Raw genomic sequence first — 72,089 nt, 5'->3', positions numbered from 1 at the left:
AGCTGTAAACTGACAATCTTGATCATTGAAGTCCTAACATAAGTTTTTGTGCCTATAACTTCTAACACATTAAAAACTGTCTTACAGCATTGCAGAAAACATTGTATTTCATATGGCATAAGCATCTATCATTTTGGCAAGATTTGCACTGAATACTGAATGAAACAGCTTTCTCTATTAGAGAGACAAGCTTTTGAGCAGATTTGGGCTAGATTTCACTTCATTTGAACAGAAGTACTATTTCAGCATTACTGGACTCAGAAAGCTGTAAACTGACAATCTTGATCATTGAAGTCCTAACATTAGTTTTTGTGCATATAACTTCTAACACATTAAAAACTGTTTTACAGCATTGCAGAAAACATTGTACTTCATAAGGCATAAGCATCTATCAGTTTGGCAAGATTTGCACTGAATACTGAATGAAACAGCTTTCTCTAATAGAGAGACAAGCTTTTGAGCAGATTTGGGCTTGATTTCACTTCATTTGAACAGAAACACTATTTCAACATTTCTGGACTCAGAAAGCTGTAAACTGACAATCTTGATCATAGAAGTCCTAACATTAGTTTTTGTGTATATAACTTCTAACACATTAAAAACTGTTTTACAGCATTGCAGAAAACATTGTACTTCATAAGGCATAAGCATCTATCAGTTTGGCAAGATTTGCACTGAATACTGAATGAAACAGCTTTCTCTAATAGATAGACAAGCTTTTGAGCAGATTTGGGCTAGATTTCACTTCATTTGAACAGAAGTACTATTTCAGCATTACTGGACTCAGAAAGCTGTAAACTGACAATCTTGATCATTGAAGTCCTAACATTAGTTTTTGTGCATATAACTTCTAACACATTAAAATCTGTCTTACAGCATTGCAGAAAACATTGTATTTCATATGGCATAAGCATCTATCAGTTTGGCAAGATTTGCACTGAATACTGAATGAAACAGCTTTCTCTATTAGAGAGACAAGCTTTTGAGCAGATTTGGGCTTGATTTCACTTCATTTGAACAGAAACACTATTTCAACATTTCTGGACTCAGAAAGCTGTAAACTGACAATCTTGATCATAGAAGTCCTAACATTAGTTTTTGTGTATATAACTTCTAACACATTAAAAACTGTTTTACAGCATTGCAGAAAACATTGTACTTCATAAGGCATAAGCATCTATCAGTTTGGCAAGATTTGCACTGAATACTGAATGAAACAGCTTTCTCTAATAGAGAGACAAGCTTTTGAGCAGATTTGGGCTTGATTTCACTTCATTTGAACAGAAACACTATTTCAACATTTCTGGACTCAGAAAGCTGTAAACTGACAATCTTGATCATAGAAGTCCTAACATTAGTTTTTGTGTATATAACTTCTAACACATTAAAAACTGTTTTACAGCATTGCAGAAAACATTGTACTTCATAAGGCATAAGCATCTATCAGTTTGGCAAGATTTGCACTGAATACTGAATGAAACAGCTTTCTCTACTAGATAGACAAGCTTTTGAGCAGATTTGGGCTAGATTTCACTTCATTTGAACAGAAGTACTATTTCAGCATTACTGGACTCAGAAAGCTGTAAACTGACAATCTTGATCATTGAAGTCCTAACATAAGTTTTTGTGCATATAACTTCTAACACATTAAAAACTGTCTTACAGCATTGCAGAAAACATTGTATTTCATATGGCATAAGCATCTATCAGTTTGGCAAGATTTGCACTGAATACTGAATGAAACAGCTTTCTCTATTAGAGAGACAAGCTTTTGAGCAGATTTGGGCTAGATTTCACTTCATTTGAACAGAAGTACTATTTCAGCATTACTGGACTCAGAAAGCTGTAAACTGACAATCTTGATCATTGAAGTCCTAACATTAGTTTTTGTGCATATAACTTCTAACACATTAAAATCTGTCTTACAGCATTGCAGAAAACATTGTATTTCATATGGCATAAGCATCTATCAGTTTGGCAAGATTTGCACTGAATACTGAATGAAACAGCTTTCTCTATTAGAGAGACAAGCTTTTGAGCAGATTTGGGCTTGATTTCACTTCATTTGAACAGAAACACTATTTTAACATTTCTGGACTCAGAAAGCTGTAAACTGACAATCTTGATCATTGAAGTCCTAACATTAGTTTTTGTGTATATAACTTCTAACACATTAAAAACTGTTTTACAGCATTGCAGAAAACATTGTACTTCATAAGGCATAAGCATCTATCAGTTTGGCAAGATTTGCACTGAATACTGAATGAAACAGCTTTCTCTATTAGAGAGACAAGCTTTTGAGCAGATTTGGGCTTGATTTCACTTCATTTGAACAGAAACACTATTTCAACATTTCTGGACTCAGAAAGCTGTAAACTGACAATCTTGATCATAGAAGTCCTAACATTAGTTTTTGTGTATATAACTTCTAACACATTAAAAACTGTTTTACAGCATTGCAGAAAACATTGTACTTCATAAGGCATAAGCATCTATCAGTTTGGCAAGATTTGCACTGAATACTGAATGAAACAGCTTTCTCTAATAGATAGACAAGCTTTTGAGCAGATTTGGGCTAGATTTCACTTCATTTGAACAGAAGTACTATTTCAGCATTACTGGACTCAGAAAGCTGTAAACTGACAATCTTGATCATTGAAGTCCTAACATAAGTTTTTGTGCATATAACTTCTAACACATTAAAAACTGTCTTACAGCATTGCAGAAAACATTGTATTTCATATGGCATAAGCATCTATCAGTTTGGCAAGATTTGCACTGAATACTGAATGAAACAGCTTTCTCTATTAGAGAGACAAGCTTTTGAGCAGATTTGGGCTTGATTTCACTTCATTTGAACAGAAACACTATTTCAACATTTCTGGACTCAGAAAGCTGTAAACTGACAATCTTGATCATTGAAGTCCTAACATTAGTTTTTGTGTATATAACTTCTAACACATTAAAAACTGTTTTACAGCATTGCAGAAAACATTGTACTTCATAAGGCATAAGCATCTATCAGTTTGGCAAGACTTGCACTGAATACTGAATGAAACAGCTTTCTCTAATAGAGAGACAAGCTTTTGAGCAGATTTGGGCTAGATTTCACTTCATTTGAACAGAAACACTATTTCAGCATTACTGGACTCAGAAAGCTGTAAACTGACAATCTTGATCATTGAAGTCCTAACATAAGTTTTTGTGCATATAACTTCTAACACATTAAAAACTGTCTTACAGCATTGCAGAAACCATTGTACTTCATAAGGCATAAGCATCTATCAGTTTGGCAAGATTTACACTGAATACTGAATGAAACAGCTTTCTCTATTGGAGAGACAAGCTTTTGAGCAGATTTGGGCTTGATTTCACTTCATTTGAACAGAAACAATATTTCAACATTACTGGACTCAGAAAGCTGCAAACTGACAATCTTGATCATTGAAGTCCTAACATTAGTTTTTGTGTATATAACTTCTAACACATTAAAAACTGTTTTACAGCATTGCAGAAAACATTGTACTTCATAAGGCATAAGCATCTATCAGTTTGGCAAGATTTGCACTGAATACTGAATGAAACAGCTTTCTCTATTAGAGAGACAAGCTTTTGAGCAGATTTGGGCTTGATTTCACTTCATTTGAACAGAAACACTATTTTAACATTTCTGGACTCAGAAAGCTGTAAACTGACAATCTTGATCATTGAAGTCCTAACATTAGTTTTTGTGTATATAACTTCTAACACATTAAAAACTGTTTTACAGCATTGCAGAAAACATTGTACTTCATAAGGCATAAGCATCTATCAGTTTGGCAAGATTTGCACTGAATACTGAATGAAACAGCTTTCTCTAATAGAGAGACAAGCTTTTGAGCAGATTTGGGCTTGATTTCACTTCATTTGAACAGAAACACTATTTCAACATTTCTGGACTCAGAAAGCTGTAAACTGACAATCTTGATCATAGAAGTCCTAACATTAGTTTTTGTGTATATAACTTCTAACACATTAAAAACTGTTTTACAGCATTGCAGAAAACATTGTACTTCATAAGGCATAAGCATCTATCAGTTTGGCAAGATTTGCACTGAATACTGAATGAAACAGCTTCCTCTAATAGAGAGACAAGCTTTTGAGCAGATTTGGGCTAGATTTCACTTCATTTGAACAGAAGTACTGTTTCAGCATTACTGGACTCAGAAAGCTGTAAACTGACAATCTTGATCATTGAAGTCCTAACATTAGTTTTTGTGTATATAACTTCTAACACATTAAAAACTGTCTTACAGCATTGCAGAAAACATTGTACTTCATAAGGCATAAGCATCTATCAGTTTGGCAAGATTTGCACTGAATACTGAATGAAACAGCTTTCTCTAATAGATAGACAAGCTTTTGAGCAGATTTGGGCTAGATTTCACTTCATTTGAACAGAAGTACTATTTCAGCATTACTGGACTCAGAAAGCTGTAAACTGACAATCTTGATCATTGAAGTCCTAACATAAGTTTTTGTGCATATAACTTCTAACACATTAAAAACTGTCTTACAGCATTGCAGAAAACATTGTATTTCATATGGCATAAGCATCTATCAGTTTGGCAAGATTTGCACTGAATACTGAATGAAACAGCTTTCTCTATTAGAGAGACAAGCTTTTGAGCAGATTTAGGCTAGATTTCACTTCATTTGAACAGAAGTACTATTTCAGCATTACTGGACTCAGAAAGCTGTAAACTGACAATCTTGATCATTGAAGTCCTAACATAAGTTTTTGTGCATATAACTTCTAACACATTAAAAACTGTCTTACAGCATTGCAGAAAACATTGTATTTCATATGGCATAAGCATCTATCAGTTTGGCAAGATTTGCACTGAATACTGAATGAAACAGCTTTCTCTATTAGAGAGACAAGCTTTTGAGCAGATTTGGGCTTGATTTCACTTCATTTGAACAGAAACACTATTTCAACATTTCTGGACTCAGAAAGCTGTAAACTGACAATCTTGATCATTGAAGTCCTAACATTAGTTTTTGTGTATATAACTTCTAACACATTAAAAACTGTTTTACAGCATTGCAGAAAACATTGTACTTCATAAGGCATAAGCATCTATCAGTTTGGCAAGATTTGCACTGAATACTGAATGAAACAGCTTTCTCTAATAGAGAGACAAGCTTTTGAGCAGATTTGGGCTAGATTTCACTTCATTTGAACAGAAGTACTGTTTCAGCATTACTGGACTCAGAAAGCTGTAAACTGACAATCTTGATCATTGAAGTCCTAACATAAGTTTTTGTGCATATAACTTCTAACACATTAAAAACTGTCTTACAGCATTGCAGAAACCATTGTACTTCATAAGGCATAAGCATCTATCAGTTTGGCAAGATTTGCACTGAATACTGAATGAAACAGCTTTCTCTATTGGAGAGACAAGCTTTTGAGCAGATTTGGGCTTGATTTCACTTCATTTGAACAGAAACAATATTTCAACATTACTGGACTCAGAAAGCTGCAAACTGACAATCTTGATCATTGAAGTCCTAACATTAGTTTTTGTGTATATAACTTCTAACACATTAAAAACTGTTTTACAGCATTGCAGAAAACATTGTACTTCATAAGGCATAAGCATCTATCAGTTTGGCAAGATTTGCACTGAATACTGAATGAAACAGCTTTCTCTATTAGAGAGACAAGCTTTTGAGCAGATTTGGGCTTGATTTCACTTCATTTGAACAGAAACACTATTTTAACATTTCTGGACTCAGAAAGCTGTAAACTGACAATCTTGATCATTGAAGTCCTAACATTAGTTTTTGTGTATATAACTTCTAACACATTAAAAACTGTTTTACAGCATTGCAGAAAACATTGTACTTCATAAGGCATAAGCATCTATCAGTTTGGCAAGATTTGCACTGAATACTGAATGAAACAGCTTTCTCTAATAGAGAGACAAGCTTTTGAGCAGATTTGGGCTTGATTTCACTTCATTTGAACAGAAACACTATTTCAACATTTCTGGACTCAGAAAGCTGTAAACTGACAATCTTGATCATAGAAGTCCTAACATTAGTTTTTGTGTATATAACTTCTAACACATTAAAAACTGTTTTACAGCATTGCAGAAAACATTGTACTTCATAAGGCATAAGCATCTATCAGTTTGGCAAGATTTGCACTGAATACTGAATGAAACAGCTTCCTCTAATAGAGAGACAAGCTTTTGAGCAGATTTGGGCTAGATTTCACTTCATTTGAACAGAAGTACTGTTTCAGCATTACTGGACTCAGAAAGCTGTAAACTGACAATCTTGATCATTGAAGTCCTAACATTAGTTTTTGTGTATATAACTTCTAACACATTAAAAACTGTCTTACAGCATTGCAGAAAACATTGTACTTCATAAGGCATAAGCATCTATCAGTTTGGCAAGATTTGCACTGAATACTGAATGAAACAGCTTTCTCTAATAGATAGACAAGCTTTTGAGCAGATTTGGGCTTGATTTCACTTCATTTGAACAGAAGTACTATTTCAGCATTACTGGACTCAGAAAGCTGTAAACTGACAATCTTGATCATTGAAGTCCTAACATAAGTTTTTGTGCATATAACTTCTAACACATTATAAACTGTCTTACAGCATTGCAGAAAACATTGTATTTCATATGGCATAAGCATCTATCAGTTTGGCAAGATTTGCACTGAATACTGAATGAAACAGCTTTCTCTATTAGAGAGACAAGCTTTTGAGCAGATTTAGGCTAGATTTCACTTCATTTGAACAGAAGTACTATTTCAGCATTACTGGACTCAGAAAGCTGTAAACTGACAATCTTGATCATTGAAGTCCTAACATAAGTTTTTGTGCATATAACTTCTAACACATTAAAAACTGTCTTACAGCATTGCAGAAACCATTGTACTTCATAAGGCATAAGCATCTATCAGTTTGGCAAGATTTGCACTGAATACTGAATGAAACAGCTTTCTCTATTGGAGAGACAAGCTTTTGAGCAGATTTGGGCTTGATTTCACTTCATTTGAACAGAAACAATATTTCAACATTACTGGACTCAGAAAGCTGCAAACTGACAATCTTGATCATTGAAGTCCTAACATTAGTTTTTGTGTATATAACTTCTAACACATTAAAAACTGTTTTACAGCATTGCAGAAAACATTGTACTTCATAAGGCATAAGCATCTATCAGTTTGGCAAGATTTGCACTGAATACTGAATGAAACAGCTTTCTCTAATAGAGAGACAAGCTTTTGAGCAGATTTGGGCTAGATTTCACTTCATTTGAACAGAAGTACTATTTCAGCATTACTGGACTCAGAAAGCTGTAAACTGACAATCTTGATCATTGAAGTCCTAACATTAGTTTTTGTGTATATAACTTCTAACACATTAAAAACTGTTTTACAGCATTGCAGAAAACATTGTACTTCATAAGGCATAAGCATCTATCAGTTTGGCAAGATTTGCACTGAATACTGAATGAAACAGCTTTCTCTAATAGAGAGACAAGCTTTTGAGCAGATTTGGGCTAGATTTCACTTCATTTGAACAGAAGTACTATTTCAGCATTACTGGACTCAGAAAGCTGTAAACTGACAATCTTGATCATTGAAGTCCTAACATAAGTTTTTGTGCATATAACTTCTAACACATTAAAAACTGTCTTACAGCATTGCAGAAAACATTGTATTTCATATGGCATAAGCATCTATCAGTTTGGCAAGTTTTGCACTGAATCCTGAATGAAACAGCTTTCTCTATTAGAGAGACAAGCTTTTGAGCAGATTTGGGCTAGATTTCACTTCATTTGAACAGAAGTACTGTTTCAGCATTACTGGACTCAGAAAGCTGTAAACTGACAATCTTGATCATTGAAGTCCTAACATTAGTTTTTGTGTATATAACTTCTAACACATTAAAAACTGTTTTACAGCATTGCAGAAAACATTGTACTTCATAAGGCATAAGCATCTATCAGTTTGGCAAGATTTGCACTGAATACTGAATGAAACAGCTTTCTCTAATAGAGAGACAAGCTTTTGAGCAGATTTGGGCTAGATTTCACTTCATTTGAACAGAAGTACTATTTCAGCATTACTGGACTCAGAAAGCTGTAAACTGACAATCTTGATCATTGAAGTCCTAACATTAGTTTTTGTGTATATAACTTCTAACACATTAAAAACTGTCTTACAGCATTGCAGAAAACATTGTACTTCATAAGGCATAAGCATCTATCAGTTTGGCAAGATTTGCACTGAATACTGAATGAAACAGCTTTCTCTAATAGATAGACAAGCTTTTGAGCAGATTTGGGCTAGATTTCACTTCATTTGAACAGAAGTACTATTTCAGCATTACTGGACTCAGAAAGCTGTAAACTGACAATCTTGATCATTGAAGTCCTAACATAAGTTTTTGTGCATATAACTTCTAACACATTAAAAACTCTCTTACAGCATTGCAGAAAACATTGTATTTCATATGGCATAAGCATCTATCAGTTTGGCAAGATTTGCACTGAATACTGAATGAAACAGCTTTCTCTATTAGAGAGACAAGCTTTTGAGCAGATTTGGGCTTGATTTCACTTCATTTGAACAGAAACACTATTTCAACATTTCTGGACTCAGAAAGCTGTAAACTGACAATCTTGATCATTGAAGTCCTAACATTAGTTTTTGTGTATATAACTTCTAACACATTAAAAACTGTTTTACAGCATTGCAGAAAACATTGTACTTCATAAGGCATAAGCATCTATCAGTTTGGCAAGATTTGCACTGAATACTGAATGAAACAGCTTTCTCTAATAGAGAGACAAGCTTTTGAGCAGATTTGGGCTAGATTTCACTTCATTTGAACAGAAGTACTGTTTCAGCATTACTGGACTCAGAAAGCTGTAAACTGACAATCTTGATCATTGAAGTCCTAACATAAGTTTTTGTGCATATAACTTCTAACACATTAAAAACTGTCTTACAGCATTGCAGAAAACATTGTATTTCATATGGCATAAGCATCTATCAGTTTGGCAAGATTTGCACTGAATACTGAATGAAACAGCTTTCTCTATTAGAGAGACAAGCTTTTGAGCAGATTTGGGCTTGATTTCACTTCATTTGAACAGAAACACTATTTTAACATTTCTGGACTCAGAAAGCTGTAAACTGACAATCTTGATCATTGAAGTCCTAACATTAGTTTTTGTGTATATAACTTCTAACACATTAAAAACTGTTTTACAGCATTGCAGAAAACATTGTACTTCATAAGGCATAAAGCATCTATCAGTTTGGCAAGATTTGCACTGAATACTGAATGAAACAGCTTTCTCTATTAGAGAGACAAGCTTTTGAGCAGATTTGGGCTTGATTTCACTTCATTTGAACAGAGGCACTATTTCAACATTTCTGGACTCAGAAAGCTGTAAACTGACAATCTTGATCATTGAAGTCCTAACATTAGTTTTTGTGTATATAACTTCTAACACATTAAAAACTGTCTTACAGCATTGCAGAAACCATTGTACTTCATAAGGCATAAGCATCTATCAGTTTGGCAAGATTTGCACTGAATACTGAATGAAACAGCTTTCTCTATTGGAGAGACAAGCTTTTGAGCAGATTTGGGCTTGATTTCACTTCATTTGAACAGAAACACTATTTCAACATTACTGGACTCAGAAAGCTGCAAACTGACAATCTTGATCATTGAAGTCCTAACATTAGTTTTTGTGTATATAACTTCTAACACATTAAAAACTGTTTTACAGCATTGCAGAAAACATTGTACTTCATAAGGCATAAGCATCTATCAGTTTGGCAAGATTTGCACTGAATACTGAATGAAACAGCTTTCTCTAATAGAGAGACAAGCTTTTGAGCAGATTTGGGCTAGATTTCACTTCATTTGAACAGAAGTACTATTTCAGCATTACTGGACTCAGAAAGCTGTAAACTGACAATCTTGATCATTGAAGTCCTAACATAAGTTTTTGTGCATATAACTTCTAACACATTAAAAACTGTCTTACAGCATTGCAGAAAACATTTTATTTCATATGGCATAAGCATCTATCAGTTTGGCAAGATTTGCACTGAATACTGAATGAAACAGCTTTCTCTATTAGAGAGACAAGCTTTTGAGCAGATTTGGGCTTGATTTCACTTCATTTGAACAGAAACACTATTTCAACATTTCTGGACTCAGAAAGCTGTAAACTGACAATCTTGATCATTGAAGTCCTAACATTAGTTTTTGTGTATATAACTTCTAACACATTAAAAACTGTTTTACAGCATTGCAGAAAACATTGTACTTCATAAGGCATAAGTATCTATCAGTTTGGCAAGATTTGCACTGAATACTGAATGAAACAGCTTTCTCTAATAGAGAGACAAGCTTTTGAGCAGATTTGGGCTAGATTTCACTTCATTTGAACAGAAGTACTATTTCAGCATTACTGGACTCAGAAAGCTGTAAACTGACAATCTTGATCATTGAAGTCCTAACATAAGTTTTTGTGCATATAACTTCTAACACATTAAAAACTGTCTTACAGCATTGCAGAAAACATTTTATTTCATATGGCATAAGCATCTATCAGTTTGGCAAGATTTGCACTGAATACTGAATGAAACAGCTTTCTCTATTAGAGAGACAAGCTTTTGAGCAGATTTGGGCTTGATTTCACTTCATTTGAACAGAAACACTATTTCAACATTTCTGGACTCAGAAAGCTGTAAACTGACAATCTTGATCATTGAAGTCCTAACATTAGTTTTTGTGTATATAACTTCTAACACATTAAAAACTGTTTTACAGCATTGCAGAAAACATTGTACTTCATAAGGCATAAGCATCTATCAGTTTGGCAAGATTTGCACTGAATACTGAATGAAACAGCTTCCTCTAATAGAGAGACAAGCTTTTGAGCAGATTTGGGCTAGATTTCACTTCATTTGAACAGAAGTACTGTTTCAGCATTACTGGACTCAGAAAGCTGTAAACTGACAATCTTGATCATTGAAGTCCTAACATTAGTTTTTGTGTATATAACTTCTAACACATTAAAAACTGTCTTACAGCATTGCAGAAACCATTGTACTTCATAAGGCATAAGCATCTATCAGTTTGGCAAGATTTGCACTGAATACTGAATGAAACAGCTTTCTCTAATAGAGAGACAAGCTTTTGAGCAGATTTGGGCTAGATTTCACTTCATTTGAACAGAAGTACTATTTCAGCATTACTGGACTCAGAAAGCTGCAAACTGACAATCTTGATCATTGAAGTCCTAACATTAGTTTTTGTGTATATAACTTCTAACACATTAAAAACTGTTTTACAGCATTGCAGAAAACATTGTACTTCATAAGGCATAAGCATCTATCAGTTTGGCAAGATTTGCACTGAATACTGAATGAAACAGCTTTCTCTAATAGAGAGACAAGCTTTTGAGCAGATTTGGGCTAGATTTCACTTCATTTGAACAGAAGTACTATTTCAGCATTACTGGACTCAGAAAGCTGTAAACTGACAATCTTGATCATTGAAGTCCTAACATTAGTTTTTGTGCATATAACTTCTAACACATTAAAAACTGTCTTACAGCATTGCAGAAAACATTGTATTTCATATGGCATAAGCATCTATCAGTTTGGCAAGATTTGCACTGAATACTGAATGAAACAGCTTTCTCTATTAGAGAGACAAGCTTTTGAGCAGATTTGGGCTTGATTTCACTTCATTTGAACAGAAACACTATTTCAACATTTCTGGACTCAGAAAGCTGTAAACTGACAATCTTGATCATAGAAGTCCTAACATTAGTTTTTGTGTATATAACTTCTAACACATTAAAAACTGTTTTACAGGATTGCAGAAAACATTGTACTTCATAAGGCATAAGCATCTATCAGTTTGGCAAGATTTGCACTGAATACTGAATGAAACAGCTTTCTCTAATAGAGAGACAAGCTTTTGAGCAGATTTGGGCTTGATTTCACTTCATTTGAACAGAAACACTATTTCAACATTTCTGGACTCAGAAAGCTGTAAACTGACAATCTTGATCATTGAAGTCCTAACATAAGTTTTTGTGCATATAACTTCTAACACATTAAAAACTGTCTTACAGCATTGTAGAAAACATTGTATTTCATAAGGCACAAGCATCTTTCAGTTTGGCAAGATTTGCACTGAATATTGAATGAAACAGCTTTCTCTATTAGAGAGACAAGCTTTTGAGCAGATTTGGGCTAGATTTCACTTCATTTGAACAGAGGCACTATTTCAACATTACTGGACTCAGAAAGCTGTAAACTGACAATCTTGATCATTGAAGTCCTAACATAAGTTTTTGTGCATATAACTTCTAACACATTAAAAACTGTCTTACAGCATTGCAGAAAACATTGTATTTCATAAGGCATAAGCATGTTTCAGTTTGGCAAGATTTGCACTGAATATTGAATGAAACAGCTTTCTCTATTAGAGAGACAAGCTTTTGAGCAGATTTGGGCTAGATTTCACTTCATTTGAACAGAGGCACTATTTCAACTTTACTGGACTCAGAAAGCTGTAAACTGACAATCTTGATCATTGAAGTCCTAACATAAGTTTTTGTGCATATAACTTCTAACACATTAAAAACTGTCTTACAGCATTGCAGAAAACATTGTTGTTCATAAGGCATAAGCATCTTTCAGTTTGGCAAGATTTGCACTGAATATTGAATGAAACAGCTTTCTCTACTAGGGAGAAAAGCTTTTGAGCAGATTTGGGCTTGATTTCACTTCATTTGAACAGAGGCACTATTTCAACATTACTGGACTCAGAAAGCTGTAAACTGACAATCTTGATCATTGAAGTCCTAACATAAGTTTTGTGCATATAACTTCTAACACATTAAAAACTGTCTTACAGCATTGCAGAAAACATTGTATTTCATAAGGCACAAGCATCTTTCAGTTTGGCAAGATTTGCACTGAATATTGAATGAAACAGCTTTCTCTATTAGAGAGACAAGCTTTTGAGCAGATTTGGGCTTGATTTCACTTCATTTGAACAGAGGCACTATTTCAACATTACTGGACTCAGAAAGCTGTAAACTGACAATCTTGATCATTGAAGTCCTAACATAAGTTTTTATGCATATAACTTCTAACACATTAAAAACTGTCTTACAGCATTGCAGAAAACATTGTTGTTCATAAGGCATAAGCATCTTTCAGTTTGGCAAGATTTGCACTGAATATTGAATGAAACAGCTTTCTCTAATAGAGAGAAAAGCTTTTGAGCAGATTTGGGCTTGATTTCACTTCATTTGAACAGAGGCACTATTTCAACATTTCTGGACTCAGAAAGCTGTAAACTGACAATCTTGATCATTGAAGTCCTAACATTAGTTTTTGTGTATATAACTTCTAACACATTAAAAACTGTTTTACAGCATTGCAGAAAACATTGTACTTCATAAGGCATAAGCATCTATCAGTTTGGCAAGATTTGCACTGAATACTGAATGAAACAGCTTCCTCTAATAGAGAGACAAGCTTTTGAGCAGATTTGGGCTAGATTTCACTTCATTTGAACAGAAGTACTGTTTCAGCATTACTGGACTCAGAAAGCTGTAAACTGACAATCTTGATCATTGAAGTCCTAACATTAGTTTTTGTGTATATAACTTCTAACACATTAAAAACTGTCTTACAGCATTGCAGAAACCATTGTACTTCATAAGGCATAAGCATCTATCAGTTTGGCAAGATTTGCACTGAATACTGAATGAAACAGCTTTCTCTAATAGAGAGACAAGCTTTTGAGCAGATTTGGGCTAGATTTCACTTCATTTGAACAGAAGTACTATTTCAGCATTACTGGACTCAGAAAGCTGCAAACTGACAATCTTGATCATTGAAGTCCTAACATTAGTTTTTGTGTATATAACTTCTAACACATTAAAAACTGTTTTACAGCATTGCAGAAAACATTGTACTTCATAAGGCATAAGCATCTATCAGTTTGGCAAGATTTGCACTGAATACTGAATGAAACAGCTTTCTCTAATAGAGAGACAAGCTTTTGAGCAGATTTGGGCTAGATTTCACTTCATTTGAACAGAAGTACTATTTCAGCATTACTGGACTCAGAAAGCTGTAAACTGACAATCTTGATCATTGAAGTCCTAACATTAGTTTTTGTGCATATAACTTCTAACACATTAAAAACTGTCTTACAGCATTGCAGAAAACATTGTATTTCATATGGCATAAGCATCTATCAGTTTGGCAAGATTTGCACTGAATACTGAATGAAACAGCTTTCTCTATTAGAGAGACAAGCTTTTGAGCAGATTTGGGCTTGATTTCACTTCATTTGAACAGAAACACTATTTCAACATTTCTGGACTCAGAAAGCTGTAAACTGACAATCTTGATCATTGAAGTCCTAACATTAGTTTTTGTGTATATAACTTCTAACACATTAAAAACTGTCTTACAGCATTGCAGAAACCATTGTACTTCATAAGGCATAAGCATCTATCAGTTTGGCAAGATTTGCACTGAATACTGAATGAAACAGCTTTCTCTAATAGAGAGACAAGCTTTTGAGCAGATTTGGGCTAGATTTCACTTCATTTGAACAGAAACACTATTTCAACATTTCTGGACTCAGAAAGCTGTAAACTGACAATCTTGATCATTGAAGTCCTAACATTAGTTTTTGTGTATATAACTTCTAACACATTAAAAACTGTTTTACAGCATTGCAGAAAACATTGTACTTCATAAGGCATAAGCATCTATCAGTTTGGCAAGATTTGCACTGAATACTGAATGAAACAGCTTCCTCTAATAGAGAGACAAGCTTTTGAGCAGATTTGGGCTAGATTTCACTTCATTTGAACAGAAGTACTGTTTCAGCATTACTGGACTCAGAAAGCTGTAAACTGACAATCTTGATCATTGAAGTCCTAACATTAGTTTTTGTGTATATAACTTCTAACACATTAAAAACTGTCTTACAGCATTGCAGAAACCATTGTACTTCATAAGGCATAAGCATCTATCAGTTTGGCAAGATTTGCACTGAATACTGAATGAAACAGCTTTCTCTAATAGAGAGACAAGCTTTTGAGCAGATTTGGGCTAGATTTCACTTCATTTGAACAGAAGTACTATTTCAGCATTACTGGACTCAGAAAGCTGCAAACTGACAATCTTGATCATTGAAGTCCTAACATTAGTTTTTGTGTATATAACTTCTAACACATTAAAAACTGTTTTACAGCATTGCAGAAAACATTGTACTTCATAAGGCATAAGCATCTATCAGTTTGGCAAGATTTGCACTGAATACTGAATGAAACAGCTTTCTCTAATAGAGAGACAAGCTTTTGAGCAGATTTGGGCTAGATTTCACTTCATTTGAACAGAAGTACTATTTCAGCATTACTGGACTCAGAAAGCTGTAAACTGACAATCTTGATCATTGAAGTCCTAACATTAGTTTTTGTGCATATAACTTCTAACACATTAAAAACTGTCTTACAGCATTGCAGAAAACATTGTATTTCATATGGCATAAGCATCTATCAGTTTGGCAAGATTTGCACTGAATACTGAATGAAACAGCTTTCTCTATTAGAGAGACAAGCTTTTGAGCAGATTTGGGCTTGATTTCACTTCATTTGAACAGAAACACTATTTCAACATTTCTGGACTCAGAAAGCTGTAAACTGACAATCTTGATCATTGAAGTCCTAACATTAGTTTTTGTGTATATAACTTCTAACACATTAAAAACTGTTTTACAGGATTGCAGAAAACATTGTACTTCATAAGGCATAAGCATCTATCAGTTTGGCAAGATTTGCACTGAATATTGAATGAAACAGCTTTCTCTATTAGAGAGACAAGCTTTTGAGCAGATTTGGGCTAGATTTCACTTCATTTGAACAGAGGCACTATTTCAACTTTACTGGACTCAGAAAGCTGTAAACTGACAATCTTGATCATTGAAGTCCTAACATAAGTTTTTGTGCATATAACTTCTAACACATTAAAAACTGTCTTACAGCATTGCAGAAAACATTGTATTTCATAAGGCATAAGCATCTTTCAGTTTGGCAAGATTTGCACTGAATACTGAATGAAACAGCTTTCTCTATTAGAGAGAAAAGCTTTTGAGCAGATTTGGGCTTGATTTCACTTCATTTGAACAGAGGCACTATTTCAACATTACTGGACTCAGAAAGCTGTAAACTGACAATATTGATCATTGAAGTCCTAACATAAGTTTTTGTGCATATAACTTCTAACACATTAAAAACTGTCTTACAGCATTGCAGAAAACATTGTTGTTCATAAGGCATAAGCATCTTTCAGTTTGGCAAGATTTGCACTGAATACTGAATGAAACAGCTTTCTCTAATAGAGAGAAAAGCTTTTGAGCAGATTTGGGCTTGATTTCACTTCATTTGAACAGAGGCACTATTTCAACATTACTGGACTCAGAAAGCTGTAAACTGACAATCTTGATCATTGAAGTCCTAACATAAGTTTTTGTGCATATAACTTCTAACACATTAAAAACTGTCTTACAGCATTGCAGAAAACATTGTATTTCATAAGGCATAAGCATGTTTCAGTTTGGCAAGATTTGCACTGAATATTGAATGAAACAGCTTTCTCTATTAGAGAGACAAGCTTTTGAGCAGATTTGGGCTAGATTTCACTTCATTTGAACAGAGGCACTATTTCAACATTACTGGACTCAGAAAGCTGTAAACTGACAATCTTGATCATTGAAGTCCTAACATAAGTTTTGTGCATATAACTTCTAACACATTAAAAACTGTCTTACAGCATTGCAGAAAACATTGTATTTCATAAGGCACAAGCATCTTTCAGTTTGGCAAGATTTGCACTGAATATTGAATGAAACAGCTTTCTCTATTAGAGAGACAAGCTTTTGAGCAGATTTGGGCTTGATTTCACTTCATTTGAACAGAGGCACTATTTCAACATTACTGGACTCAGAAAGCTGTAAACTGACAATCTTGATCATTGAAGTCCTAACATAAGTTTTTATGCATATAACTTCTAACACATTAAAAACTGTCTTACAGCATTGCAGAAAACATTGTTGTTCATAAGGCATAAGCATCTTTCAGTTTGGCAAGATTTGCACTGAATATTGAATGAAACAGCTTTCTCTAATAGAGAGAAAAGCTTTTGAGCAGATTTGGGCTTGATTTCACTTCATTTGAACAGATGCACTATTTCAACTTTACTGGACTCAGAAAGCTGTAAACTGACAATCTTGATCATTGAAGTCCTAACATAAGTTTTTGTGCATATAACTTCTAACACATTAAAAACTGTCTTACAGCATTGCAGAAAACATTGTATTTCATAAGGCATAAGCATCTTTCAGTTTGGCAAGATTTGCACTGAATACTGAATGAAACAGCTTTCTCTACTAGAGAGAAAAGCTTTTGAGCAGATTTGGGCTTGATTTCACTTCATTTGAACAGATGCACTATTTCAACATTACTGGACTCAGAAAGCTGTAAACTGACAATCTTGATCATTGAAGCCCTAACATAAGTTTTTGTGCATATAACTTCTAACACATTAAAAACTGTCTTACAGCATTGCAGAAAACATTGTATTTCATAAGGCATAAGCATCTTTCAGTTTGGCAAGATTTGCACTGAATACTGAATGAAACAGCTTTCTCTACTAGAGAGAAAAGCTTTTGAGCAGATTTGGGCTTGATTTCACTTCATTTGAACAGAGGCACTATTTCAACATTACTGGACTCAGAAAGCTGTAAACTGACAATCTTGATCATTGAAGTCCTAACATAAGTTTTTATGCATATAACTTCTAACACATTAAAAACTGTCTTACAGCATTGCAGAAAACATTGTTGTTCATAAGGCATAAGCATCTTTCAGTGTGGCAAGATTTGCACTGAATACTGAATGAAATAGCTTTCTCTACTAGAGAGAAAAGCTTTTGAGCAGATTTGGGCTAGATTTCACTTCATTTGAACAGAGGCACTATTTCAACATTACTGGACTCAGATAGCTGTAAACTGACAATCTTGATCATTGAAGTCCTAACATAAAGTCATAAAGGGAAGTCGTGGCCTAATGGTTAGAGGGTTGGACTCCCAATCGAAGGGTTGTGGGTTCTAGTCTCGGGCCGGATGGAATTGTGGGTGGGGGGAGTGCATGTACAGCTCTCTCTCCACCTTCAATACCACGACTTAGGTACCCTTGAGCAAGGCATCGAACCCCCAACTGCTCCCCGGGCGCCGCAGCATAAATGGCTGCCCACTGCTCCGGGTGTGTGCTCACAGTGTGTGTGTATGTGTTCACTGCTCTGTGTGTGTGCATTTCGGATGGGTTAAATGCAGAGCAAAAATTCTGAGTATGGGTCACCATACTTGGCTGAATGTCACTTCACTCACACTCTCTCTAAGTTTTTGTGCATATAACTTCTAACACATTAAAAACTGTCTTACAGCATTGCAGAAAACATTGTTGTTCATAAGGCATAAGCATCTTTCAGTTTGGCAAGATTTGCACTGAATACTGAATGAAACAGCTTTCTCTAATAGAGAGAAAAGCTTTTGAGCAGATTTGGGCTTGATTTCACTTCATTTGAACAGAGGCACTATTTCAACATTACTGGACTCAGAAAGCTGTAAACTGACAATCTTGATCATTGAAGTCCTAACATAAGTTTTTGTGCATATAACTTCTAACACATTAAAAACTGTCTTACAGCATTGCAGAAAACATTGTATTTCATAAGGCATAAGCATCTTTCAGTTTGGCAAGATTTGCACTGAATACTGAATGAAACAGCTTTCTCTACTAGAGAGAAAAGCTTTTGAGCAGATTTGGGCTTGATTTCACTTCATTTGAACAGATGCACTATTTCAACATTACTGGACTCAGAAAGCTGTAAACTGACAATATTGATCATTGAAGTCCTAACATAAGTTTTTGTGCATATAACTTCTAACACATTAAAAACTGTCTTACAGCATTGCAGAAAACATTGTTGTTCATAAGGCATAAGCATCTTTCAGTTTGGCAAGATTTGCACTGAATACTGAATGAAACAGCTTTCTCTAATAGAGAGAAAAGCTTTTGAGCAGATTTGGGCTTGATTTCACTTCATTTGAACAGAGGCACTATTTCAACATTACTGGACTCAGAAAGCTGTAAACTGACAATCTTGATCATTGAAGTCCTAACATAAGTTTTTATGCATATAACTTCTAACACATTAAAAACTGTCTTACAGCATTGCAGAAAACATTGTTGTTCATAAGGCATAAGCATCTTTCAGTGTGGCAAGATTTGCACTGAATACTGAATGAAATAGCTTTCTCTACTAGAGAGAAAAGCTTTTGAGCAGATTTGGGCTTGATTTCACTTCATTTGAACAGAGGCACTATTTCAACATTACTGGACTCAGAAAACTGTAAACTGACAATCTTGATCATTTAAGTCCTAACATAAGTTTTTGTGCATATAACTTCTAACACATTAAAAACTGTCTTACAGCATTGTAGAAAACATTGTATTTCATAAGGCACAAGCATCTTTCAGTTTGGCAAGATTTGCACTGAATACTGAATGAAACAGCTTTCTCTAATAGAGAGAAAAGCTTTTGAGCAGATTTGGGCTTGATTTCACTTCATTTGAACAGAGGCACTATTTCAACATTACTGGACTCAGAAAGCTGTAAACTGACAATCTTGATCATTGAAGTCCTAACATAAGTTTTTGTGCATATAACTTCTAACACATTAAAAACTGTCTTACAGCATTGTAGAAAACATTGTATTTCATAAGGCACAAGCATCTTTCAGTTTGGCAAGATTTGCACTGAATACTGAATGAAACAGCTTTCTCTAATAGAGAGAAAAGCTTTTGAGCAGATTTGGGCTAGATTTCACTTCATTTGAACAGAAGTACTATTTCAGCATTACTGGACTCAGAAAGCTGTAAACTGACAATCTTGATCATTGAAGTCCTAACATAAGTTTTTGTGCATATAACTTCTAACACATTAAAAACTGTCTTACAGCATTGCAGAAAACATTGTTGTTCATAAGGCATAAGCATCTTTCAGTTTGGCAAGATTTGCACTGAATACTGAATGAAACAGCTTTCTCTAATAGAGAGAAAAGCTTTTGAGCAGATTTGGGCTTGATTTCACTTCATTTGAACAGAGGCACTATTTCAACATTACTGGACTCAGAAAGCTGTAAACTGACAATCTTGATCATTGAAGTCCTAACATAAGTTTTTGTGCATATAACTTCTAACACATTAAAAACTGTCTTACAGCATTGCAGAAAACATTGTATTTCATAAGGCATAAGCATGTTTCAGTTTGGCAAGATTTGCACTGAATATTGAATGAAACAGCTTTCTCTATTAGAGAGACAAGCTTTTGAGCAGATTTGGGCTAGATTTCACTTCATTTGAACAGAGGCACTATTTCAACTTTACTGGACTCAGAAAGCTGTAAACTGACAATCTTGATCATTGAAGTCCTAACATAAGTTTTTGTGCATATAACTTCTAACACATTAAAAACTGTCTTACAGCATTGCAGAAAACATTGTTGTTCATAAGGCATAAGCATCTTTCAGTTTGGCAAGATTTGCACTGAATATTGAATGAAACAGCTTTCTCTACTAGGGAGAAAAGCTTTTGAGCAGATTTGGGCTTGATTTCACTTCATTTGAACAGAGGCACTATTTCAACATTACTGGACTCAGAAAGCTGTAAACTGACAATCTTGATCATTGAAGTCCTAACATAAGTTTTGTGCATATAACTTCTAACACATTAAAAACTGTCTTACAGCATTGCAGAAAACATTGTATTTCATAAGGCACAAGCATCTTTCAGTTTGGCAAGATTTGCACTGAATATTGAATGAAACAGCTTTCTCTATTAGAGAGACAAGCTTTTGAGCAGATTTGGGCTAGATTTCACTTCATTTGAACAGAGGCACTATTTCAACATTACTGGACTCAGAAAGCTGTAAACTGACAATATTGATCATTGAAGTCCTAACATAAGTTTTTGTGCATATAACTTCTAACACATTAAAAACTGTCTTACAGCATTGCAGAAAAAATTGTATTTCATAAGGCATAAGCATCTTTCAGTTTGGCAAGATTTGCACTGAATACTGAATGAAACAGCTTTCTCTACTAGAGAGAAAAGCTTTTGAGCAGATTTGGGCTTGATTTCACTTCATTTGAACAGAGGCACTATTTCAACATTACTGGACTCAGAAAGCTGTAAACTGACAATCTTGATCATTGAAGTCCTAACATAACTTTTTATGCATATAACTTCTAACACATTAAAAACTGTCTTACAGCATTGCAGAAAACATTGTATTTCATAAGGCATAAGCATCTTTCAGTTTGGCAAGATTTGCACTGAATACTGAATGAAACAGCTTTCTCTATTAGAGAGAAAAGCTTTTGAGCAGATTTGGGCTTGATTTCACTTCATTTGAACAGATGCACTATTTCAACATTACTGGACTCAGAAAGCTGTAAACTGACAATATTGATCATTGAAGTCCTAACATAAGTTTTTGTGCATATAACTTCTAACACATTAAAAACTGTCTTACAGCATTGCAGAAAACATTGTTGTTCATAAGGCATAAGCATCTTTCAGTTTGGCAAGATTTGCACTGAATACTGAATGAAACAGCTTTCTCTAATAGAGAGAAAAGCTTTTGAGCAGATTTGGGCTTGATTTCACTTCATTTGAACAGAGGCACTATTTCAACATTACTGGACTCAGAAAGCTGTAAACTGACAATCTTGATCATTGAAGTCCTAACATAACTTTTTATGCATATAACTTCTAACACATTAAAAACTGTCTTACAGCATTGCAGAAAACATTGTATTTCATAAGGCATAAGCATCTTTCAGTTTGGCAAGATTTGCACTGAATACTGAATGAAACAGCTTTCTCTATTAGAGAGAAAAGCTTTTGAGCAGATTTGGGCTTGATTTCACTTCATTTGAACAGAGGCACTATTTCAACTTTACTGGACTCAGAAAGCTGTAAACTGACAATCTTGATCATTGAAGTCCTAACATAAGTTTTTGTGCATATAACTTCTAACACATTAAAAACTGTCTTACAGCATTGCAGAAAACATTGTATTTCATAAGGCATAAGCATCTTTCAGTTTGGCAAGATTTGCACTGAATACTGAATGAAACAGCTTTCTCTACTAGAGAGAAAAGCTTTTGAGCAGATTTGGGCTTGATTTCACTTCATTTGAACAGAGGCACTATTTCAACATTACTGGACTCAGAAAACTGTAAACTGACAATCTTGATCATTTAAGTCCTAACATAAGTTTTTGTGCATATAACTTCTAACACATTAAAAACTGTCTTACAGCATTGTAGAAAACATTGTATTTCATAAGGCACAAGCATCTTTCAGTTTGGCAAGATTTGCACTGAATATTGAATGAAACAGCTTTCTCTATTAGAGAGACAAGCTTTTGAGCAGATTTGGGCTAGATTTCACTTCATTTGAACAGAGGCACTATTTCAACTTTACTGGACTCAGAAAGCTGTAAACTGACAATCTTGATCATTGAAGTCCTAACATAAGTTTTTGTGCATATAACTTCTAACACATTAAAAACTGTCTTACAGCATTGCAGAAAACATTGTTGTTCATAAGGCATAAGCATCTTTCAGTTTGGCAAGATTTGCACTGAATATTGAATGAAACAGCTTTCTCTATTAGAGAGAAAAGCTTTTGAGCAGATTTGGGCTTGATTTCACTTCATTTGAACAGAGGCACTATTTCAACATTACTGGACTCAGAAAGCTGTAAACTGACAATCTTGATCATTGAAGTCCTAACATAAGTTTTTGTGCATATAACTTCTAACACATTAAAAACTGTCTTACAGCATTGCAGAAAACATTGTTGTTCATAAGGCATAAGCATCTTTCAGTTTGGCAAGATTTGCACTGAATACTGAATGAAACAGCTTTCTCTATTAGAGAGACAAGCTTTTGAGCAGATTTGGGCTAGATTTCACTTCATTTGAACAGAGGCACTATTTCAACATTACTGGACTCAGAAAGCTGTAAACTGACAATCTTGATCATTGAAGTCCTAACATAAGTTTTTGTGCATATAACTTCTAACACATTAAAAACTGTCTTACAGCATTGCAGAAAACATTGTATTTCATAAGGCATAAGCATCTTTCAGTTTGGCAAGATTTGCACTGAATATTGAATGAAACAGCTTTCTCTATTAGAGAGACAAGCTTTTGAGCAGATTTGGGCTAGATTTCACTTCATTTGAACAGAGGCACTATTTCAACATTACTGGACTCAGAAAGCTGTAAACTGACAATCTTGATCATTGAAGTCCTAACATAAGTTTTTGTGCATATAACTTCTAACACATTAAAAACTGTCTTACAGCATTGCAGAAAACATTGTTGTTCATAAGGCATAAGCATCTTTCAGTTTGGCAAGATTTGCACTGAATATTGAATGAAACAGCTTTCTCTAATAGAGAGAAAAGCTTTTGAGCAGATTTGGGCTTGATTTCACTTCATTTGAACAGAGGCACTATTTCAACATTACTGGACTCAGAAAGCTGTAAACTGACAATCTTGATCATTGAAGTCCTAACATAAGTTTTTGTGCATATAACTTCTAACACATTAAAAACTGTCTTACAGCATTGCAGCAAACATTGTATTTCATATGGCATAAGCATCTTTCAGTTTGGCAAGATTTGCACTGAATACTGAATGAAACAGCTTTCTCTATTAGAGAGACAAGCTTTTGAGCAGATTTGGGCTAGATTTCACTTCATTTGAACAGAGGCACTATTTCAACATTACTGGACTCAGAAAGCTGTAAACTGACAATCTTGATCATTGAAGTCCTAACATAAGTTTTTGTGCATATAACTTCTAACACATTAAAAACTGTCTTACAGCATTGCAGAAAACATTGTATTTCATAAGGCATAAGCATCTTTCAGTTTGGCAAGATTTGCACTGAATACTGAATGAAACAGCTTTCTCTAATAGAGAGAAAAGCTTTTGAGCAGATTTGGGCTTGATTTCACTTCATTTGAACAGATGCACTATTTCAACATTACTGGACTCAGAAAGCTGTAAACTGACAATCTTGATCATTGAAGTCCTAACATAAGTTTTTGTGCATATAACTTCTAACACATTAAAAACTGTCTTCAGCATTGCAGAAAACATTGTATTTCATAAGGCATAAGCATGTTTCAGTTTGGCAAGATTTGCACTGAATACTGAATGAAACAGCTTTCTCTAATAGAGAGACAAGCTTTTGAGCAGATTTGGGCTAGATTTCACTTCATTTGAACAGAGGCACTATTTCAACATTACTGGACTCAGAAAGCTGTAAACTGACAATCTTGATCATTGAAGTCCTAACATAAGTTTTTGTGCATATAACTTCTAACACATTAAAAACTGTCTTACAGCATTGCAGAAAACATTGTATTTCATAAGGCATAAGCATCTTTCAGTTTGGCAAGATTTGCACTGAATACTGAATGAAACAGCTTTCTCTACTAGAGAGAAAAGCTTTTGAGCAGATTTGGGCTTGATTTCACTTCATTTGAACAGATGCACTATTTCAACATTACTGGACTCAGAAAGCTGTAAACTGACAATATTGATCACTGAAGTCCTAACATAAGTTTTTGTGCATATAACTTCTAACACATTAAAAACTGTCTTACAGCATTGCAGAAAACATTGTATTTCATAAGGCATAAGCATCTTTCAGTTTGGCAAGATTTGCACTGAATACTGAATGAAACAGCTTTCTCTATTAGAGAGAAAAGCTTTTGAGCAGATTTGGGCTTGATTTCACTTCATTTGAACAGAGGCACTATTTCAACATTACTGGACTCAGAAAGCTGTAAACTGACAATCTTGATCATTGAAGTCCTAACATAAGTTTTTGTGCATATAACTTCTAACACATTAAAAACTGTCTTACAGCATTGCAGAAAACATTGTATTTCATAAGGCATAAGCATCTTTCAGTTTGGCAAGATTTGCACTGAATACTGAATGAAACAGCTTTCTCTAATAGAGAGAAAAGCTTTTGAGCAGATTTGGGCTTGATTTCACTTCATTTGAACAGAGGCACTATTTCAACATTACTGGACTCAGAAAGCTGTAAACTGACAATCTTGATCAATGAAGTCCTAACATAAGTTTATGTGCATAGAACATCTAAACACATTAAAAACTGTGTTTCTGTCACGCTGCCAGTCTTTGTTTTCCTGGGTGTTCCCTAGTGAGCTCACTTCCCCTTAGGCACTTCACCATAGGCACTTTAATTCCGCTAGTCTGGTTGTGTCTTCACAGTAATTGCACTCCAATTAGAATCGCACAGGTGTTGACAATACTCTGTCATTAGTTTCCCTTTATAGAGCTGTCTTTCTCTGTTGTCATCATGGAGTCCTTACCCTATGTGTCTCATGCTCTCGTTCCCCCGAGACTTCCTCTACCTTCTCATTCTTCCGAGTTCCCCGTTTCATCCGGTTCCCTCTTTTGGTTACGTTTGTCTCTCATGACTGTTTATTTTTGTAGTTACCCCTCTGTTTAAATAAAAACCCTTACCTGCATTTGGATCTACCCTCTCTTTGTGTTTTCCCAAACCCAACCGTGACAGAAGGACTCCATCATGCCTAGATCCAGCGGTGTGAGATTTCGAAACGGTTCCCCAGCCACCATGGAGGAACGGAGGGGGAGATTCCGGAACTTAACCACCCTTCATCAAGAGGGAAGGGAGGTGGGTGGCCTGGCGCAATTGTTTTGGACTTTGGCAGTCGGGTTAGGTTACAATGATGCAGCACTAAAGGATTGGTTTAATAATTGCCTGGATGATCCTTTACCTCAATGGGAGATGAAGGGGTTAGAGATCCTGGACTTTTGGGGATTTACCAATTACCTGCACCATCGTGCTCAGTGGAATGCAACAACCACACCAGAGTTTCCAGACAAGGCTGCCAGCTCAGCCCCACAACCCAAGATGGCCACCAGCCCAGCCCCACAGCCCAAGATGGCCGCCAGCCTAGCGCCACAGCTCAAGATGGCCGCCAGCCCAGCACCACAGCACAAGATGGCCGACTCAACGCCACCGACTCTCCATCGTAGAGGGCGGAGGAGGAGACAGGCAGCTACTGTTCCTCAGGACCCGGAGAACGTTCCCGAGCGGGCGGCTGCCGTCCATGAGGCCATTCCCGATGCGGTGCCCGCTGCTGTTCCGGAGGCGGTGGCCGAGGCTGTTCCCGATGCGGTGCCCGCTGCTGTTCCGGAGGCCGAGGCGGTGGCCGAGGCCGTTCCCGATGCGGTGCCCGCTAATGTTCCGGAGGCCGAGGCGGTGCCCGATGCAGTCTCCGAGGCGGTGCCCGATGCAGTTCCCGAGGCGGTGCCCGATGCAGTTCCCGAGGCGGTGCCCGATGCAGTTCCCGAGGCGGTGCCCGATGCTGTTCCCGAGGCGGTGCCCGTTGCAGTTCCCGAGGCGGTGCCCGATGCAGTTCCCGAGGCGGTGCCCGATGCAGTTCCCGAGGCGGTGCCCGATGCAGTTCCCGAGGCGGTGCCCGATGCAGTTCCCGAGGCGGTGGCCGATGCTGTTCCCGAGGCGGTGCTCGATGTTGTTCCCGAGGCGGTGGCCGATGCAGTTCCCGAGGCGGTGGCCGATGCAGTTCCCGAGGCGGTGCCCGATGCAGTTCCCGAGGCGGTGCCCGATGCAGTTCCCGAGGCGGTGCCCGATGCAGTTCCCGAGGCGGTGCCCGATGCTGTTCCCGAGGCGGTGCCCGATGCAGTCTCCGAGGCGGTGCCCGATGCAGTTCCCGAGGCGGTGCCCGATGCTGTTCCCGAGGCGGTGCTCGATGCTGTTCGAGAGGCCGAGGCAATGCCCGATGCTGTTCCCGATGTGGTGCCCGCTGCGGTTCTGGAGGCCGAGACGGTACCCGCTGCTGTTCCGGAGGCCGAGGCGGTGGCCGAGGCCGTTCCCGATGCGGTTCCCGTTGCTGTTCTGGAGGCCGAGGCGGTACCCGCTGCTGTTCCGGAGGCCGAGGCGGTGACCGAAGCCGTTCCCGATGCGGTTCCCGTTGCTGTTCCGGAGGCCGGGGCGGTGGCCGAGGTCGTTCCCGATGCGGTGCCCGCTGCTGCTCCGGAGGCCGATGTTGTTCCCGAGGCGGTGGCCGATGCAGTTCCCGAGGCGGTGCCCGATGCAGTTCCCGAGGCGGTGCCCGATGCAGTTCCCGAGGCGGTGCCCGATGCAGTTCCCGAGGCGGTGCCCGATGCAGTTCCCGAGGCGGTGCCCGATGTTGTTCCCGAGGCGGTGCCCGATGTTGTTCCCGAGGCGGTGCTCGATGCAGTTCCCGAGGCGGTGCCCGATGCAGTTTCCGAGGCGGTGCCCGATGCTGTTCCCGAGGCGGTGCCCGATGCTGTTCCCGAGGCGGTGCCCGATGCAGTTCCCGAGGCGGTGCCCGATGCAGTTCCCGAGGCGGTGCCCGATGCAGTTCCCGAGGCGGTGCCCGAGGCTGTTCCCGAGGCGGTGCCCGATGCTGTTCCCGAGGCGGTGCCCGATACAGTTCCCGAGGCGGTGCCCGAGGCTGTTACAGAGGCGGTGCCCGATACAGTTCCCGAGGCGGTGACCACAAGGCCGTGGTGGTCTTCTACTCCGCCCTGGGGGACTCTGGCGGTGACCACGAGGACGTGGTGGTCGTCCGCTCCACCCTGGGGGACTCGGGCGGTGACCACGAGGACGTGGTGGTCGCCCGCTCCGCTCTGGGGGACTCCGGCGGTGACCATGAGGACGTGGTGGTCTTCTGCTCCGCCCTGGTGGACTCCGGCCTCGACCACAAAGACGTGGTGGTCTTCCGCTCCGCCCTGGAGGGCTTTGACTTTGACCACAAGGCCGTGGTGGTCTTCCGCTCCGCCCTGGTGGACTCCGGCCTCGACCACAAAGATGTGGTGGTCATCTGCTCCGTCCTGGTGGACGCCTCAACATGCCCTTCATGGACTTATGTTTTGTGTTTTTTGAGTTCTGTTTCTGTCTGTTCCTTTTAGTTTAGTCTGGCCCTCCTTCCCTCCCCCTGAGCCTCCACCTGTCCGCCTCCCTCCTGGACTCCTTGTTTTGTGTTGCACCTTTCCATTCCTCCTGGTTGCTCCTGTCCCTGTTTTCTGTCCCTCCGTCCCTCCCCCTGGTCCGCCGCCGTTCCACCTCCCTCCTGCCTCTTTTTCTGTTGGGGTTTTCCTGGGTTTAGGTGGAGCATCTGGTAGCTGCTCCGTAGGGAGGGGGTAATGTCACGCTGCCAGTCTTTGTTTTCCTGGGTGTTCCCTAGTGAGCTCACTTCCCCTTAGGCACTTCACCATAGGCACTTTAATTCCGCTAGTCTGGTTGTGTCTTCACAGTAATTGCACTCCAATTAGAATCGCACAGGTGTTGACAATACTCTGTCATTAGTTTCCCTTTATAGAGCTGTCTTTCTCTGTTGTCATCATGGAGTCCTTACCCTATGTGTCTCATGCTCTCGTTCCCCCGAGACTTCCTCTACCTTCTCATTCTTCCGAGTTCCCCGTTTCATCCGGTTCCCTCTTTTGGTTACGTTTGTCTCTCATGACTGTTTATTTTTGTAGTTACCCCTCTGTTTAAATAAAAACCCTTACCTGCATTTGGATCTACCCTCTCTTTGTGTTTTCCCAAACCCAACCGTGACAGTTTCTCCATTGCAAAAACATATTAGTTCATTAGTCAGAGAGATCTTTCATGTTGGCAAGTTTTGCAACAAAGCAACATTCTCTCAATGTTGCAGATGTGGGCTTGTTTTAGCTTCTTTTCACCAGAAGCACTCACTAATTATTAGTGCTCTCAGAAGCTCTAAACTTACAATCCTGAGCATTGAAGCTCTAACATAAGTTTCAGTGCCTAGAACTTCTAAGACAATATAATCTTTCTGCATTGCAAGAAAACATTTTATTCATAAGACAAAAGCATCTTACATGTTGGCAAATTTTGCACTTATAATTGAATGAAGCAGCTTTCTCTCACTGTTTTCACTTCATCTCAACAGAAGCACCATTTCAGCATTAGTGTTCTTAGAAAGCTGTAAACTGACAAACCTGAGCATTTAAGGTCAGTTTCAGAAATAAGAAATAAGTTTCAGTGCCTAAGAACTTCTAAGACATTATACATTATATAAGACTTTCTTTCTTTCTGCATTGCAATAAACATTTTAATTCATAACACAGAAGCGTCTTTCATGTTGGCAAGTTTTGCACTTAACATTGAATTGTCTGCTGGTAAACAGTAATACTATGTTTGTGAAACTAACCAAATGAAGAAAATTCCACATATGCTTAAGTCATTCTCAGTTGGAGAAAGTTAATGTAATGATAAGACTAAAACTAACCCACATGAAAGAAGTTTGAAACTTGAAATTATTATTATTATTATTATTATTATTATTATTTTTTTTTTTGCATTTCAGAAAGACAGACTTTAATGAGTTTTAAGTTTTAAGTTCATGAAGTTAGGTTAGAACTTCTAAATACAAAGCCGCTTAGTTTAGTGCTTCTGGTAACAATAAAACTATGATAGAGCAACTCAGAAAATGAAGAGAATGCAAGCCTTTACATGCTGAAACCCTCATTTCTATGTTTGGGAAAGATGATTCATGAAATGTTAAGACTAAAGCTTGCCCACATGAAAGAAGTGCCCACTATGCCCACTATGAAATGTTAAGATTAAAGCTTGCCAGCCTAACATATGTTTCAAACGTGAAATGAAATGTTTTTTGCATTGTTGATGATCATGAACAATGTTAGAGCTTCTAATCCCTAAGAATCCTTCATTCTCTGTTAGAGAAAGTTGGTTTATGCAATGACTAAATCTTGTCCACATGAAGGATGTCTGTCCCATATGAAAAGAAAAGTTATTTGCAATGAAGAAAGACACATTTTAATGTGTGAGGAGTTTTATGCTCATGAGTTAGGGTTAGGGTATGGTGTTCTGTTTCTGTAAAAGTTCCTGAGTCCACTTTTATCCACTCTTATTGTCTGTACATATTCCTTCTCTGTCAATAATGTGACAGAGAAGGAACCAACCATACCAGCACAGAGTTCGGCCTGTCTGTAAATGTCTAAATTTCTGTTAAGTTGTCAATGGAGAACATTCAGTGTATGTTTAAAGGCTACATTTATTCCTTTCCAGTAAATGATTGCAGTTTGGAGCTTCTCTGTTTCTAGAATCAGAGGCTTGTTTACATCGTGGAACTCATTTGAACCAGTGTTGAGTACTCGAGACTCGGACTCGGTCTTGGACTCGGTCTCGAGACCGTATTTTAATGGTCTCGGTCTTGTCATGGACTCGTGTGCATTTTGACTCGGTATTGACTCGGACTCGAACATATTAGGAATCGGACTTATGCCCGAGTCCACTCGAGTCCCAATCAAAATATTTCATGATTATTACTGTATGTTAATGTTTATTTAAATTGATGTATGATTGATACATCCAATGACTGGTGATTTTCCTTTGACGTGAGACGTTAGGCCAGCGACACAATGGATGTGTGGCGCAAGCGTCTCAGCTGCGTGGCGTGTCTGTTTTTAATTCGGCTCCCATGTTAACAGGTTAGACTGCCTGCGTGAGACGCGCGTAAAACCCGTGCATGCTAGAAATAGAACCGACGCCTATTTTTCACGCGACACGCGTGCATGTTGGAAGCGTTTCCAGGCAAAATATACTAGGAAAATATGTTTATATGTCATTTTGTACACAAATACATATTAATTCATGATTTTTTGATATTTGAAAGTCTATAGGTTGGCATAAATTCAGATATAAATGTAATTTAAAAAATAAATTAATAATGATCGATTTTCAAACATTGCACCTGTCAAACATACTCTATTTTGCCGTCAATACTGTTGACGGTTTCCTATCAGTAGGTGTGTAAAAAAAAAATAAAATAAAAAAAATAAAAAAAAATACTTGTTATTGTTGTCATGAAGACAAGAGCCTGGTTTTTCGGCAGCATCCCTTTATGTCACCTACAGCAGCGTGCCAGCGCCGAGTCGTCAGGCACGCTTCTGGTGTGTAAAGACACAGAAAACGCGAAGCAGCCACCACGCTTCTGGCACGCAGCAGAGACGCCACGCAGCCAGTGTGTTACCGGCCTAAGTTACCCTCCTGCCATCCGCCTGTAGTGATCCCGCTTTCCAGAAAGCCACATTGCTACATTATTTCTCTCAACTGTGTTATTTTTACAAAGTAGGACAAAATGGTCACAGAAAAAAACTAATATTGTTTAATTAAATTATATAATGAATACAGACACAGACTGACTGTCTCAACACTTCTTTCCCTGGCACATACACACTTTTGGATGAAATTTTTTTTTTTTGTGTATGCCGTCCGTAACTAAAAAAAACTTTGAGTAGTGTGTATTTTAGCCTACATTAAAACGCACCATGCAGGGATATTAGCATTAGATTATCCGTTGCTGTCACAGAAAGTGTTGAAATGGTAACTTTTGTCAGTCCCCACTTCCTCTGCACCAGTAGAGTGTTTTTAGTCGGGGTGGATTGATCATGAGACCACATCGTGCTTGGTTGGGTAGCAGGATGGTCTCCTCACTTATTTTTTAAAAAAAAAGTAATTATGCCCATCTGTAATCTTCACAACATCTAAAGTGCACATAATCCAAGACATTGTAAGGATATTAGCAGTCATTAGTTAAGCTTCAAGGTTAAAAGTTATGTAAAAGCTGTTACAGTTGAACATTTACAGGTATAGTGGTACAGTAATGTTACTTGTACTAGAAGTGTTATGTAGAATTACAATATAGAGTTGTACAGTAATGTTATGTGTACTAGAAAGGTTATATGGATATGTATAGTGGTACAACGATGTTATGTGAAAATGAGCACTTAATATTGACAAGTAACACTTCATAATACTAATAAAATTACCTTTACACCACATACTATGTGGCCCTTTTAACCTTTCCACCAAACATTTGACATACTCTTGAAGATTTCTTTAGGTCTTGTCTCAGACCCAATCTCTCTGGTCTCGGTCTTGACTCGGACTCGACCCTTTCTGAACTCGGTCTTGACTCGGACTCGACCCTTTCTGAACTCGGTCTTGACTCGGACTCGACCCTTTCTGAACTCGGTCTTGACTCGGACTCGACCCTTTCTGAACTCGGTCTTGACTCGGACTCGACCCTCTCTGGACTCGATCTGGACTCGGACTCGAATGAGCTGGTCTCGACTACAACACTGATTTGAACTGTCCAAAACACATAGTTAGAACATTGTCTTTAAAACGTTACTAATGCATTATTCACTCTCCAAACAACTGCCTTACCTCTGGCAATGTTCAGAACTAGACTGAACTATCATCCATGCATTCATTTAAACAGCTGAATTTAGATTTTACTGAGAAAAAATGATTTGTCTAATAAGTACAACATGCATGTTTTTTGTTTCAGCCATTGCTGTTGCATCTGGAGACTGAGGAAATTTCATGGTGGTCCCAGGCTGAACCTTAAGACTCAGTTTTGAGAAAGATGAAGTACAGGAACCACATGTGGAAGAGGCTCTGTCCTTCCTGGACTTGTAGTGGTCTATTCAACGGTCTGTCAGTTGTCAGACATTTACTAGAATTTGTTTGTGCTAGTTAAAATAATCATTAAAGATTAAGATATTGGGACCAATGCAATCCAATGGATACTCATACCCACTTGGGCTCAGATGATGTCAACTGAATGTTAATGTATTTGTATTTCCTTGCCATCTACAATTATTTAGTTTAGATTTTATTTTTAGGTGTCCTCGTTACAGCATAATTTTTCATTCAGCCTTTATCCTAACCCTAAACATTTAGTAAATACATGTAGCTAATTAATATTACCAGAGACAATTTATAATAGACATATCACTACCTCAATCCTTAATACAACTAAATAAGGAAAACCCATAACTGCAAAGATGGCGTCTATCGTCTGGTTTCACTGACATATGCACACAGTTGAGGAACCCTTGCATATGCGTAGTAAAAGTATAACCTGTGGGGAAAAAGGCGTTTTAAACCTTATTTTTGGGCAAAGTCATCAACATTTTTCAGCGATTTTTATTATATTTTACTGCTGTTTCTATACATGTAGTTTTTATGTCCCATAAAATCGGACCGAGTGGCACGACTTGCCTAAAAGGACTTTGATTTTACTCAGTACTAAAATTTATTTTCTACATGTATTGTAGGGGTATTGAAATGGTCAGGGGTAGGATTAAGGTTTGGCTTAGGGTTACTTGCATGTAATTATGCATAATTAAATAGTTTTTATACTATTAAGTGCATGTAACATGTAAAATGGACACCTTAAAGTGTTACCAAATAATTTTATTAATTACAACTGAGAAACAATGTTAAAATGTTTTTTTATATATATATATATATATATATATATATATATATATATATATATATATATATATATATATATATATATATATATATATATATATAATGATTTTAATATAATAATAATAATAATAATAATTTATTATCAGGTATAAATGCTAAATGTGGATCAAAAGAGTTGGTATATTTGAATGGTAGGACCATATAATGTGTATATAAACATAAAAAGAATTATGTTTTCTTTATTCTTGTATTCTGCAGTGTCTTGCAAGAGTATCATCAGCACTTTTTTGCACTCCTTCCTCCCCTCCGCTGCCAAAGTGGAGGTGGACACCATTGCCTGAGGTGTTTTGAAACATTCCAATAAAATGAAAGCAAAAACAATAATTGTAAGCCAGTCTTTATTCCCCATGGACTTAAAGAACAAATGGACTGAATACCTACACAAAAGTAGCAATTGCTGATTAAGCGCTTAGACAAAAGTGATTAAAAGCTTTGTGTGAGAAACGTTTTAAAATATGCAGTATGATACCTTTTAAAAGTATATTTGTTAAACTGAGATACAAAAGGTCCAGTTTGTATGGCAATTTCCAAAATCTAATTGCTGGAAATAGGTTATCCAAATATTTCTGTTTTCCTCGCTTCCAGTTTAATCACTGACCTTCAGTCTAAATTTAATTTGTCATTAACTAAATACAAATAAACAATAGCTACCATAAAGGCACATTTTTTCATGAAAAACATATACTTTTGTCAAAAACATCAAGAATACAATTGCTTCCAGAAATCTAACTAACTGGTTAAATGCAGTTCTCAATACAGTCACAGGACACATTTTATAATGCCAATTATATTGATAAATGATAATTTGAACTCACAATTACTTTTGTTTGAAAACCTTACATTAAAATTAAACATCAAACACTCATGTACACTCACCTATGGATTCAATCATTATTGAAAGATATACTTTAAAGTAATTTAATGTTTACAAAAACATCTGCAATAAAAAGCTCTTACATTTATTTCCTCAATGCAAGGACTATTTGTAGGAACTCACTTCATGAACTCTCACCTACGTACTTAAGCTTGACAGGCTCTGGTTTTTGTATCTGGCGGCTACTGGCCATATTTTTGTATGCTACTGTATGCTAATACCCTTGAAACAAAGTGTGTGCAGAATGACAGTACAACTCCAAAACCTCTGCCTTTTAAACTTTTCAACATCTGCATCAATTAAATCAAGTGGATCTCCAGGAACTGTCCTGGAGACCCAAAGCACTGCACATTTTTGGATGTCTCTCAAGTGATCCAATTCATCAGTTTGTTAGCAGGAAGTACCATGAACTGAACCTGCTAGGTTCAAGGATGTTGATCCAGGAACAAGTTTTACTTGGCAAAATTATGGTCACCTATAAGGGAGAATAAACAAAACTTGCAGTCCTGTGAGCCCCCATTGAGATTCACTGACTAGACCAAACCCTGTTGACTGTTATATCATATTGGCTGCTTCATGTATGAAACCGTCTTAGTGCCACATTAAAATAGTAATATGTTCTATGGTTAATTTCTTTATCAGAGCCATGCCTTGTCCTTTTGATTGATTTACTGTTGCAAGACTGTTTACTTGTGTTTATTTCCTGCTGTACAAACGTCTTATAACTTTAATATGGCTATTATTGTTAAATAAATAATATAGTAGTATTGTGAAGGCTGTATGTTACTGTTGGTGATTTTGACTAACGCTTTTCTAAGTGGACATTAAAACAAACAAATTTATAAGAGACTGAGCTGAGGAACGAATGCTGTTTCAGTTCATATGCAGGTTCAAACTCACTCTCATAATACTCTACTGTACATAATTCAATTAGCTTTGAACTTTAATGAAGCAACTCAGCATTGTCATATTGTTCATATAACACTCATAGTTGTGCCATGTAATATTACCTTGGATTACCTTATACTGATAATATACTGACACTAAAGGTTTATCAAATAACCAAGTTCTTGCATAATCGGATTCTTACATAATCAGTATTGGATGCCTTAGCAATGAAAACAGAATAACATTCTCGAGCATCTGATTGGACAAACTCCTGAGTGCAGGCTTACATCATGAATATTTTTTCTGTAAACAGACTTAACTGTTTGAGGACCACTTTTTTCAAAGATAGGTTAATCGTACAAATAATTAACGACTGATAGACATACAAATATTCAAATGGTCTTTATCAAATAATTAATCTCCAGTAATCTTAAAAGGGTCATGAACTGCATTTTTTAAAATATTTTTTTAAATTATTTTGAAATAAAAGGTCATTCTGAACATCACCGAAATACATTCTAAACACTATTATTTTTTAAACTTTTTATTTAATGTTCCTGATTTTAAATATTTAGATATTAATGTAAAGGTTTATGAGATTTCAGGATTTCCCCATTCAGAGTGATTGGACTTGGTCTTGGATAACTGAAATTAGCATGTCGCTGTGTTTCTTTCCTTGAAAGGGACTTTGTTTAGGCTTCTGATTCAAACTAGAGGTTCTCACAGGTCCACTTCTTAGGTCCACCCAAACCCGAACACAAAACCTTGACAGGCGCCTCAGACACATGTTGGGACTGACATTAGTAGCCTTGATTCATAAATCATTAAATAAATGTATCGAATGGACTTAAAATTCTGGTCCCACTTCATATTAAGTACCTTAACTTTAAGTTAAGGTTTTTAACTTTAGTACACAATTATTGTGTAAAGTATGTTTTTATATTGCAATTATATATATACCTTCATGTAATTACATCTGAAATTAATTTCAGTAATTACATTTATAATTACACCTTTGACATATCCTTAACCCACTCTTAAACCTACCCAGACCACCAGACCTGTACCTAACCTTACCTGCATCCCACCTTAATAGCAGAGTTTTTTTCAATATGAACACAATATTGTATTTATTTGTTGATGTAAGTACACAGTAGTTATAAGTTTGCTTAATAATGTGGGACCCAAAATGTTTCTGTCCATCTGTTTTTCATTGTATACTCTCCTGAATACTGTATAAATGTCACTCTGCAATCCCAAAGCCATTTAAGCAATTAATTGTGGGGATTTTCTTATCAATATTAACATACATTTCCTTTTTGAGGTGCAAATTTATGCTAAGTTTATCTATTCCTTCACATTTTTAACAAAGAATAGGCTACATAATGTTGGCTTCTGGCAACATGGGTTAAAAAAAAAAAAGGATTGGAGAACATATTTTATCAACAACAAATAAAGTAAGATAAATCTACATCTGCTGTAGTGTTGTGGTTTTGGTTTGTTCCTTAGTAAAATAAGCATGCAAAAGCACACCATGCGAGGTGCCGGTCAGAAGACATCTAAGTAGCATAAAGAGGCATAAGACCGCACACTCACTTGCAGGTGATTCTTTATTTATCAAATGTTTCTGCATATCGCTTTTGTCAAGGTACAAAATGTTGGTAAATAAAGAATCACCTGCAAGTGAGTTAAATCAAAATCAGGCAGGCATTGATATGTGTCTGTGCAGGGAATCTTGTTGCTGACATATTACTCTATTAAAACTCAGAAGTGGAAAACTAGTTTTGGCAGCTTGGTTTCAAGAAAAGTTGTTTTTGAACTAACAAGGAAGTTTTGAGTTCTGCAAAGTACAGTCTGTTTTTATACACTTTAGCACTATGACATTTTATGTGTCAAAAGATCAGGGAAAATTAGATTTCTCAATTTTTGACCCCTTTAATAGGTCCTAGACTTTCAGTAAACAGTAATATTTTGTGTTTTTGAGGAGGATGCTGACATAGAATATAAAATCTAATCTGAACTGGATATCGATTGACGCTTGTCACAAGCACATTGAACTCTGAGATTCTGCCCACACAGCCAGCAGCAGAAGTGTTCCTTATGCCACACATGACCACTGGCCTCCTGCATGAACATTTCTGAGAAGATCAGCTACAAAAGAAAGTGAGAGACACACAGAGAATTAATTGGTGTATATTTCACATACACGTCTCAAGATAAATAATTTGTAACCATATGTATATTTCCTGGTTATGCCTTATCAAAGTTTTCTAAAAGTTTGGTTAATTTCTTTATACTTTTATACTTTTATACTTTATACTAATTTCTTTTAGTAAAAATGTCTTTTAAAAAGTAATTTATTTTACCTCATCACAGCCCAGGCAGCGAGGTCTGATGCTCTGGCAGTAATGGCGTCCACACAGCAGCGCTTCTTCCTTCCAAAAATAAATCAGGTCCACCAGAGGCTCGCCACACTCACAGCACACAAAGCAGTTGGGATGCCACAGTCTCGAGTACCCAGCCCTGTCGGCATACACCACAGGACTGTCCATAGCTGCCAACTGTCCACAGCCACTGCAATGCTGAGCGACAGAAGAGGCACCAAGGAGTTAGGGTAAAATAGAAAAGCTGGATCAACAATGAAAAGACCAAATGTTGAAAGCCCATTGCTATAATTAGGTAACACACAAGGAAAACTTTTAATATGTTTTTACTACTACAGCTATCAAGATTAACTTATTGTGAAAAGTGTTGATTAAAGCATTATATTTATATTTAATATTAATATATTTTATATATTTAAAGCATTATATTTATATTGAACACAGAATATTATTTTAAGGACTACACATGGTATCAAATATGGAGAATTTTTTTTACATCTAATTCAACAGAAATTAACTTTTGTTAATAAAAAATGCAATCCTCAAACTACGCTTTGACTTTACATGCATGTGTGCTACATCTGAAAGTGATGTGACATTCAGCCAAGTATTGTGACCCATACAAAGAAATGCTCTGCATTTAACCTATCCAAAAGTTAATGCATGCACGCACCCACACAGCAGTAAGACAGCCATTTATGCTGCAGCTTTGGGGGCAGTTGAGTAGTTTGCTACCAAAGTGTGTTACCAAAATACCATTAACATAACATGTCCATGCCCCCCAAAAACGACATTTTCAGTGCACCTACCATATTTGCTCTGCTTGAGAAAACATGAAAATATACAGTTACAATTTTTTTTTAAATATGTTGAGTTTGTCTTAAGGTTATGATTTATGGGGTTTAGTAATATTTTCAGATTTTAAGAGGTCTGGTTTCAAGTATCATTATTTTATTTATTTTGAAGAAATGGTGCTTCATGTAACATTATCTATTGTAAGTCATAAATCCCTTTGGACATTTGTACTGTATACAGGCCACCAGGGCACCATACACACTTTATCGAAGAACTTGCTTATTTTCTATTTGAGTTAGTGCTAGCTGCAGATAATATCTTAATTTTTGGTGATTTTAATGTCCATGTTGATAATGAAAAAGAAACATTAGGATCATCATTTATAGACGTTCTGATAGACAACACGTGTCAGGGTCTACTTGTAATCATACTCTAGATTTATACTGTCACATGGAATTGATATTGATTTTGTAGCAGAGTGATAACACCTCAGATCATTACCTCCATTTAGCTAATTATGCAAACTAAACTTCTTTATACAAATATTATAGAACCATAACTCAACTTCACTAAAGACTGATTTATAGATAATTGTACTGATTCATTTAAGTTCTTTAGCATACCAGATAGCTTAGAAAAACTCAATCTCAAAGTCAAAACCGAAACTGAAACTATTCTAACACATTCACATTGCTTGCTTTCACAAGAGTGTATGAATCAACTGGTGTTGGTGTGATAGCACGATTCAGCGGTTCGTCTGGGTTTCCTGCGTCAGCTCCCGCGTTCCCCTGAGCGCTTCAGCACCACTAAAAGAGTTTTTTCTACTGAGCTAAAAGAGTGAACGGGCTGAATTTGGATCTTTTCAAAGATTGGTTGATTTGTGAATGACTCATGTTCTCATTGAGGGGACATGACCATCTCGGTGTTAAGATTGAGACTCGATTATCTTAAGGAATAGAATCCGATCAACTACACCCTGTTCTAGCTCCTCTTCTTGTAAGAGGGCTACTTCGGTGATCTGAGGGTTACCGTGTGGGCTTCCCCGACGAGCCAGCCTCTTCAGCCCCCCCCACAGAAGCCGGTTGAGTTTCTGGATGAGTTTGCTGGAGCCTCTCAGGCTCCTGACATCTCATTTGGGGCTCAGGAGGAAGACCTTATGTCGATCGCCGCATCACAAGGTGGGCTTGAGTACCCAGGAGATGAGGACGTTGCCTCCCATGGTAGTGCCAGCATTGCCCGAGTCCGATCCCGAGCTGACAGCCATGCTTTCCTGGGCAGCGTCTCCCAGGCTGGCCTCTTTGCCAACTCAGTAGAGAATTTTGCCCAGCAGTTCTCTGCCGCCCAGAAGCAGTCTGAGGCCATCGAACACATCCTGTTCTGGCGGCCTGCTGCTGCCTCCACACTGCCTCCACCTCAACCTGCTCGTCACCAAAGGGTGCCTCCCTATGGTCTCCTCCACTCCCGCTCGGCCACAGCAGCAGCCTTCACCCCGGCCACAGCAAGCAGACAGCCACAGAAGGGTGGTGCAGCCTGTCTCTGCCTCTAAACCTGCAAAGCGTCAGGCCAAGCGGCATTCCTGAGATGGGTGACCCGGAGTTGGGGACATCAGCTCATCAGGAGATGGTAGCAGGACCAGTCCTTCCTCCAGAGGAGGGCCAGGGGAGAATCCTTTGCTACCATTTTCTTTCTGTTCCGGCATAAGGGAACCCAAACCTTCACTAAAAGAGCTGTTTCCTCTACCTCCAGGTCCCAAGAAGCTGCAAACGACAGTTGTTGATGTGCTTCCTTACTACTCTCGTTCTCCTCTTCCCTTGCCAGTTTCCATGCAGAGCCGGCTCGAGAACGCTTTGCCTTCTCATGCCCTCTTTGCCACTTGGGAGTCAGAGGGACGCTATGCCTCCCATGCTTGGGGCTGTCTGCTTCGACTCATTGCACCCCCATGGGTGCGTCTGTAGTTCTCTTTACCCCACTGGATCAGTTTCTGGGAGCCTGGCTAGAGCCTCCCAGGCCATCCCGCTTGCTCATCCGAACGATCAGGCTTGGCTTCAGTTTGCCCGGCGTCCCCTCAGGTTTCAGGGTGTTCGCACGATGATAGTGGGCAAGGATGCTCCTATCATGCATGCAGAGGTGGCGAGCCTGCTGGCAAAGGGCACGATAGAGCTGGTCCCTCCAGCCAACATGAAGTCTGGCTTTTACAGTCCCAAGAAAACAGATGGGTTTCGGCCAATCCTGGACATGCTTGCCTTGATCCAAGCTCTTCACAGACTTCCGTTCAAGATGCTAACGCCCAAATGCATTTTCGAATGCATTCGTCCGTTGGACTGGTTTGCAGCAATTGACTTGAAGGACACGTACTTTCATGTTACAATTCTTCTCGACACAGACTGTTTTTTCTGTGTGCTTTCGAGGGGAAGACATTTCAGTACAAGGTTCTCCCATTTGGGTTGGCCCTGTCTCCCCTTGTCTTTGCGAAAGTTGCAGAGGGAGCCCTGGCTCCTCTCAGGGAACGAGGTGTCCGTATCCTCAACTACCTCGACGACTGGCTGATTTCTAGGAAAAGAGCAAACTCTCCCCTGTGCAGAGGATCTCTTTTCTTGGTATGGAAATAGACTCGGTCGCCATATTCACGCAGCTTACGAACGAACGGAGGCAGTCACTGCTGAATTGCCTGAGACAATTCGAGGGCAAGAAAACTGTTTCAGAGGCTCCTGGGGCATATGGCATCTGCAGCGGCAGTCATACTGCTCGAGTTACTCCATATGAGACCGCTTCAGCACTGGCTTCATGACCGAGCCCCTAGATGGGCATGGCAACAGAGAACGCTCGGTGTCAATCCCTTTGCTGCGCCATTCCACTCCACGGACTGGGTGCGTGTGCTATACCCTCAGGGGAGTTTCTCGGTTTAGAACCCTGGGTTCCTCCAGCACTATTGATGTCCAGCACTTGCGTGCATGCCCTATCGGTCAGCCCTGTGTAGGTGCCTGGAGCAGGCAGCCTGCTAGCATACATCCAGCTGGAATATGCTACCCAGTGTATTCTGTGTCCGCTATAGGCCCTCACTCGTGCTGGCCTCATGACAGGGTGCTATCACTGGAATAAAGCCATGTGGTGTTTTGTATGGGACCCCATTTGTCAGTCTCTTTCAGATGTAACGTAGAATGTGACCGACTGAAAGGGAATGTTTAGGTTAAGTATGTAACCCTCATTCCCTGAAGGAGAGAACGGAGACGTTACGTCCCTTTGCTACATCGGTGTTCCGTTGAACGGCCAGGTCACTCAGCACGGCTCTTCAGCGAAAGCTTGAGTACGAGTTGATCGCGCTGCTCCTTATATACCCACACTGCGGGGCAGAGCTTGTGATGCAAATTATGCAGACGAAAGTACTCTGTGTACCATTGGCTCTGTGTCGAGATCCCCATTCGTCAGTCTCTTTTCTGACATAATGTAACTTAACCTCTACGTTTTTCCACTAACAGGCAGAACGGTTCTCTTTGCTTAACCGTTCTATTCCGAGCCGATCCATGCCAGTCAGCACGGATGCGGTTTCATTTTCCACTGTGGTGCTGATAATGGATCTCTGGAATGCAATACAAATGCGCCAGACGTTTCCTTGGTAACGCAAGTTTAATATAAACCATTATATGGATGATGATCAGATATTTCTGTTTTTGGGACCTCTGCTTTTGTATTTTATTTAGTTTAATAACAGAAAAAAGGACACAACCCTTTCAGTGAGAATTTAATAAACAAAAGGTGACAAAATGGGTATAATCTCAATAAACGCAAATGTTTCCTCCAAAGACAAAACTGTCTCAGACATTTAATTAATTTTTTATATTGAACGTAGTGTAACTGTTTACTTGGCTGTTTGATCAAAAAGCTCACTTGCGCTTAGCCAGCTATAGACCAACACTACTTTGGCGTCATCGAAGGTTAACACCCCTTTTTGGGGGAAAACAAACAGATTCCTGATACAGAACTCGCTCCAGGGACCTTTTGTTTTTCATTGTTTCTGATATGTACAGGCCTGTCAGACACAATTACAAACAGATATTGTATAATAGTTATATTGTTTAGTCCTAGCCTGCGAATATTTGAAACTTAAAATCAGTTAACAGCCAAGGTAGCATGCCTAATGAGAGCTAACGTTAATCACGTAGCTACTAGCAGCTTCGTATTTCTAACTACAACAAAACTGTCAATAGCTTAAATCAAGTGAAATATTATCCAAGTAAACCACCGACTCCTCTTGGCATGGCCTCATCGTCTAGTTTATCATAATGAGATGTTTGGCATGTTAATGACAAAAGTAGGCTACTTGGTGATTCCACGAGATAATGGTAATGTTAGATGTCCACAATTGGCCACTGCGTGGGGTTATTAATACAGTTTTCGAGCATTTCAAAGGGAAACCTCTGTAAACACCGTGTCCAGTAGCTTCATTATATACCTCTCACAGTCCTCGGCCGGCAAAGAGAGTGTGTATGTTTCTGCCAGTTTTGCTATCAAGAAATTAAAGCGAGTTCTGTATCAGGGGAATCCGTTTGCTTTCCCCCAAAAAGGGGCGTTAACCTTCGATGACGCAAAAGTAGCATTTGCTATGGAAAAACTGGTAGCCAGGCAACAGAGTGGTGACGTCACGAACACACACTCTAAACGCATGGCTCAGCACGGTTGTGTTAAAGGTAGGGTGTTGGGTTAACCATTAAAATTAGCTTGCGTTTACATGGTCAGCCATTTGTGAAGATTGAACTAGACTCACATATTCACTCTTATTGCTGAGAGGAGACTGTGCGGTTCCATTTGTGGTAGTCTCAGGATCTGGCTGTTCTTGGGAGGCCTTTTCATTCTTTACTGCCATGCATTTTTCTCCAGGCAGAGCAACCTCTCCTACTCCTAAGGATTCCTCTTTAAAGGACTTCACAAACTGAGCCATAGCTTTCAACTCCACCTCAGACAGGCTGTGGCAGTATGCAGGGTCATGATCGTAGGAAGGTAGCTGTCTTATCAGTTGCTTGTGGCGATATAATGATCCTTCTGTGCCTGCCACAGGTCGCCTTTCTTCAGGGAGAAGCTCCATGTACTGCATCGCCTGACAGACAGACAGACAGACAGAATTAATGCCTGGTCTCAGCGTTTATACTTTAGTGCAAAACATTTACAAATATGCTGGGACACAGAAAATTGTTACATATGTACAGCTAAAAAAGTACAAGTACAAAACAAATACTTGTATAGATGCACTTTCATCATTAAATTAATTACATTTTTAGATCCCTTAACTTATACCTGAAAACCTAATCATACCAATTTTATAGAGAATATAAAAATTACACCTAAAACATCATAGACATTTTAGTAATTAATAGCATTTAAAAGATATTTTGTGCCACTAATCCCACAGGTTAAAGCTAACAATAATATTTTTTAAAACAATATGCACAGTATAAAGAGTGTACATGACAGACAGACAGACAGACAAGTGCAATCACAAAAATAGAGCTAGACTTTATGTTAAAAATCAACCTAAAAAAAATGGTGAAATAAATCACATGGTATACTTCTTGCTTATTCTTTTCTTTAGAGGGAATTATTAAAAGAAACGTGATTGATATCCTAAGTGCCAAGACTGTTCAGAGAATATTTCAGGGCACCTTGTGTCCAGTTTTTAACAAACAGCATGGACTATGTGTAACTTTAGCTTAGTTTCCCAATATAATGTAGAAAAGTGTGAGGCAATGATGATCTCAGGAAACTGGCCTACTCTGTTAAATGATCATGGCTGCTCTTGGCCAAATATACACGGCTCTCAGAAAAAATAAAAACAGACTTGGCAAGATGGGAAGTTTTACCTCTCTCTATGTTTGGTAGGGTAGAAACAGTCAAAATGAATGCATTACCCAGACTTATTTTCCTTTTTCAGTCTCTTCCAGTGTGGGTTCCAGTTTCAGCATTTAGTAAATTAATATTTATTTGGCATAATAAAAGACCAAGAATATGACAAAAATCACTTATATCAAATAAAAACTGGTGGTTAGAGGCTCTCTAATTTATAGGACCATTTTTGGTCTGCTCAGGACTACAGCTGCTTGGAATAGTAGTCATAAGGAGGTAGAAAAGGTTACTACTTAACAAAATTGTAATTATCTTTGATAGTTTTACCATTTATGGACTTGCATGCACAGAAAAAGTTAGGAAAGTAAATATATTCTCAAAATTTGGTCCACTATGCAAAATATAAATAAATAAATAAATAAATAAAAAATTAAGTGCAGTCTCCATTATGACTAATCCAGTTTTCCTTCCTTGAATATAGTCGAGATAAGAAGATCTCTAAATATATCTAAAGATAACTGATCAGCTCTTCAATGGGAAGATTACATGTTTTTTTTTTCTTAATTATGTGCAAGGTTAACAGTGAGTTCCAATTATTAGTTTGGGAATTTATAATTACAACACTACATCACAAATCACAGACGTTGGGACATTAAAGAATTCCAACAAATAATCTTGTCTTTTATTTATTTTTTAACTATGTGAATGTCTCAGTAGGATTATTTGTTTGTTCAGTAAAATTCACTTGGGATTTTTTTTTCGTAAACTAGTTGCAATTCAATGCAGGCGTTGCAAACTTTTAATGAAATGATATGGACCAGACAGCAATGTGGCAAACATGTAAGCATTCAAATTTATATATAAAAAATCAATCCGGGATCCGGGAAAGGTCCTCAAGTCAGGATTCTAACAGCTGACACCTAGACAGCACTGTGTTCTCATTTGGATGTCTAATATGTGATCAATGATTTTTTTGCTATGTGACAAAATAGTCAAATTCGAATTTAGTTTAAGACAATCAGGTCAAGCTGTAAGTTATATGAATATTAAGTCACCTAGAACATAGTGCATAGTGAATGCAGTGAACACATCAATAACTACCAGAAATCATCTTATTGAAATCCAAACTAAGAAAACACTTTTCTTGAAACACAGTCAGACGTGCAATTTAATAAATCCAGCTAAACACTGTTTAAGACAGGGATAAGAAAATCCCTGTCTTGTTTCTGGAGGGTCTCTGTCTCATTTCATTTTAATCTCATCATTTGAATCAGGAATCATGCATCACAAACTGAACCAGACATGAGGCGGTCGAATGAATATATGTTGATGCTTGTTTTATAATAGTGTACCTTTTTCTTAGAACAAACCTGACCATTGTCTCAACACCCTAATTACTTTTGAATGCTCAGTTGTTTATCTGTGCATTCAACTTTTTCCAGACTTTTCATCTGCAACATCCATATTTTCATTAGTTCTTTTGAACTGCTTACTATTGTGTAGAACAAAACCGTACCTCTTTTCTGCAACACCATTTTTACATACCTTACTGCACATTTTGTAGTAGTTTCAAAGAGAAATGTCCACTGAGTGGCACTAAAACACAGGTTCAATATGTGCATGATTTATTCACTGATGCGAGTACTTATTGCTGTGGTTTTTATTACATTGCTTCTGGTACGTATTGCCTCCTTGCCTCTTAAGTACGTCACCATACTCTGTGAGCTACTAAAACAAAACGAATAAGCCTAAACAAACCAAAAAAAAAAAAAAATCCCAATGATTAGTCTTTAAATTTTACAAAAAAATTCTTCCACTTTCAAAACTCTTATGTTAAGGACAAAAACTGCATTTTAATCAAAAACAGCACAAATGTTTCACTCATTTAACTCAAGTAGCATAAATCTGAATGTTCCTTCAAGAACTAGGTAAGAACAAAGGTTTACAAAAACTTTTTTATTGTAAAAACAGTGGTAAACAGATAAACAAAAGATGAAGGGCTTTAGACACACAGGCGGCATGATTCCTGGCAGCAGACTGTGGACAAAGTATAGGGCTTGTTTCTATAGCCCGGTCCTACTACACATGTGTGCAGACCCTCCTTGCTGAAAATAGACCACTAAATGGGCGCTTTGTTTCACAAAGCAGACCCTGCGAGCTGCTGTACTCCCTGGTGGTGGTAGCAGCAGCCAGCACATTCTGCTATCAAAATAAACTGTACAAATCCCCGACCTAGCCTGGCATCCTTCATCCACCCTCCTACCTTGCCATACAATGATCCCTCAAATTTATGTGAGATCAGTCGGACAAATTTATTTGTGGCTTTTTCCATTAAGTCACATGTAAGGTATGTGTCCAACAACACGATTAAGCAAGGCTACTCCATACCTTTAGCTAATAGAGAGGGCTATTTTTAACTTGAGTTGCAAGTGTTTCACTAAACACCAGCAAAATGGCTTGCAAAACATTGCAGACATTTGACAAGAAATGCCAGGAACATAAGATTTATACATATATGATACTGTTGAAATCTTGATTCTAACTGGTTCGTTTCATGTCGCCTTTTTAAATTAATTTAAATTAATATGTGCTTTATAAGTACAAATAAACAGACATACTAGTATTATGCATGCTAAGAAGCAACTAATTATTAGTTAGAACTGGTCCCTAAAATAAAGTTTTACTAATAATTCATTGGTAAAACCTAAAAGCACATAAGATTGGTCCATACTATGACTATTGATCAATGAAACAAAAAAATCGCCAGTTTGCAAATCCTTCCAGCTCAGGAAGGACTAAAAAGTTGGAATCAAACATGTCTCTTAAATTTTTTCTTAAACTCTCCACAATCTGAAGCTCTAAATCATTGAACAAAGCAAGAAAGCTCTGCATAAAGGGAAGTTCAAGCAAATGTTCTCTTCAAGGCTCTCACATCTGCAAGTTTTATTTTGACAGGATTAACGTTTTAGTTTGACAGGATTAGGTAAATTTATCTGCATGCCCCAGACTACGAAGACCTTATTGGTCCTCCAGGAGTTTGTACACAAGCATTCTTTGTGTTCAAGACTGTTTAAATGTAATATAATTTCTGGCAACCAATGGAGCACATCACTTGAACAAGCAAACTATAAACATCACTTTATAACAAACCTTTCTCGGGTCCTTGGCATTATTAGAGTGTATTGTCAATGTGATTTTCTAATTTGCATTAGATGTTGTATATCTGATGTCCTTTAATAACAAATTATCATTCAGTTTTAATGTTGAATTTAGAATAAAATATAGAGAAACATATCTCACAATCGTTCATTAGAGAATGTAACTCTAGAAAAATGACTAACTCTGGGTGTGCCCAGGAATAAAAGGAGGAAGAAGTCATCTAAAACTCTCATATTTTAAGTGACGTGTGACCAAAACTCACAATATTCATTTTTGTGCCATCTGTGAGAACCTGCTTTGAATGCACAGGTTCTGTTTTGGTCCACTTAAAAAAACTATTGCATGTCTGTTTGATCACAAATGTATATTTTCCAAAAAAAACAACACCACTGATGATCCAAGTGTTGAAGAGCATCAAACAACTAGAAATCTTTTCAATTGAAACAACTGACATCAAATGCTGTATGAAACATTTGTTTTCTCGTGTAGCCAGAGCTTTTACTGGCCAAGGACTGCCATCTCAATGACATTTAAAGCAACCAATCACAATTAGTATTGTTCAGCATCATGTTTAGGGGGATAAAAATGTATGTCCCTCGGATAACAGTCTGGCATGCATCTTATAAATAATTAATTCACAAATGTTTGAAAGTTTACATTAAATTAATTTGAGACTACTGTATAACATTATATATGATTTTGTCTTAGGATTTTTAAAACCTTCTTCTAGAGAATACATTAGTCAACTATAAATCAACAGATAAAGTACCATACATTCTGTCACCTTGTGAACATCAGTTTTGCTTAGTAGTGTTAGTGGTGGTCAAGGTCTGGACCACATGCTTTTTTCAATGTGTTGCCTCCAGAATCCATGTTTGTATGTATGTATGTATTGATTTATTTATAGAGAATGACACCAAAGGAAAGGTCTCAGACACTGAAGCAGACCCAGTGATGATTTTTTCACCATGTTGTTCAGGGCTTCTGTATTTTATATATACAAATTGGGGGAAAGGGCTGGTAGAAATGTTTGTATATTGGAGATTTCACAGGTATTCAGCATGTTACCTGTTTCTGATGCAGTAAAGCTAGTTCATGCATTTATGACCTCTAGACTGGACTATTGTAACGCACTTCTAAGTGGTTGTCCTGCATCTTCAATTAACAAGCTACAGGTAGTTCAAAATGCAGAGTCCTTACCTTAGAGTCCTTACCAGGTCAAGAAAATATGATCATATTACCCCAAATTTACTGTCTCTGCACTGGCTACATATTAAGTTTCGTATCAGTTACAAAATATTGTTACCTCTGAGGCCCTTAATGGTTTAGCTCCTGCATACCTAGCTAGTCTTATACCACGCTACAATCCATCACGCTCCTTAAGGTCACAAAACACTGGACATTTGGGGGTTCAGACACACTCTCTCTGTTTAAATATAGATTAAAAACACATCTCTTTGGCCGAGCATTCAAATAATGCATCTCATAATCTTGGACTGCAGTTATATCTGATTAAATGTGCACTATTATTCTTTAGCTTGGGTTAAACTTATTAGTTTTACTTGGTTGGAGCAGCAGCTATGCTGATTATGTCTCTCTATCTGTTTCTATGTTTTGCCTAGGATTTACACAAGCTTCAGTCTGGATCCAGAAACCAAGAGAAGAGATGATGCCATCCCCTCAGAGGACATCAGATGATGCTAACCCTGAAACAATTTACAAAACTAACACATTTTTCTATAAGTATGATTGCATCATATAATTATTGCTGTTAATAGTTTTTATCTATGTCTTTAATTAATGTTTCCGAAAATTTGTGCCATATCCATGTAAACTGACAGTCACCACTGATAAGCTACTACTAACTTTTGTAGAAACATAATTTTTTGTAAAGTTGCTTTGCAATGATTTGTATCGTAAAAAGTGCTACACAAATGAACTTGAACTGAATTTAATTGAATTGTGTTAGCTCTCCTACACTCTCTTACCAGTTTCTGGGTGAGGCCTGGTGGGGCCCAGTCATAGGTGACAGTGATGAACGTTGGGTCTTTACGTGAGACCACTGGGTTGGTGACGATCATGCGGTTGCGTTTATAGACCCTCGTGCCATCTCCTCCCTTAACCTTAGTTGTGAGATGGGCATAACGGGACTCTGCCAGCAGTCTCCCCATCTTACGGTCATCCTCAGAGTTAGAGCTGGACACATGCTCCTCCTGACTGCAGTGGCACTGTATGCAAGCTTTCCTGCACAAATCACAGTCATAGTTTATAAGGCATTGTACCAACCACAGGCAGATGGGACAGTGCACTACCAAATAATAGTACACCTGAAAACACAGATCTCTATTTAAACTGAATCAATCCTACACGTAACATGCAAATGTGTTCAGCCTTCTGCAACAAATATAGTTTTGAGTTTTAAACTACTGAAAAAAGCCTGGCCTGCTTGTTTTTACAAGGTGTTATGTCAAACTTTCCCAAATTATTTTTCATGTTAAATAATTAAATGCATTATTAAATTCTTTATTCTCTAAAATCTCCTTTAAATCCTATATTTCTGTCTGTGGCCTTTGCAATGGCTCTACAGTTACCTGTGACATTTCTTCAGCAACATAGATTTGCTGCTTTTGCCAGCAACGTTATAACTCTAATGTACTGTATTATAGTGTTCATCCTAATCCATGAAATGATATGCTTTATTTCAATACTGTGACCACGATATTTATTAATTGTTACAAATAGAAAGTTTATTTAATAATAATTTAAGTCTATAGTCTATTTAATAATATAATAAAAGGTTTTCACGTTTTAATAGATCACGCAGGAACTTTGATATTTGTTATATGTCCTTTTTGTTGACAAATCTATTCCCATATATTGCGCCCCTGAAGAGACATGGTGGTGGGAAAAATATGGGGTGGGGAGATAATTATTATAAAAATCTTTTGCATTCTTTGGCAACTCTCTGGCACTTTTGCGTTCCCATGAGAAGATTTGCATTCCCTCGAAAAAATTTGGCAATATCTCGCAAAATGTTAACATTAATATTAATAGTGTTAGTGGTATTAATAGTAATTATTAATAAGGCTAATGAAATTGGTCCTGTTTTGGTAGCCTACAGTAACTTAAGTAACAAGCATTTTAGAATTTAAACCATGCCTTAAGCACAGACTGGATTTCTTTATACTTGAACCCAAGTTCAAAATAAAACTATGAAGCACTTCATTGTGAAGGTAAATTGCTGTATGAACCACTTCAAGCTTTAAAGTTAACAGGAAGTGGAACTGGTTTTGCAAGAGAACTCAAAAGTTTTGCGAGGGAACACAGTATCATTTCGAGAGAATGCAAAAGATTTGAAAATATTTTTTTACAACACCATCTCCCTTGTACTACAGAGACCTGTATGTGACATGCATAAAGAAAATACTCAATCAATCACTTTCTATTAATTCCTTTCATAAAGGTGTTTTTTTTTTCAGATGATTTACATAAAAAGACAAAAAGTGACCACACTTTAACTAAAAAATTGGAAACAAAACAAAGATGAATGAATACACAAATACATGTTCAGTATCATCAGCAAGAGATAAATGAACAGTGCTACTACAAAGACCTACAACTGTGCCATGTCTTTATATTTATAGATCAGTTTCACAGTACTGGGAATGTTTTTTTTTGTTTTTTTTTTGGCATTTTGATTACTTTTTGTTTTGGGTTTTTTAAACAGAAACCAATAGGAAGAGGACTGAGGTAGGTTTCCCACACAGAGTAAGCTATTATGCAAGTTTCAAAGGATTAAATGTATTTTGATAAACCGTTAATTAAGTGAAATTGACTTTTTTGTATGCCTATTTTTATTCTATTTTAAAATATTTTATTTTATTATCTGTTTTTCTCCATTTACAGCAGCCAGTGATGCAGGTGATGATGTGCTAATCCTTATGTTCTATTGTTTATGTTGCTATTTTCTCTTGTAAAAATAACCCCAAACAAACAGTGACATCTCTGACACAGTCAATCCCCTCTCTCTGACACTTCCAATTAAAGCATGGACATTACATAGCAAAACTGAGAGATGGATGAAATAAGACTTAGATTATAATGATTTTTTTCAAGATTTTTGTCAGATGAAGTCTCAGTTTTTGTGAGTAAGTTAAACCACATGTTAAAAATTTATGATTGTACTTGTGGCAAATACACACTTTCTCCACTTTTGATTATATTTGCATCATTTATATGCTGCTCTATCTTGGAATTGGAAGCATCAAATAATAGTAATGATATTACTGTATATAAGCTTTTGATTTAATTTGAAAGCTTTATAAAGCTGAAGCGACTACGTTATTTCTATTTTATTTAGATATTTCAGCTGTGTAGATGTGTTTTCATTACTCATAATTCCTTATCATATTAGTCAGATTTAAATGTACACTGACTTACAATGACACACTGGTGTTTGTACTGCAGAATAATCACACACATAAACAGACTGTCTTCTACTTCACAGTCACCATGTTAATGGTAAACATTCCTGCTTTTACAGGCCCCAGGAACTGGGGCTTATCTGCAGGGCCATCATTATGCAGTAAAATAGATTTGTTTTCAAAATTACAGTAATTAATAAGGCAAACAGCCCGTGGTGCCTGTGGTTTGAAAACAAGGAGCCCATGGAGATTGACACAGTCTTTCCCAACACACACATATAGCAAATACAATGCTCCACATACACATTCAGAGAAAGGAAACAGGCGTGGAAGCCTTTTCCTCTCTTTTTTTTATGTCTTTAGTCAAGAAAATAAATTACCTCCAGGAATGTGGCTGGAATCCAGAGCAGATCTCTTTACATGTCAGACACGCTGCACCCTTCCCCGCCAACATCTGGAGAAAAGAGAGGTTAGAGGAGCAGAGCAAATGACTTTACTCACTGCAGAGACATCTTATGAAACACAAAGATTAATTCAAATTCAGAAAGTGAACTTGTGAAAGATTCCAAGTTCATTATGATTAATTTGTATCCCATAAGTTAAAAAATTAAAAGGTATGTGTTTAATGATGCTAATGCTTGTCAACTGAATTAACGTTTCTTTACACAACACTGAAAAGTACTGATACAACATTCAATAAAAAGAAAATCAGTTAATTTTTTCCACAATCTAGGTCGATTAGTCAAGAACCAATTCTGGTAGCCTCACACTTTATTTTACGGTGTCATTGTTTAACATGTTACATGCACTTATATTATATTATATGAACAATAAAAAAAACCATATAGTAAGTACTGTACATGTAGTTAATTCATTTTACTCAGTAATTAAATGTAAGAAGGACACCTTAAAATAAAGTGTAACCCAAATTCTTATTAAATACTACTAAAAATGATTTGTGCTGATTTAATAGAGCACTGTATTACACTATTTGTATTGTATATACAGTAAAATGGCATCTTCATAGAGATGGCATGAACGAGAGGGAGAGGGGTTGTTTTTCCAATCTCCCAGCTGTATGTGCAGATGAGTATCAGTGAGAAATCAGCATACTGATCTGATGCATTCACTTTAAATCACTCATCAATAACTTGAAGCACAATCCATAATGACAAGCTGTCGACCACACTCAGAGGGCTTAGCTTTCATCACAGAGCTTAATGTGACAAAAATAAACAGCAGACAAAGACAAACAGACCACAACACAATGTGCATCCATGGTGTTCAATCCCTTGAAATCCTTCTGTAAAGCAGATACATCTAAAGACTGAGACATTTCAAAACCTCACAAAAGGTAAACAGGTTAACATTTCTGTATAGATATGTATACTGATCAGTCAGAACAGGTCAAGCAGTCAATCTTGAGTGAATCCTTTTTTCAGTGTTCTTCAAATCCAGCACTGTACTGAAGATTTTAGCTCCAACCCTGATCAAACTCATTTGCCCATCATTTTTTTGCATAATAATCCTGAAGATCCTGACTGGATTGTTCAGGGATGTTTTAGTAAGAGTTTGAGGTAAGGTTGCATGACAGTGGCCCTCCAGGATTGGATTTGAAGGACCCTGCCCTAAATGATCAGTCATTGAAATGGCAAGGATTGGTGGTTGGTCTCTTACAGATTAATATAAGAAATGTGTTTAATTAGTAGTTTTGGTGTTAGATCGTTTTGACAGAAATAATATTAGCCATGTATCTGTCAAATATGTATTCTGTTAGTAAACTGCCATCAAAATAAGAATCACCATATTGTGCTCTCCATTCATTCAATCATTAAAAAAAAAAAAAAAAAAAAAAAAAGACACTGGACTATTATGGTTCATGATACCAAAACATCAACTAACGTTAATAAGACTTGATAAAGTATTATTTAGAATACAGTATGTGACCCTGGAGCACAAAAGCAGTCGTCAGTAGCACAGGTAATGTATATTTGTAGCAATAGCCAACAAAATAAATTGCATGGTTCAACATTTTTCCTTTATGCCAAAAATCATTAGGATATTAAATAAAAATCATGTTTCATGAAGATATTTTGTAAAATTTAATGCCGGAAATATATAAAAACTTACATTTTGGTTGTTAATATGTATTGCTAAGAATTTCTTTAGGACAACTTTAAAGGCAATTTTATTTTGATTTTTTTGCACCCTCAGATTCCATATATATACTGTGTATATATATCTTTGCTCACAACTGATTGGTCCAGTTTTGGTTTGCGATCTAAAGCTGAGTCCGAAAGCTGAAAAATGCTGCCTGTAGGATGCATTCCAAGATAAGAAGGCATCAAGGCACGTCCGAAACCAATGTCTTTTCCTGTCTCCCGAGATGCCTTTATCTGATCGATTTTTGAAGGCAGCTTTATCCCACAATCCTGTGCATTGAGACAGTTGAGCTAAAAAATAAAGCTGGCATCTAAAAGATGCAGTTGTTGCTCAGTTTGTGTGTCAATGTAGTTTATTTTTCCACTTTTTATATAATTTCTAGTTAACATATTAATTTAATTGCAATGATAAGCTCACTTTTAACATAAAAATGTAGCTAGTCATTTAGCAGATGCTTTTATCCAAAGCTTTATCTAGTTGTCGATCATTAAACTGTTATGCTGCCTCAGAAGTCCATCTGAAATCAGTTTGGTGAGGTACTTTCATGCACAAGCGCTGCCTGCAAAGACATCACGTGAAGGAGCAAGTCAGCAGGCTAAAGCTTTCAGGAGCAGCTAAATCCTGCTCTGTAGCAGGTATCCGTGTAGCACAAGTTATCATGTTGATGAACAAGGCTAAAACCAATCCACTTTCTTGAGTACAAAAAGGTTTGCTCAAACTGATCTCCAACTACACAGGTAGCAACTGAAACCAGCTTTCTTGCAAATAGGCCAGCAGCAGCTGCTCAAGTTTTTTCAACATCTTTTAATAAATGTAAGAATAAAGCTCTCTGTGTTAAAGTTTCAAATATCAGTAAACCCATAACATGAAGTTTAGGTTGTACAAGAACAATTCACAGTGCGATAATCTCTAGAAAAGCGCAGAAACATTATTTATCTACTCCTCAGAAACTGATTTTGATAGCCAGAAACGTGTTTGAATTGAAGCCTTATTCAAATCAGATTTTTGTGTATATCTGATTAGAATAGTTTCATACCAAAGGTAGTCCAAAAACAGCTTTTACTCAAACCAAGCTGCCAAAACAACTAATTTTGCACATTCTCCTCCTCCTTGTTATGTAATAGTAGGGGCTTCACAGTAAGGACCAAAAATGATATCTGAGTCGCTTTGTTATTTTTTGTGACCATGTAGCACATAACCAGTCTTCAGTTCACTGGGGTATATTTGTAGTAATAACCAAAAATACATTATATTGGTCAAAATTATAGATTTTTCCTTTATGCCAAAAATCATTAGGAAATTAAATAAAGATCATATTCCATGAAGATATTTTGTAAATTTCCTATTGTAAATTTATTACAACTTAATCTTTAATTATTAATATGCATTGCTAAGAACTTCATGTGGACAAATTTAAAGGCGATTTTGATTTTATTTGGATTTTTTTGCACCCTCAGATTACAAATATTCAAAAAGTTGTATTTCGGCCAAATCTTGTCCAATCCCAACAAACCACACATCAATGGAAAAATTAATAAATCTCAATTTCGAAAAAATTACTGGTTTTATGGTCCAGGGTCACATATACTATCTCATTGTGGTTTTTTGGTTTACATTAGAATTTAGATTACTCTGTGTTCAGGTTTGACCAATCCAGTGGTTTTCAACCTGTGGTATTGCAGGTTGGGCCGCCAATTACTATTAAAAGAAATAATAATATTGTTCATATATGTAAAAATATATAAGTCATAAACTAATAATAACATAATTTAATATATATATATATATATATATATATATATATATATAATTAAATAACAATATATATATATATATATATATATATATATATATATATATATATATACATATATACATATATATATATATATATACATATATATATATATATATATATATATATATATATATATATATATATATATATATATATATATATTAAGCTTCAACTATTCGAGCTCACAGATTGGTTTAAGAATAAACCGTAAATTTATCTTAGATATTTTTGCTGCATATATTCTACAGAACAACATCAGTTGTGCAAAGCGGTGCCAGCCCTAGTTATTTTCTGTTCATTGCCAGTTCATTCAATAAAGACTAGTTAACAATCTAGTGAGTACTAAGTTATTACCCAACAATAGCGGGGTCAGTTAATTTTTTGCAGTTTGTGTGGGCCACGATTTGAAAAATGTCGGGAACCACTGGACTAATCGTTATGCAAAAACATTTCAAATCAACATAAAAATAAAAAAAATTTAAATGTTGGCAAAATTGGTATCTCTCTCTCTCTCTCTCTCTTACATATATATACAGGCGCTTCTAAAAAATTTTAATGTCGAGGAAAAGTTCATTTATTTCAGTAATTCAACTCAAATTGTGAAACTCATGTATTAAATAAATTCAATGCACACAGACTGAAGTAGTTTAAGTCTTTGGTTCTTTTAATTGTGATTATTTTGGCTCACATTTAACAAAATCCCACCAATTCACAACATCTCACCAAATTAGAATACCTAATAAAATCAATAATAAAAAACATTTAGTGAATTGTTTGCCTTCTGGAAAGTATGTTCATTTACTGAATATGTAATCAATACTTGGTAGGGGCTCTTTTTGCTTTAATTACTGCCTCAGTTCGGCATGGCATGGAGGTGATCAGTTTGTGGATATGCTGAGGTGGTATGGAAGCCCAGCTCATCTGCATTGTTTGGTCTCTTGTTTCTCATCTTCCTCTTGACAATACTCCATACATTCGTCAACTGTAGCCAAATTCCTTGACACTTCTGTTTGTGGTGGCTCTTGATGCCTTGACCCCAGTCTCAGTCCATTCCTTGTGAAGTTCTCTAAAATTCTTGAATCCAGTTTGCTTGACAATCCTCATCAGACTGCGGTTCTCTCGGTTGGTTGTGCATCTTTTTCTTCCACACTTTTTCGTTCCATTTTCAACTTTCTGTTAACATGCTTGGATACAGCACTCTGTGAACAGCCAGCTTATTGACAATTAATTTTTGTGACTAACAGTCCTTGTAAAGGGTGTCAATGATTGCCAGAGACCATATTGAATTATTGCAGGTGTTTTGAGTTGATTAGCTGACTGGCATGTCATCATATTCTAATTTGTTGCTAAATGTGAACCAAATCATCACAATTAAAAGAACCAACGGCAATTACTACTTCAGTCTGTGTGCATTGAATTTATTTAATACTGAGTTTCACAATTTGAGTTGAATAACTGAAATAAATGAACTTTTCTCCGACATTCTAATTTATTGGGAAGCACCTGTACGTATATCTGTTTTAGATTCAATGTAAACACTATGCTTTGACAATACATTGTAACAATTGCCAATGCCAATAAAGCACATATTAAATTTTACTGAAAATTTGATGTCATTATACATACATTATATATTACATATGGTATTAGTTATAATATATTAATAAATGTTCAAATGTCCTAGTGTAAATGTCCAGATGTTCTAAACCATTCTCTTTGTTGTCTTAATGCTTTGGCAGTACAAAATGTATTTTTGTCATGCCATAAAGCTATTTGATTTTAATTGAATTGAAAACCGAGAGAGAGAGAGAGAGAGAGAGAGAGAGAGAGAGAGAGAGAGAGAGAGAGAGAGAGAGATTTACTTTTACATTTATCTCGAAGCTTGGCACTAGGAAACATGGGTTATGATTCAGTTTCCGAGTTTATCTTGGACTTCAACTCTATGGGCTTGCCAGCAGTCCTGTTTTAGCAAGAACGCCCCGTTTTTGGGCAAAATGATTGCCAAACTATGTGTAAATGAAATCTTATGTAAATATGACAATATAGGTACCCTTCTTATTGTATTCCTATAGCTGTACAGGAATCAACACGCACACACACACACACACACACACACAAAGTCCCCCGTTTGACAGTCAGTTTGTCAGTGTGTGCTAATGGAGGCGAAAATAAACATAATTAGTAGGTTACTGTCCGTTTCCTTAGAACAAAAGCCGTCTACAAACAAAAGCTGTGAGTTTAAAATGTGGTGTAAACAGTACAAACATTTGTGAACTCATCTCGGAAAATAAACACCTTTTTGTATAAACCTCAGTGCGCATTCACGACTTGATTTGAATGGTTTCAGTATGACTTACCTTCTGTTCTGTTCACCCGTGATCATATAATTTCTGTCAGAAAGTAAAGTCAATTTGTTTTGTTTTGGTGTGTCTGGTGATATTGCTCTGCCTATGACTGTTCTTTCGCGCAGGAGTGAGACATTACATCACCTTCAGTGAGAGATTAGACAAAAGCAACAAGACTTTGTCTAAAAAGTTACTCTATATTAAGAGTACTGGTCTGAATATCAGCATTACTGGGATAATATGTGATGTGTTGATTTCTAACAGAACTCTTGCTTGCGTGAACTTGCCAAATTGTACTTTTCCTAAAAGTACAGTTGTTCCGCAGTCTACGTGTTAAAACGCATGATGTATTCTGTAGAACTGTAGAACGAGAGTTGATCTAATTTCGAATGCTGTAGAATAACATACCTTCTGTCCGCTCGCGAGCACATCCATTCTGAATCAGACAGGAAGGTCTGTTTGCGCTCGCTCTCTGGAGATGAAGTCAGACCAAAGCCTTTGGTGCGGAGCTCCTAGTGCGTTTCTCTGACTGACCCACCACTTAAAACTACTAGCAATGACGGGAATTAGATATTACAGCACTCGTGAATGTGAGATAAACACACTTCAGTCTCACAATTCAATGTTTCATGCGTTTCCTCCAAACACTGCACTTAATTATATGGAGAAGCAGCCAAGAGGGCGTCGACCTGAGAACCCATTGACCACGTCTAAAGACTCAGAGAAAAAATAGTGTCGTGCTTTAATTCAGTCCTGTAGCGCATCCATTTACAGGAATGACCAACTTTCTGTTCGTCCACAAATGTGACCCTGGACCACAATACTATTCATAGTGTAATCTTTTGAAAAATTTGATTTATACACAATCTGAAAGCTGAATAAATATATTTCCATTGATGTAATTTTGGTTTGTTGGGATATGACAATATTTGGCTCAGATACAACTATTTGAAAATCTGGAATCTGATAATAATTTCCTTTAAAGTTGTCCAATTTAAGTTCTTCAACAACTGAAAACAGATTACTAATCAAAAATTAAGTTTTGATATATTTATGGTAGGAATTTTACAAAATATCAGTGTTCATGGATGTTCATGGTCCAGAAATGACACATAAATGTCAAGGAAACCATAAAGAAAGGTTACAGTGAGTAATATATTTTTAGTACATGCATCATATCCTATATATGTTGATAGGAGAATTACATATCATGTTTCATGTTTCATGTTTATTGTACATAACAGAAAATGGAAGAGGCTTTAAATATATATTTAGAGGGAGTATAAATCTTTCCAAATTCCTTCTTTAGTCATGTTCAGAGCTGGGTGGATTACTTACAAATTGTAATCGGTTACTGACTCCAACATAACAAAAATTTAAGTTAGTAATATAATCTGTTACGTTACACATTTTAAGTAATATAATCAAACTACTTTTAGATTTTCACATTGATTTAAACATGATAATAACAAAATGAAGTACATTAAAGATTACATTGTGTAACAGTTTCCCAAACTGGGCTTTGTGAAGGAACTGCAGGGGGTTTGTGAGTTTAATGAAAAGATACAAATTATTTAAATCATTAAAAATGTTAAATTAAAATAAAACACTTGAAACATTTAATGTATGTACCTGCATGTCATATCACCATTAAACACCATCAGAGAACCGTTAACATGCAAATGTGCTACTTCATTATTAAAATATCTATTTTAAAATCTTAGGAGTACTTCATATAAAAATATAATAGGTGAAAGAAGTTCAGATGCCAAAAAGGTTTGAGTCTGAGTATAATGTATGTTACCAGACACTGCTGTCAAGAGATTTTTCCTGAATTGCAATTTTAGCACACAGTTTGTAAATGTTTGTCTTTCCCCATTGAAGTAAATAGTAGCTTTGTGCTACTACCCTGTTTTCACAGCCCATATTTGACCCTGGACCACAAAACCAGTCTTAAGTGTGAATTTGATGAAATTGAGATTTATACAGAATCTGAAATTAGGACAATATTTGGCTGATATACAACTATTTGAAAATCTGGAATCCAAGAGAAATCGCCTTTAAAGTTGTTCAAATTAAGTTCTTAGCGATGCAGATTACTAATCAAAACATAATTTTTGATATATTTATGGGAGGATTTTTACAAAATATCAGAAATGACACATACATTTCAAGGAATCTATGTATATAATTAAGAAAAAAGAACGAAAATGAAACATTACTGTCTTATTTATGTTCAAATCCTAAAAGGACACAGGTAAAAGGTGTTTCATATAACTTTCTTTCTTTATATATATATAATAGGAAAGACATCAACAACATTTGTGTACAGACATCACTTCATAAGTCTTAAATGTCTTTTTCATCTTTGTTCATCTGCACAGATTGTAACCATCACATTTCCTTGAGCGATGAATAAAAAATGCTTTGCATAATTTAGTACACACTACAACTTTACAGTAACCAGCTTTTGCATCATCTGATACATAAACATACTTCTCATTATTTCTACAGGCACCGAGTTTTATCCTGAAAGCGTTACATGCCCCTGTTAATAAATGGAAAAACACAATGAAAATAATACAAACTAGACAGCATACTACTGTCTCAAAACCAACAAAATGCACAAAAGCAAGGTGAATCCTAGTCTAATTGTCAGTAATAGGGAACACAATGCAGACAGAGGGAAATCATCAAAAAACAGCACTTGACAGGTTAGAAATGTGTGGTGCAGCCTTTTAGCTGGAGATCATCTCCTATAGATGTGATTTTTCCTGCAGCAGCACTTTCTAAAAAACCACAGTCAGTAACTGCATACTTCAGATTCTTCACAAATAACACCATTCCCATCACGCTGCTAAAAGCACAGTGGTCGATTCTCCTGTCATCCAGCAATTACACACTCGGGCACTTTGTGAGGGGCGTGAAGGGTCCTTCACATGATGATCCGCGGCTCAGGAACAGAGTCTGCGATGGATTTATGAGGCAGAACATTGGCACCGTTGATGTAGAGCTCATCGTTCACGATCACGTCTTCACCCAGGACCGTTACATTCTCCATCCGCACCTGTCCAACACAATCGTCATCATATAAATCATGCAGAAGAGAGCACAGAAGCAGCCTTGCACAAGAATAAATCCCATTCACATACTCCAACAGTTAGTGCTGTAAAACGACTAATCCCATCCAAAATAAAAGGTTTTGGTTTACAGAATATGTGTGTGTGTGTGTGTGTGTGTGTAATGTGAATATTTATGTAAATGAACAACATACAACATGCATATTATGTATTTATAATGTATTTATTATGTAAACACACACACAAATGTAAATATTTTCTAAATATATACATTTATATTCATATAATTTATGTTGTATATAAATATCTAAACAACATATTTTTCTTAAATGTATACATATATGTGTGTGTATTTATTTAGACAAAATAATAAATACACCATACACACACACATATATTGTACACAAAAAACTATTTTGAATGCAATTAATCACAAGTAATCATTTGATAGCACTAATTATAATTAAACTTTACTTGGCATATGACTTGCGCACAAAAGCACATTTCTTAATTTTAAGTCTAAAATGTGTTTTAATGTCACTTTTGATGAGGATTGAATGATATTTGAATAATATCGGTCTTTAAATGCAAGATATGTAAAGTGTACCTTGACTACTTGCAGTAGTTCAGCACAGTGGTGGACAGTAACGGAGTAGCTTTACTTCATCAAGTATCTGAACTTTACTGAAGTGGTTTTATTTTGTGTAACTTTTACTTCATTACATTCCAAAGCTTATCTTATGATTGTACTTTTTACTTCACTACATTTCATAAAACATATTGTTACACCTTATAATATATCACGTGCTCCGACACACAGAAGCTGTGTCTGTTTCTAGGATGAACTGATTCTTTTTGATGAACCTTTTAAATCGGTTCACAAATCGGACCAAACAATTCATTTCAAAGTAGAATGATCCGATTGCAGCTGTTCTAAATCTGCTGTAAAGGGTGATCTATACTGACCAAAATTATAAAAGCAACACTTTTGTTTTTGCCCCATTATGGCTCATGGTAGAGAAATGAATCTTTGATCTTTGAGTTCAGCTCATGAAAAATAGGGGCAAATACACAGAAGTGTTGCTTTTGTAATTTTGTTCAGAGTATAAGCCCGCTGAAATGCTTGAATGCAGACAACATCAGTGTCTAGAGCTATGTTTTAGGTAAAAAAAAATAAAATAAAAAAAACTAGTAAGTAACACTGATTAAATAAAATAACTCATCCACGTTCAAATTCCCTGCTGCCCTAACATTAAAGGTTTTATTAATATGATATGCATTTAGCCCTAGTCTGTTTTTACATTGTTTATCAACAGTATACATTTTTATATTGTTTGGATTAACTAGCCGAGCAGACAAGTATGAATTCACAACCATACTGGAAATAAGTAAATATTGTTAGCTGATGCTAACTGCCTAGCTAACAACTTTACTAGTGCTAAGTTGAGGTATTTTTTTAAATATAAAGTCCAAATATTTTTATTCAACCATCTAGATAGATTAGATTTGGGGGAAAAGAAAGGATGTGATGTTCAGAACATGGTAACTAGAGTAATTATCAAATTGGGAAGTGATGCCCTCTGGGGGCATTTGACCAGGGGTGTTTTTACACCACAGACAAGATTTGAGAAAGAAAAAAAATCATTATGAATGATTTTCCTTAAAATTATTTTCCTTAAAACTTCAGGCCTTATTCTCATGTCATATATAACTATGATGTTCTGCAAAACAACAAACTTGAAAACACTTTATTCTTACTGGTGAAGATCAGAGGGTCAGAGGGTCAGATCTTTTTTCTCTCAGGTACATCGCAGTGTAAGCTTCACAGTGAACATTACACATCACTTAGCATGAAATAAATGCATTTCAAATACACACAAGTGTTTTTTTTATTAGGGTATTTTTGTACATTTGAATAGAAGTCATTCTTTCAATAATTAGCTTGAGTCTTGGCCTAAAATTATTCATAAAAAAACTCCTTTGTAATTGTTATGAAGAAACTAAATGAAAAGGTGGCGCTCTGTCAACAGTGAAACTCACCCACTGCCCCACTGAAGAGCTCCATCCCACGATGCAGGACTCCAGCCAGGAGTGGGAGCGTATGTGTGCCCCCTTCAGGACAGTACAGCGCTTGACTCTCACACCATCCTCCAGAACCACTCCGGCTCCAATTGTCACATTGGGCCCGATGGTACAGTTTTCACCGATCACCGCTGTTGGGTCCTGGGTTGGGGTTACAGTTTGTCATATTTTTATTACATGCATCATATTCTGCTTAAAATACACTTATAGGCACAGTATATGTTGACAGGAGAACTGCTCTCTCTCTCTTGCTACTCTCTCAGTTCATCAAACAACTGTGGTACGAATATTTCATCAAGCACAGTGAGTAATGGCTTCTCCTGCTATTGTTATTTGGACCTCTTGCCACATGTACAGTTTATCTATCTCTGTCGTTGATGAGTGGATGATGATAAGTGGAGGGAAATAGTTAGGCTTTCTTTAGAATTAGAGACACACATCCAAACTTTAATTGAGGACAGTAAGAATGTTAGGGCTCTAGATATGGCTTTGGATGCGCTAGCTCAGGGATTCCTGTACATTGTTCGGTTCTGACAACAGAGCCCCCGCAGCAGGGCAACTGGGTGACAGTGAGGCATCGTAGTCAAAACACCGCTCTTCTGTTCCGATCAAAACATTAAACGGGTTCTCCCCACTCAGTGATGCACCCACTGAGAAACCTGATGAAAGTGCTCTAGTTATTGGTGATTCTATTGTACGGAACGTGAATATAGAGACACCAGCCACCATAGTCAAATGTTTACCGGGAGCCAGAGCCCCTGACATCCTGGCAAATTTAAAAGTGCTGGCTAATGCTAACGTAAATACAGTAAGATTGTTATTCATGCCGGCGCTAAAGAGGTTCGACTTCGCCAGTCGGAGATCACTAAAAATAACTTTAAAGAGGTGTGTGAACTTGCAAGCACGATGTCAGACACTGTAATATGCTCTGGTCCCCTCCCTGCTTACCGTGGTGATGAGATGCATAGCAGATTGTCATCACTCAATGGCTGGATGTCTAAATGGTGCCCGCAGAATAACATAGGTTTCATAGACAACTGTTGAAAAGAGATGGTCTTCATCCCTCCTGGGGTGGTGCCACTCTTCTCTCTTGAAATATGGCCCATAGTCTTAGAGTTCATAATTGACTAACTGGGGCCCAGGTCAGGAAGCAGACAGACTGGCTAAACCCACCGTCTGCTAGCTGCCTCACGTCACAGAAATCAGTTAATTCTCAGCACATAGAGACTCTTTCACCTAGATATCACACTATAGAGACTGTGTCTGTTCCCCAAACTAGAAAATACTAAAAAAGTGCAAACCAATTTAAGAGTTACAATTTAATTGAGGATCAACTAATAAAAAACCGGATGCAATACATATAAACAAATGATAAAGCTTGGCTTTTTACATATCAGGTCCCTTTCTTCAAAATCACTTTTTGTAAATAATGTGATCACTGATCATAATCTAGATGTGCTCTGTTTGACAGAAACCTGGCTAAAACCTGATGATTACATTTTATAATGATATATTTATAAAGATATTAGAAAATGTAGTATCCTCACAATAATATGCCTTCTTAGAGAAAAATGGTATCTGTGAGGATTTCCAGTCAGGATTTAGACCGTATCATAGTACTGAGACTGCTCTCCTTAGAGTTACAAATGACCTTATCATCTGATCGTGGTTGTATCTCTCTATTAGTTTTATTGGATCTTAGTGCTGCGTTTGACACAACAGACCGCAACATTCTTTTGCATAGATTAGAACACTTTGTTGGCATTAATGGAAGTGCATTAGCATGGTTTAAATCGTACTCATATGACTGCCATCAATTCGTAGTAGTGAATGAAGAGGTATCATATCGATCACAAGTGCAGTATGGAGTACCTCAAGGCTCAGTACTTGGGACATTACTCTTCACGATTTACATGTTACCCTTGGGAGATATCATCAGGAAACATGGTGCTAGCTTTCATGGTTATGCTGATGATACTCAGCTCTATATTTCTTTGCAGCCCTAAAGTAGACATGTCAGGCTTTCTATATATATCTCTGTCATGTTTCTCTTTGTTGAGTATTCACTGAGTTACAGTTCATTTTAATGACACATTTGTAAATTAAGATCAGTGCAGACAGAGGCTGCAGACACCACACCTTGTTTGTAATCTTTATTTTATAAATGCACAAAGTTTTGTTGTTATTATGTCTGTCTACAAATAAAAGTAGACCCTTTACAGATTCGTTTGATGTATTGCTCTTATCTGTACGATCAAAACTGAAAGTGTAATTTAAGTTCTTTTTCGGGGTTATCAGGAGAAAATGCCTCATAACGCGTATACGCGTTAATCGACTCCAGAGGGTTAAGACTGGTTTTGTGGTCAGGGTCACATATAATAAATATTTTGGAGTGAAAAGCATGTCTCACCACAAGAACGTTTCCCAGGAAGCCTGGCCCGGTACGGAGCCGCTCGGGGGCCTGCTGCCGTACAGACTGCAGGTACATGCACATGCCTGTCAGGAAGTCTTTGGGCTGGCCAATGTCCATCCAGAAACCTAAAACACACAAAATTAACAAAACAACTATAACTGTTAGTTTAGTAACTATATGATGCATATCACAACTGGATCAAATTACACCAAATGTGTCAAGGAGAAATAGCTTATGATGGAAAATCAAAATGTCAAACTGTGATGAAAAGCATGTAAGTTGGAGTAAAGAAGAGACCATGTTATTCAGTCTTGGTCCAAAAAGATTATTGAATCTTATATATATATATATAACATTTCTCTATATATGTATATGCCAAACCGATGCAAACAGCAAAGTTTACATCAACTTATTAATAACAGTTGTGTTCTGTTTGTTGGTGGTTGTTTCTCTCTATTAGTGCTATTGGATCTTAGTGCTGCGTTCGACACAATTGACCACAACATTCTTTTGCATAGACTTGAACACTTTGTTGGCATCAGTGGAAGTGCATTAGCATGGTTTAAATCGTACTTATATGACCGCCATCAGTTCGTAGCAGTGAATGAAGACATATCATATCGATCACAAGTGCAGTATGGAGTACCTCAAGACTCAGTACTAGGGCCATTACTGTCCACATTTTACGTGTTACCCTTGGGAGATATCATCAGGAAACACAGTGTTAGCTTTCACTGTTATGCTGATGATACTCAGCTCTATATTTCTTTGTGGCCCAGCGAAACATTGCAATTTGAAAAACTAACAGAATGCATAGTCGATATAAAAAACTGGATGACGAGTAATTTCTTACTGCTTAATCCTGAAAAAAAACAGAGCTGTTAATTATAGGACCTAAAAACTCTGCATGTAATTACCTAGAACACTGTCTAAGACTTGATGGCTGCTCTGTCATCAGTTAGGAACCTGGTGTGCCATTTAATAGCTATCTTTCCTTAGAAAGCTACGTTTCTAGCATTTGTAAAACTGCAAATAATCTCAAATCTCAAAAATATATCTAAATTACAGCCTATGCTCTCATTGTTAAATGCAGGAATGTTAATCCATGCATTTATGACCTCAAGGTTAGATTATTGTAATGCCTTATTGGGTGGTTGTTCTGCATGCTAAGGTAAACAAACTACAGTTAGCCCAAAATGCAGCAGCAAGAGTTCTTACTAGAACCAGGAAGTGTGACCATATTAGCCCGGTCCTGTCAACACTGCACTGGCTCCCTATCAAACATTGTATAGATTTGAAAATCTTGCTTATTACTTATAAAGCCCTGAATAGTTTAGCACCTCAGTATTTGAATGAGCTCTTGTTACACTATAAACCTCCATGTCCACTGCATTCTCGAAACTCAGGCAATTTGATAATACCTAGAATATCAAAATCAACTGCGGGCGGCAGATCCTTTTCCTATTTGGCGCCTAAACTCTGGAATAACCTACCTAACATTGTTCGGGAGGCAGACACACTTTTGCAGTTTAAATCTAGATTAAAGACCCATCTCTTTAACCTGGCTTGCACATAACAAACTAATATGCTTTTATTATCCAAATTCGTTAAAGGATTTTTAGGCTGCATTAATTAGGTAAACCGGAACCGGAAACACTTCCCATAACACCCGATGTACTTGCTACATCATTAGAAGAATGGCATCTACGCTAAAATTAGTCTGTTTCTCTATAATTCCAAGGTCACAGTAGCCTCCAGATCCAGTCTGTATCCAGATCAGAGGGTCACTGCAGTCATAGTGTTTGATGACAGGAATAGATTATAGTTTAAAATATATCAAGATAGAAAACAGTTTTTTTTTAATTGCAACATTTCACAAATGTACTTTTTTGATTTCCTTGTTTTTTTTTTTTATATCAAATGATATATAAAATATCAATAAAAGGAGGTAATATTTGTAATAAATACTAATGAATGATTGTATTTGAGGACTCCTAATCAGCCGTGTCTGGTGAAAGCTGTGTGATCCTTTACCTTGCAGCTCCATGGCATAAAGGTGTCCCTCCTCAGCCATCACAGGAAATATTTCCTTCTCAATGGAAGTGGGCCGCAACTGAGTACAAAATACAGAAAAGGGTTAAACATTTCAGCAAAATGAAAACAAGTTAAATGTGATGCAAGTAAATATTTTTGGAATCACAAAGAAAACAGTCCTTCTCCCTGAAAGATATCACTCGCATAACTGACCTAAGATACTGTATCACACAAATCTCTGTCACAGCCCTAAGCAGGGCTTAACAGGCCACACAGTGTATATAACTTTTAATATTTTTGAGCATTATCAAATCTGGTTGATAAAAAGTAAAGCTCAAACGGTGTTCTTTCCAAAGACACCAAAATTATGTTTGTAACACACTCTAGTAGGAAACTGTTACAATTATAAGTTAGGTAGAGCACTTTCAGCTGTGAGTCCCATAATGGGGGGTGCTGGCTAACAGGTTAAAGTAATCTTATACTGTACTACAGTTAAAACTGTAATTCAATGATTTTATGTATAAATCTCAATAAAGTCAGAACAATGAGAATGCATTTTTTTTTACATTATGGTAATTTGATTTTGAGGGGAGAAATATACCCATCCAAATGCAAAAAATGTACCATAGATTGCTTCCTATAAGCAATACTGTATGTATTGATTGCCGTCGAAAACATTTTATTTTTGAAAATTCCATATAAAATGTATTTTTCTGAGATGGTGTATGTGTCAAACCTGGATTCTTTTCAGCATGGCAGGGCTGAAGATGTACATCCCAGCATTAATTTTGTTGGAGACAAACACTTGAGGTTTCTCCACAAAGCGGTGTATTCGTCCGGTGTCTCCTTCATACACCACCACACCATACTTAGATGGCTCTTCCACTTTTGTCACCTGAAACATCAGCCAGACAATCCCAGTAAGTGAGTAACAGGTGAGTAATATTGGGTCAAATATTACTTCAGAGATGAGAGAGGCAGGTTAAATAAAAAAATGTACTTGTTTTATACCACTGAAAGGAGCTGTAAAGCTCCTTAAGATAGACTATGACTATGGGGTTAAGTCATATTTCAGCATTGCACATTGCATCTAAATCTCAGACAGTGGTTTCACAACATTTGGGATTTCACAGGAAAGTGTGTTTCTTACGACAATGGTGCCCTCTCTGCCGTGCTGCTGGTGGAACTTCAGCATGTCTTCGAAGGGAAAATCACAGATGACATCACTGTTGAGGACGAAGAAAGGCTCCTCGTTATCGGTCAGCAGCTCTCGCGCCAAAGCCAGAGGACCCGCTGAGAGAAATACATCAGATTTATGGTTCCACACTGACTGTGTTTGTGCATTTATTTAATCCTTTTGTGCTCCTCATTTGGGAGTCATACCTGTAATCTTCTCAGTAAAAAGTGACTGGATACCTAAAATAAAACTTTTTTTTTTTGCCCCAGTAAAATCAATGTAATATATTTTTGTTATATATGCAATAATTATGAACAATTTCTGCCCATTGAAAATAATAAAAATAAAAATGTAGAATATATTTTTGTTACTTTTCAATTAATGCAGTATTTCATGTTAAAATAGAGTCAATGACTGTAAAATCCAATTTCATAAACCAGATTAGTGCCATCTGGTGGAAGTAAAATAATAAAAACATCTGCAAGCCCACAGATTCCTATATAGCTCAATATAAAAGGCCTATAAATTCTCTAATTGTTTTTAGACATAAATACTTATTTTTATTAAGTTGTGGCATTTGGATATATATTTCTACATGCTAAAAGACAGCTTTTTTAATGGTTTAGATTTTTATTAATGTATTGGTTTTGAAATGTTGATTTGAAGCATTTCAGTTTTTGAATGATTATTGCTACAGTCAAACCTGAACACAGAGAAAGCATTTTATTACACAAAACATTTAAATTCTATAAAAATGTAATAAAATTTAACAGGATTGTTTTATCACAGCTTAATCCCTCTGGGTATGATCTGATTTGTACCTCTTATTTCGGTTTTCTGACTCGTTTTGGCTATATGGTTATAGCCATACCAATTCATTTTAGTGTGTATAATTGTGTGTGTGTGTGTGTGGGTGGGTGTGCCTGTTTTGCATCTTGATGTTTTAAAGTAAAACCCCTTCCTTGTAGTCTACTTTTTATTGCATTGTAGTTGAATTAAAGCTTTTATTTTACATATTGGCTGTGTTGCTGTGCACTTTTGTCTCCATTGTCTTTTGTGGCAGATTTGTATATTGTATACACAATTCTCTGAATTGTTGTGTTTTTATTGATCTTCCATTCTTTTAATTTCATTTTTGACCATAGACAACAAGTGTGACTATTTTGTTTTCGAATCATGCCCTCAATTTTTTTTTGTGTTCACATACCAAGTGACATAAGTCACCAAGTTTTGTTCCATTCCCAAAAAATTAAAAACTGAATATTTTTCTGTCAAAAGTGACTGAAGAGCACCATAAAACAATATGAAAATGTTCACCTACCAGTGCCTAGAGGTTCCTTCTCATGTGAAAGGGAGATTTTTATTCCAAGCTGTGCAAATCACAAATAAGACCGTATGATTTTTGATATTCACCACATAAAAACATGAAACATAATAAAGGAGTTAAACACAACAAGCATACCCTCTGCTCCTGAGCTCTCATCTCTCGCTCCAACAGCTCAGACATGTAACTCACAGCCAAAATCACATGACGGACTCCAGCCTGACCACAGAGACACCACACATTATCATTATAAGGCTGTAAATCAATCAGAAAAGGCACAAATGTACAGAAAGGTGTCCTGGTGAGCTACCTTGACCAGAGCCTCCACCTGATGGAGCAGGATGGGTTTGTTGCAGAACTCCACCAGAGGTTTGGGCACGGTGAGGGTGAGCGGCCGTAACCTCGTGCCATAGCCACCAACCAGGATCAGAGCTTTCATTGTGGGTCACTGGAGCGGGACGCTGGCAGCGCAGATGGGCATCAGGTGCAGAGATTTATATACGGTACCTGAGAAACAAAATGAGAAACATCTGCAACAATCCTCATTATATGAGTGTTTGTAAAGGGCTTCAGACAGTATTGAATGTCACAATGGGAAATAGTGACACCTTCTTTATGTCCCGTGAGAACACACCCACACAGCACACCTGTAATACCTGAAAATCATCTCTGAACAACGAACAAGACTGTGATGTTGTATCAAGTCTGGACACATGAACACATCATTCTAACACAACTGGAATTAATGTTAGGACAAAATATCTTATATTTTATTCTCTCTTTCTTGTTTGGTCTAGATTACAGTTTTGAAGAAGTTCCCATGTATTCTGGACACTTGTTGGCTGCTTTTCCTTCACAATCAACTTATTATTATTAATCAACAACTATTATTTAGCATCAGTAGTAATAGTAAACGCATAACGATGTTTTCTACACACTACTGTAGCTGTTATATATATAACGTTAACGTTATATCAGTAAAACTGAACAGCTCGTGTGTTCATATGATTTAATGATAAACTCCCCCAGTAAACGATTCACCTGCTACACTGGTTTGATTGTATTACCTTCAAATGATCCACAAAACAAAGCTGTCACTTCCACAGACGATCTCTATTCTTAGTTTGATCCGTTGTTTAGATCTGACAGATTTAATATCTGTAATATTATGTGATGAACAGAGCGCAGTTCCGTACAGTGATGACGAGACAGAGAGGGGGTGGAGCCACTAGAGCGTCATGGGTCAATGGACCGTGCCACTATTGCGGGGAATCTACGGACATTTGCCTTACATTAGAGAAGATTTTACGTCTTGCCAACATCTTTTAAACGATCGAAGAGTAATTTATAATTAATTGATGTATGACACTATATGTCATGGCGCTAATTATAAACAACATAATGGATTAACAGTTAATATTGGCTATGGTCTCCCCCATTAAAATGGCACACGCGGCATGATAGACCAATCATTTCATAACAACGTGGCGCGGAAGTGAATAAGAGCCGAATCAAAAATCACATTCCATAAGAAAAGTCAAGCAGTTTTATTTATAGTATGTAAAATACATGAACAACAGTGTCAATAATGTTTTTTATTATATAAAGAACACATGACCGGCTGAATGCTATTTACTATT

General features: G+C 36.8%; 2 protein-coding genes across 3 annotated transcripts; both read right to left on the bottom strand.

The window, feature by feature from the left end:
• Positions 1 to 33,995: 33,995 nt before the first annotated feature.
• Positions 33,996 to 59,151, bottom strand: lmcd1 (LIM and cysteine-rich domains 1). Of its 2 annotated transcripts, none has more exons than XM_052589330.1 (6): positions 58,748 to 59,151; positions 52,414 to 52,487; positions 49,598 to 49,853; positions 43,378 to 43,707; positions 37,803 to 38,018; positions 33,996 to 37,587 (listed from the first exon to the last, which is right to left on the bottom strand). In XM_052589330.1, exons 1-6 carry the CDS (start codon positions 58,772 to 58,774, stop codon positions 37,447 to 37,449), a joined length of 1,044 nt encoding a protein of 347 aa, XP_052445290.1. In that variant the 5' UTR covers positions 58,775 to 59,151; the 3' UTR covers positions 33,996 to 37,446. The 2 variants fall into 2 exon arrangements, with proteins under 2 accessions (XP_052445290.1, XP_052445291.1); XM_052589331.1 differs by lacking the exon at positions 58,748 to 59,151 and adding an exon at positions 58,352 to 58,474.
• Positions 59,152 to 60,606: 1,455 nt separating this feature from the next.
• Positions 60,607 to 71,739, bottom strand: gmppb (GDP-mannose pyrophosphorylase B). The gene is made up of 10 exons (XM_052590949.1): positions 71,517 to 71,739; positions 70,760 to 70,956; positions 70,588 to 70,668; positions 70,447 to 70,495; positions 69,099 to 69,241; positions 68,685 to 68,843; positions 67,949 to 68,027; positions 65,912 to 66,039; positions 63,460 to 63,642; positions 60,607 to 61,406 (listed from the first exon to the last, which is right to left on the bottom strand). Exons 2-10 carry the CDS (start codon positions 70,886 to 70,888, stop codon positions 61,275 to 61,277), a joined length of 1,083 nt encoding a protein of 360 aa, XP_052446909.1. The 5' UTR covers positions 70,889 to 70,956; positions 71,517 to 71,739; the 3' UTR covers positions 60,607 to 61,274.
• Between the last annotated feature and the right edge of the window lie 350 nt (positions 71,740 to 72,089).

The sequence above is a fragment of the Carassius gibelio genome, chromosome B22, assembly GCF_023724105.1.
Source record: "Carassius gibelio isolate Cgi1373 ecotype wild population from Czech Republic chromosome B22, carGib1.2-hapl.c, whole genome shotgun sequence".
NCBI lineage: Eukaryota > Metazoa > Chordata > Actinopteri > Cypriniformes > Cyprinidae > Carassius > Carassius gibelio.
The sequence above is the reverse complement of the archived record's forward strand: the minus strand, read 5'-3'. Positions and strand labels throughout refer to the sequence as shown.

What these genes read in the sequence shown, in the direction of transcription:
- gmppb (XM_052590949.1), bottom strand. Translation starts at nt 70,888, where the DNA reads ATGAAAGCTCTGATCCTGGTTGGTGGCTATGGCACGAGGTTACGGCCG. An exon ending in GAAGGAACCTCTAGGCACTG is followed by an intron (nt 69,242 to 70,446) that starts GTAGGTGAACAT and finishes TATTTCTCTCAG; the next exon opens with CGGGTCCTCTGGCTTTGGCG. An exon ending in GCAGAGAGGGCACCATTGTC is followed by an intron (nt 68,844 to 69,098) that starts GTAAGAAACACA and finishes CTGATGTTTCAG; the next exon opens with GTGACAAAAGTGGAAGAGCC.
- lmcd1 (XM_052589330.1), bottom strand. Translation starts at nt 58,774, where the DNA reads ATGGATGTGCTCGCGAGCGGACAGAAG. An exon ending in TTCCAGCCACATTCCTGGAG is followed by an intron (nt 49,854 to 52,413) that starts GTAATTTATTTT and finishes TGATTTGTGCAG; the next exon opens with GAAAGCTTGCATACAGTGCC. An exon ending in GCTGCCTGGGCTGTGATGAG is followed by an intron (nt 37,588 to 37,802) that starts GTAAAATAAATT and finishes TTTCTTTTGTAG; the next exon opens with CTGATCTTCTCAGAAATGTT.